The sequence below is a fragment of the Rutidosis leptorrhynchoides genome, chromosome 6, assembly GCF_046630445.1.
Source record: "Rutidosis leptorrhynchoides isolate AG116_Rl617_1_P2 chromosome 6, CSIRO_AGI_Rlap_v1, whole genome shotgun sequence".
NCBI lineage: Eukaryota > Viridiplantae > Streptophyta > Magnoliopsida > Asterales > Asteraceae > Rutidosis > Rutidosis leptorrhynchoides.
Window position 1 is genome coordinate 95,984,722 of NC_092338.1, and position 72,089 is coordinate 96,056,810.

Here is a 72,089-nt window from a genome sequence, read left to right on the forward strand (position 1 = left end):
CCTTGACCTTTCGAAAAATCATTATACTCATTAAAACCCTATCATGTACTCATCCACATCTTGTAACAATAATTGCCATACCAACTACCGGGAATTAGCAATCAGTATTTCGAATTTCGCAGCAATTCTGTGCCAACAGTTATATATATACATATAATGTCTATCTCCTAGACTTACTTACTTTGAATGTGAAGCTTCTGAAAAAAATACCTCAAACTGCGAAACTAGTTCTTCGAATTTTGGAAAAATGCTGACGAAGCAGCAAAAACTGTAAACGACTTTAACAGTCGAAAGTTTGATGATAAAGAGTAGTGTGTTAGAAAAGCACAGAAAAAGAGAAAGTTTGGTACTGAAAAACGGATTGAGCAAATTATGAAGGAGGTTGTGGACAAATCACAAAGACTAAACCTGCCTTCAAAGAATCCAAATGATTCAGTATCTGCTGAAGTCATTAACGAATACCTTGCTCCTGACTCTAAACTATCACGAACAAATCTTCTTCATCATCCTTCGATATTAGAAATTCTAAGATATCATCATATCTTTCATTATAAATATCCTCGATATTTCTAAAGATATTTTCGTAACTATTATTATCTGAAATTATTCATTTCTTCACGCTATCTGTGTTATATCATAAAAGAAACTGTTTCAGTTTCTAAATTCTGAAAATTTCAAAAAATGGATATTTTTGAAGTAGTGTTGGGAACTGAAGCATGAGTTAGTATAATATAATGATACTTGATCAACGTGATTATATTACAGTAAGTCATGCTGAGTTTCTAATGGAACGTGATAAAGGTTCACAGATCATACCCTCATCATGAACTATGTTACATAACTCTTTCTTTCTATTTAACCTTTAAACTATCAAGAAAATATTTTCTTGATGATTCGGTCTTTTCCGGATATTCTGGTAATTTGACAAATCAAATCGTGCTATTACCTTTCCTTTCTGCTTTGTATATTATGATCATTCGAAACTTCATACCTATGAATTCTGGACCATTATTCGCTTGACCTGAAGTCGGGAAGGAAAAACGAATGCATGGAGCTCCTAAATATAAGGAAAAAATATAAAGCCTGACAACAACACATATATTACAAATCGTGTATATTAATGCGTATAGCAATATAAAGACACGGGAGAATGAAAAATACTATAACCCCAAGGTAGTGGTAGAAGAAAATAACTTCCTCTGGTGGTAGATGAAAAAGAAGAATGACAGATATGAAAGTTAGGAGTATATCAAGAATCAGAACTGGATGAAGCATTTCACAATCTTTTGGAAGTATGAAATGAGGAAGAAGATGTAGGAGTAGTGAAAATAATGAAACGGAAGTGATTAATTTATAGCAAAATAATAGACAGAGCAATCGAGGCAGATGACCGCATTTAATTAAAGAAGATCTTAATCTCCTTAATTCCCGAAGAATCAAATCTTATTTAGATTATGAAGATTTTCTATTCCTTAAATTCCAAAAAATCAATCGTTACTACGTCAAAAGATAAGACGAATCCCTAGTTTCTCATTTAAATCTTTTACGATAACTTCCCTCATACGCTTCGAGTAATTGGATTGTTTTATCCATATTATTCAACGGTGATAAAACTCTAATTATCAACTCATATTCTTCATGAAAACATTTTTATTGTTAGCCATGATGACCTCACTCAAATTTCGGGACGAAATTTCTTTAACGGGTAGGTACTCTGACGACCCAGAAATTTCTGACCAAATTTAAACTTTATCTTTAAATGATTTAATGTTTTCGACACGATAAGCAAAATCTGTAATGTTGAGTCTCAAAGTTTTGGAACTATATTCATGTAATCAATTATTCTTTGACTATTCTCGAAGATTCACGAACAATATATATATATATATATATATATATATATATATATATATATATATATATATATATATATATATATATGATTTCAAGTTATTTAGTAAACGATAGTAACATTCGATTATTGATTCGATTGATATTTAGATAACTTAACTAAAACGTTTAAGATGAACCAGTAAAACACTAATTTGTTACAGTATTTTCGAATTGCTACAGTACCCGAAAAGCTATAGTTTTTTTGAAAATCACTATTTGCTACAGTAAAAGACTTTGCTACAGTAACTTTGCTACATTAAAACACTATTTCAAAATGAAAATGTATATATGTATATGTATATACTACGAGACGATGATTTATAGAAGTAAATGACCAAAACACTCGAAAGTTTAAGATATACTTTGAGTGGTATAGTTTAGGGATAATTTAAGGCTATATTTTGACAAAGGTACGTGACACGAAATGTAAAATGCAAGTTTTCTAAATGTACGAAAGGACATTCAAAAAACCGGAACCGGGACATAAGTCGAGTGACGACGTACGACTTATCGGAACAAAAATTTCAAGTCAACTATGCATGTGAATTTAATATAATATATAATTAATTATATAAATTAAATATATTATATTTATAATTAATTAATATGTCGACAAACTAGAAGTTAAACGTTCCTGAGCTGGATTAATAGGCCAAGCGATCGCATGGCCAATGCTCATCAAACCCATGCGATCGCATGGGGGAGCTGGTGATAAAATGTGCTATAAAAGCACTCGATCTGGTTCCAGTTTTGTCAATCTATATCTCTCGATATCTCTCTCTATGTATATATTTATATATTATTATTATTATTATTATTATTATTATTATTATTATTATTAATCTTATCATTATTAGTAGTATTAGTATTATTATTATTTATACATAAAATACTACGACGAGGTCATGAGCATGACACTTTCAAAACTGGTTTTCAAATGGGATAGAGCTAAGAAAACTATGGGTTATAGCTATGGAGGTTATGGGTAATATTCATGGGTATTGTTCGCAAGTCAAACCTAGTGTTTATCATCTCTGTTGCGTCTACGTACTTTCCTGCAATATTGAATCACAATATTGATACGTTGAGATCTACGGTTATTTGGTATTCCAAGTTTCGGTTACATTTCGGTGAACGACTTTATGTGCTGCTAAGGTGAGTTTCATTTGCTCCCTTTTTAATTGCTTTTGCAATCTATATTTTTGGGCTGAGAATACATGCACTTTATTTTAAACGCAATGGATACAAGTACATACTAAATTCTACACCGAATTTGAACCGAAAATCCTTTAGCTTTGGTAACTAGTAACTGCCGGTTATAAGAACTTGTGGGCGCGAGTAGTTATAAATGGATCCATAGGGCTTGACATCCCCGTCTGTTCCAGGTATAGAAACCCTAGCCTGAACTATAAAACAGACGTATGCTATTTGAGTTTAGTACACGTTGGATTGCGTGTATTGTACATGTTGGTTGCATGTATGTTAAAACAGGGGTACTTATTATATATACGTTAAAGTTTAGTTACCAGGGTGCTCAATTTCTTAGAATATTTTGATAAACGTTTGTGGATGAAACAACTGAAATCTTGTGATCCACCTTTATGTACAGATTATGCAAAACATTAAAACTATGAACTCACCAACCTTTGTGTTGACACTTGTTAGCATGTTTATTCTCAGGTTCCCTAGAAGTCTTCCGCTGTTTGCTTATATGTTAGACAAGCTATGTGCATGGAGTCTTACATGACATATTTTACAAGAAAACGTTGAATTCACCAAATCATCACCATGTATCTTATTTTGACTGCATTGTCAACGGAAGTACTATTGTAAACTATTATTTACGGTGATTGTCTATATGTAGAAATCATCAGATGTCGAAAACCATTGATTTAAATATTCATTTATGGTGTGCCTTTTCAAAAGAATGCAATGTTTACAAAACGTATCATATAGAGGTCAAATACCTCGCAATGAAATCGATGAATGACGTGTTCGTCCATATGGATTTGGAGCGATCGTCACAGGTGGTGGAGGTTCAAAACCGAAACCAACACTTTGTGGGTCTCGGTGATTCGTAGCATTTATGGTTCTAATGGAGGACTTGTGATTGGTAACGGGCCTGCCCTTAACCCAAGCGCTAGTCTTTGGTCTTTTATTTGTGATGCAGAAAAACACGTTGATGGGCTAGGGATCCCCTTCTCTAGTTCATTTACTCGCGCAATTGGAAATGGAGCGGACACAATGTTTTGGGATGACACTTGGATCGGGAACGTTTGCTTCAAAGAAAGATTCAACAGGCTATTTTGACTTTCACTTGACAAAAAAGCAACAGTGCAAGAGATGGTTCATAACTCAAATGGTGGGCTGTCGGTTGGCTGTTCTTGGGCCCTTGAGCCCACTAGGCGAACTGCAGCAGAACTTCAAGAGTTGCGTGGGCTAATTCAGCCCATTAAGCTGGTTAGCGAAAAACAAGATGGGTGGCAGTGGGCACTAGACGAAAACAAGGGGTACACGGTTATGGTAATGTCCAAACTCATTGATAGTATCACATTGGTTCGTGAAAATTCGGCGGTAGAGACCTTGCGTAACAGATTAGTTCCAAAAAAAGTGGAGATCTTCATTTGGCGAGCGAGAAGGGGGCGCATTCCGGTTAGACTTGAACTAGACAAAAGGGGTATTGACTTACATAGCGTGAGATGTCCGGTTTGTGATGGGGGTATAGAGTCGGTTGAACACATTCTTTTTTCTTGCCAATTCGCTCAAGAGGTGTGGTTAAAAGTTCTAAATTGGTGGGGATACAATACGTCAATTTTCGGCTTCGGCGACATCTTTAATGGGACTTTTGGTTCGCTAGCTACAGACAACAAATTTTTTTTTTGTGGCAAGCGGTTTGTTGGATTGTTTGTTATTTGCTTTGGAAGAATCGTAATGAAAAGGTTTTCAAGAACAAAATTGGGGCGGTTCCTTCACTAATCTTGGAGATTCAAACCCTATCTTTCGACTGGCTTTCGAGGAGACAAAATCGACATAAGCTCGAGTGACATAATTGGTTTTCTAACTCCATATCGTGCTAGTTGCAATCTTTGCAACCTAATTCGTGTGTAGTTTTCTGTATTTTCTTGTTGTTTTTTAAGTGGCCAAAATGACACCTTTGTACTTATATCGTTGATTAATATAATTCCTACTTGCTTTTCAAAAAAAAAATCAGGTTCGTGAGAGGGCCTTTCAAGGTGATTATATGTCAAAACGGTAGTAGAGTAGTTTGAGCTAGATTTGAAACTCTACTAGTTCGAGCTCGACACGACTTGTGCCGAGCCGATTTTGGGTTTCTCATGTAAACCAATGAACTTTCTCGTCTCATTTATACATTTAGGCTCAAGTATGTTTTTTCAGGTATATTTATCTCTAGAATTTTTCTAAGGTGCAGCTTTTGAGATTGTCGTTAAAGAGCATTAATGTACTGTAGAAAGTGATTAACTTTACACATGTTTTTTTTTTTCCTTCTTTTTTTGCACTTTAACGAGTTAGAAAAAAATCTGTCATTATTGATTATTGATATTAAATTAAAATTTTATTTTAAATAAAATAAAATTTAATATTTCATACTCCGTAGTTAAAACGAAAGTCGGAGTTTGACACTTTGACTAACGATGTTGGAATTAGATAGATTGTGTACCCAATCATCCATTTTTCATTGTATAATCGTATCCGTTCGCCCCACTATTATCAATTACCAATCCATCCTATTTCTTCTTCCCAACGCAACTTCCTTTGTTTTTTTTTTAAACCGTTTGCTTCCGCGGGTTCCGTAACGAACCCTAGCCACCCAAATTCTTAATCCTTAAAACTCTATACGTATATTTAATAATAATAGTTTTTTTAATATTTTAATCAAATAATGGCTGCGATGGCAAGTATATACAGAAGAGTTCTTCCATCTCCGCCTGCTATTGATTTCGCGTCTTCTCAAGGAAAGGTTGAGCCTTTTTCTCGTTTTCACTTTCAAATTAGGGTTTTTCACTTCATTAGTTGCGATTAAATTATTAATTTACTCCTTTATGGCTTCTAATTTTGTCTTTATTGTAGTATTTTCCGATGTATGAATTGATTCATGGATGGATTATGTTTGATTGGATTATAAAATTAGGGTTTCCACTTTGTGTCATGATCATGATCATGATCTGATGGATGTATCTGAGTAATAAAAGGATGAAATTAATTAACTTTGGAGATGAATTTTTTATGGTCATAATTTGCACATTGCCTATACTCATGTATGTATTTGTTCTGAATTTTCAGCAATTGTTCATGGAAGCCACTCAAGGTGGAACCATGGAAGGTTTCTTTAAGCTGATATCCTACTTTCAGACGCAGTCCGAACCTGCGTATTGCGGATTAGCTACCCTCGCCATGGTCTTGAATGCCCTTTCTATTGATCCTGGTAGAAAGTGGAAAGGTATTTATATCTATATCTGTTACAGTGAGATTTAATTGTAGCAGAATGTGATAATAATTTTCATCAATTGACATGCAAAAAGCTGTAAATTTCATGTTGATATAAGCTATTAATTGCTTTCAGGTCCATGGAGGTGGTTTGATGAATCTATGCTGGATTGTTGTGAGCCTTTAGATAAGGTTAAAGCCAAAGGCATTTCGTTTGGGAAGGTTGTGTGTTTGGCTCATTGTGCTGGAGCAAAGGTTGAAGCTTTTCGCACAAATCAAAGTAATGTCGATGAATTTCGCAAGCATGTTATTGCGTGTTCTACATCTGATGATTGCCATGTGATCTCATCATATAACAGAGCAACCTTTAAACAGGCATGTAAATGTAATTACCATGTCTGTTTACATAAATTGGAGATTAGTTATCCCGACCAATGCTGTTGTGATTAAAGGAGCTGATGTTAGTGCTTTATTTTTGTTAATTTTATTGCAGACAGGTAGTGGTCATTTTTCACCTATTGGTGGTTATCATGCCGGAACGGATATGGCGTTAATTTTAGATGTCGCACGTTTTAAATATCCTCCTCACTGGGTCCCACTGAATTTACTCTGGGAAGCCATGGATACCGTGGACGAGGCTAGTGGATCTCGCAGAGGGTAATTTTATTTATTTATTTATTTATTTGAATTCTCTCTCATTTTTTGTTGTCTTGTTAACATGATAAAAGCACGTTGTGTAGTATAAAGGAGTCATCTTGATACATGATATTGCACGTAGTTTCTTGAATATGATTAATAAACTGATTTTTGGTATTATTATATTTCAGTTTCATGCTTGTATCCAGGCTTCAACGACCACCAGCATTACTTTATACCTTGGTACGTTCAAGCATTACTCATATGTGTTATGATGTGGCTTGTTTTAGATTTGTTTTTCTTGATTGTAAGTTATTAATTTAATCTTGAACTTGTTCTGGTCTTGTATTTTAACAATTTTGCAGAGTTGTAAGCATGATAGTTGGACTAATATTGCCAAGTACTTAGTTGATGATGTTCCAGTATTATTGAGTTCTACAAGTGTGAACAATGTGAAGGACGTTCTCTCAATCGTTTTTAATTCTCTTCCATTGAAATTTCTTGAATTTATCAAGTGGGTTGCAGAAGTTAGAAGAACAGAGGAGGGCGATCAAACATTAAGTCCAGAAGAGCAAGAAAGGCTTTCCATAAAGGTATTTTATTGCTATAGATGCAAAATGGGCGGGTTTGATAACCGGTCAAAATGGGTTGGTCAAGTAGGGCGGACCCGCTAATGCTTTGTATGGTGTTTCCATGTAGGGGGAGATTTTGAAACAAGTACAGGACACTGATCTATACAAGCACGTCACCGATTTCCTCTTCAGTGAGAAATCAGGGTGCCAGGGCCCACTGTGTTTGGGTCAACAAACCAGTTTGACTGATATAGCAGCCAGTGTATGTTGTCAGGGAGCATGGTTTTTGAAAGGAAATAGTGAAAACCCTAACGGGTTTTGTTGCGGGGAAGCACATGTATGTTGTATAAAAGCTAACGGTGACGTGCCCGTTACGGTTGTTTCTGGGACGGTTACGAACGGAATTGGTCAACAACATGTGGATATGTTGGTCCCTTCGTCTTCACAAAGTACAAGTGTATCTAGTTCTGGATTAACAAATTGTATTGGGAAACACCCGGCTAGCAACGATGTTCTTACGACACTTTTATTGGCTCTACCACCACAAACTTGGTCTGGAATTAAAGACGGTAATCTGTTGCAGGAAATTAATACAATTGTTTGTACGGACAATCTTCCTACTTTGCTTCAAGAAGAGGTACAGAACCACACTAAATTCTCATTCGTAGCTCTGCTAATCATGACTCGCGAGCTTAAGCACTTATTAGTAGTTGAGACTTGGTCTTATATCATTCGTCTCTTAGATGTTGATCTAGTGCGTTATTGCTTTACTTTGGGTGCGTTTGATTGCCTTCTATATGAATGGTTTCACACTGAATGCTGATGAACCGTTCAATATTCAATGCGTTTGTTATTTGACATATGAATGATAAATAATGTTAAGCCGTTCAGCCATTTATGCCAACTATTCAGAGTATATCTTCATTAAATTATATTTAGAACACTCATCAAATAACTATTTTCTTTTGTTTATTCATTTTAAAGGTTGATACATCAATTTTACATCATCTATAGACTTCATTCACATTGATTATCAAACAGGTTATTGTCGTTAAGAACTAAGCTCAATCAGAACCTTTGAATCATTCCGATTTTGAACCAGTCAACGTTTAGTTATTATGTTTTATTAAACTCACCCTTTGTGTGACTTGTATTAGGATCTTTCAGATTTTTGCAGTAGATGTAGAACGAAGTGAATGTGTTGAAGTAGTAAAAATACCTCTAGCATTGATACTCAAATTACTTGGCCTCCAAACTTTTTCAAAGTATTGGTATCCATGGCCCTATTGCCTTCATATAATGTGTTTGAAATGGTAAAGCTCTAATAAATATATCTTTAAATTGCAGATTATACACTTGCGTGGTCAGCTCTACGTTCTTAAGCGATGTAAAGATGATGAGGTAGAGGAAGATTTTTCTGCACCCTTCTCCTACCATCCTTCATAATAAGTATCCCCTGTATATTAAATTTTTTCTTGTAATAATATTGAATTATTGATCATAAAGCCCACTAAAACGGGTAGAATGATGCATGTTATAAATTTTAAATTACTTGTAAAATGCTATATCCATTCATCTCTGTTATAGGTCAAATATGAAGGAACAAATGATGATTTCAGGAATTCAGAACCGGTTATTGACAAGTCAAAGTTCATCCAACAAAGGTCAAACCTGCATAATCAAGGTGAGTTGTCATCATCGAGACAACGAGCACTTGATTGTTGCAGCAGACTTTCTGAGAGGTACGAAAGATCAGATCGACTATTGGGTGGGATCAAGAGCATTCTCACATGGCCTAAACCAATTGCTTATACATCCAACATTGGTTCAAGGTCTATATTTTCTGTAAATTATTTATCTCGTTAACAAAATCCGAACTTCGGTTTGCTAAAATGTTATTGTTCTTAGGCTGTGATCTTAGGTATTTTGTCCCAATATTCCACAAGGTAGCTCCCATTACTATTTAACTTTATTTATCTGTAATTAAAAGGAAATCAAATTCATCCTCACAACATTTTCTTGTTATAGTAGAGGAACAAAGTTTCATTATTAGCATTTTTTCCTTGTGTTTTTGGGTTAAGGATCATTCAAGTGTTCTCCGATGTTATATTTTTCGGGCCGGGATCATGAAAATGTTTTTCAATGTTCTGGTAAAACTATAGGTTGCTGTATCCAAGCAACCCGACATACATAATGGGCATCGAACAACCCGCGTTTAATTTCTGTTTGATTTATTTTGCACCATCTACATTTTCTAATGTGACAAGCTTGAATGATTTATACTATGAGGTTTGGCTATCTTGTGCCCTAAGGGCAGATGATAAGGATAATTAAATACTCGATGTTTCCTATATAACTCAAAGTTCATTTATTGAACTCATTTCATTTCCATTTATACATTACTATTAATTAAGATTCACATTAACTTTGTAAAATTATATTTCATTTAATGTGTGTATCATGTGCCCTTAGGCATTCTTTAATCAAACAGAAATTAAATAAACTAAATGACTCAAAAAATATTTTCAGCATTTGCGAAAATACTCCAAGATTGATTCAACCATGTGATAGCCTAAAAATTAAAATGATTTAACACTGGAAAACTTTAGCACAAATCAGAACACCTCAGGTTAAGTAGTCGGGTCCGTCTTGCGTTGTCCATTTGGTGTGTTTCCTTTCATTGTATTGTAATCAATTTTGTTTAGTTAGTTGGACTTTATGGTTTTTGAGTTGTTAGGAAGACTCGTTTATAGATAGTTGCTTTTTAGGTGCGAGCTTCCCCATTACACTCATCTTTTTGTAATCCTTGTTGAGGCCGTTTTCCTTGGGAAAATGACCTCGTTTTCTATATGGGTTTTTGTTTTTTCGCCCCAAAAAAAAAAATAAAAAATAAAAACGCCTTAAACCAATGTTTTGCTTTATTTATTTTTTCAAAAAGTGGAAAAAAAAAACCCCTTTGCTTACATTCAAAGGATAACATGATCAAGGTACAATATCTCATCTCATTGCAAAAGAATCAAAACATGAGGGGCACTCTTCATGATTTAAGCGCTTTAACCGCTTTCTCAGCGGCATCATCCAGATCCTCTGCTGTAATCAGTGTCATCCCACTTTCCTGTATACCCAAACACATTGTAAAATTTAAGTTTTTGTTCCTAGGAAACATCAAATAAGTCCAAATCGTTTAAAATGACTGAAACCTTTAATATTTTTTTAAAGAAAAATCAATATACCTTCAGGATCCTCTTTCCTTGATCGACGTTTGTGCCTTCAAGACGAACTACAACTGGTACCTTCAATGAAACCTGGGAACGACTAAATAGTTAGATCTTTCTGGTAAATTTATACCAAAACTCAAAGGTGGCAATTTCTATGCATATTCCTATAAATGGGTTGTTGATTTGACTTATGTTTGATCTCAAAAAGGTCCATCTAGTAAAATAAATAAAAGAGTGCAAAAGGAAACCGATCCAAAGTACGTTTTCAAATTATAAAACCTCCTAGATCGTTATATACATATATAGATAGAAATTGTTGAAAAAAATGGCTTTTGTAATCCAATTTGACACCCTAACTAATTGTAACAAGTGAGTGAAGATATCAGGTAAATCAGACTTACATGTTTAGCAGCGTTAACAATTCCACTAGCTATCACATCGCACTTCATTATTCCTCCAAATATATTCACCAATATTGCTTTCACTTTCTCATCTGATGTCAATATCTTGAAAGCCTCAACAACCTGCTCCATTTATTTTCACAACTATAAAAAATATGCATACAAGTGTTCAAAAGTTTAATTATTTTGTTTTCTACTTATAAAAAAAAGTACTTGCCTGCCCTTCAGAAGCATTACCACCTACGTCCAGAAAATTAGCAGGTGTCCCTCCATGCAACTTAATGATGTCCATGGTGGCCATTGCCAACCCAGCACCATTCACCATGCATCCTATTTCCCCATCCAAACCAATATAATTTAAATCTGCTTTTGCAGCTGCAACCTGTTGAAATTGAGTACCAACAAAACTAGCATTAACCACAACTCATCATTTTTTGTCTAGAGGTGCTCCTTCATGTAACTTAAGGGTTGACATGGTTGTGTTTGATCTCAAACGGGTCAAATTCTGGTCAAATGAGTTGAAAGTCGCCTAAACCCTAAGTATACTTCTAAGGCATACAACCTACTTGTTTGTTATCATTGCTCATACCATAAAAATTACATCTTTCTTGAGTTTTGTTCACAGATGACCATGTCATAAAACTATAGAAAATGAAATTATGTATTCATAATTAATATTTATTCAAAGACAATGAATTAGTTATACCTCACGAGGATCCTCTTGCGTTGGATCACGAAGAGCAAAAATCTCTTTTTGACGGTAAGCAGCATTATCATCAAAGTTTAGCTTTGCATCAGCAGCTACCAACTTGTTATCAGAAGTCTCAGCAATGGGGTTGATCTGAAGGAGTAATTTCAAACTTAACACCAAAATACAAAATAGTTGTCACCAAACAAATGAAAATACAAATTCTGTATAGATGTAACGCTTACCTCTAACTGTGTGCAATCGGATTCACTGAAAAGGGTATACAACTTCTTCACCTGTTCGATTGAAGCGGCTCTGTCAGCTACCTTTGGAGCAAGGCCATCTACAACTTTGGCAGCATCTTCATCTGTAATGCCTTTGAAAACATCAATAGGTACCTGCGAAAAGTCAACTTGGTCAAACAAAAGTGGGTCCCCACATAAGGATGACAAGAAAACATGGTGTCAAAAAAAGACATACTTTAATGATCATGTCAGGGTATTTTTCTGCAAGGTCTTCAATGCTGGTTCCACCCTCTCGGCAGGCAATGATAAGCTTAAGAAGCAAGAATAGATATATAAATATATAATTCCTATTTTAAGACTAATAATATGAAAATGTAGGTGCAATTACTCAAGTAATAGCAAACATCGTTGACAGAATTAATATATAATTCCTATTTTAAGGAGAAGGTAAAAGAAGCTTACGGGGCCAGCAGTGGTACGATCAAGGGTGATTGCAAAGTACATTTCATTCACAAGTGAAACCTTTTCGCACAAGTAAACCTGCACCAAAATTAAGGGCACACATTAACTTCAAAATAAAGATGGGAGAATATTATTTCAAATAATATATTTAAATCTGTCAGCTGGTCAAGTATAGCTCAAGCACATCTGATGCATATTAATTACTATCAAGAGTCGATTCGGCTTGACATATAATTTAACTCGACACCAAGATGACTTGTTTGAATGTATCAGGCTATTTCAGAATTGACCATGGTCAAATGGTATGCTAACTTGCTCCTATAAGCTTGTTTTTATAAATACAATGGTGTTGGTGTCCTACTGTGCATCTATAAGCTCTTTTTTTTAATATACAGATGATAAGTAAGAAAATCTGTAGTCGATGCACAATAACAAGACCTCATGTGTTGTGCGTATTTTTTCTTAAGGCCGCGTGGTGCATATATTCAATTGAGATGCATTTATTCCAATGTCAAACAAGGCTTACAACGGATAATAGAAAACTAAAAGTATTGACACATAGATCCTCAGAGTTTGCTAACATTTTCCTCAGTGAACCAACCAGTTAATGAAAGAAATTAAACGAAAGAGTACCTACACCCCCATTCCTTATTGGTTGACATTAAGAGTCTAAAACTGAGTTTACAGAACGTGGAGATAACTCATAGCAACTACTTCGCAATTCTAAATGATTTGCATTCTCAAATAAATTGGTACGTTAATCTACAAAGGTCAACACACATGCCTTCTTATCAGAGAAAAAAGTGTCACCACTAGAAGTAAATACATATATATCAATCAACAAAGGACTAGGCCTTATATAGTTATGTGTAATCAATTGCTTTTGATACGCTGAAGTCTTGTGATAAGGACAAAAGGCAAAGGGTGTCAATTGCTATACGAAATTACTTGAACAATAAACAATGACTAATTACAACTATAGAAGGGATCTTGCAACAATACAAATATAAAGCACATCACATAATTCCTACGCATATATAAATAGTATCGAGAACACTTGAGAAGATAATACCCTATAACAAAATACTTCCAAAAACACAAAAAAAGTAAAGATGGATAGAATTATATAAAAATGCCAACCTTGCTGACAACTTTGCCTTGGGGGCCTGTTTGTTTGGTGACAAGAGTCTGCCCAAGCATCTTTCCTACATGAACAAAAGAATGAAAATGAATAGAAACAGTATTGTAATTTGTATCCATCATTTAGTGGTCAAATCAGGATTATAGCAGATAACGAAACTCAACACATTTTCCTTTAACTCATGGATAATGAAAATGATAATTCAACCACATCAACAAATTAGTAAAGGTCATACCAGCAATCTCTTCGACCTGATCAATGTTGACAATGTGAACTCCACCCTGAAGACCATTTGTGAACTTCCCAAGGCCCCGTCCACCAGCAAGGATCTGGCTCTTAACCACCAACTGAATCAAAAGAAAATTGCAACTTAAATAAACCAATAGCCATGTAGCTGACCAAGTAGAATTATAATAAACCACAAGTGGTTCAGAAAATTAAGTATAACAAGCCTCACAATTTTTTCCTCTCGAAACACTAGATCAAATTAACAAACGATCATGTAAAAGCAGCAAAACTTACTTCCTTTTCATTAGGAAATGTCGATTGTATAACTTTTCTAACTTCCTCAACAGAAGAAACAGCAACACCTTTCGGAACATTAATGCCAAACTTGCTCATCAATTCAGCTCCCTGGTTTCATAGATTTATTGAGTAAATGACATAACAAAAATCATAGCATGTAAATTATACATCTAGACTTACACATTATCAATGATTCTATGAAAAGCAGACAAGTATTACATAAGGACTTCTCTTAATACACCTTTAAATAGCATAACAGAACAAAAAATTTCATATAGACTGGTCCAACAAGACTATAAGCATATCATGAATGCAGCATAGAGTACCTAAGTGCATCAATGTTGTAAACTGCTTACGTACACAACACAATAATAATATATCAATAAATATGACCTAGTAAATGCCAAAATCATAAATCTAATTTACCTATAACCTAAATAATTGATATACAAAGACATATATAAAAAAAAAAAAAAAAAAAAAAAAAAAAAAAAAAAAAAAAAAAACTAGTTAAATTTTAGGTGAAAGGAAGATGAATAAAACCTGATACTCATGAATGTTGAGACGACGGAGCTGCTGTTGCTGCCATTTTCCGGCAATAGTTATCGATTTAGTAGCGAGCTTGTTCAACAATCCTCTCACCATTTTGATTTTATAAATCTAAAAAAAAAACAATCCGCAACGCTTTATTTTAACTTTTTAAATAGATCGAATCAATAGTCACAACAACAACAACAACAATCAAGAAATATGAGATGAATAATTAGCAGCCGGAAACGGAGACTGACCTACTCACCGGAATTGGTAAAGCCTTCACTCAGTTTATTTTTTACAAATTGTAATTATATATTTCTGCTATGCTATGGCCTATGTGTAACAAAAACTTGTAGGTCACACAGATCTTTGGTTAAATTAACTAAACTACGGTAATTTAGTTTTATCTTTTCTAAATATATAAAAAGTCCTTAAAATAAAAATAAAAAGATAAAATAATTTAATTTAAAAAGTCTACAAATAAAAATAAAAAATAGAATAACAAAAAAATGAGTTAATTATCCATTGATCCACGTGGTTTATCCAAAATTATATGGGTAGTGCTTTTCTTTTTAAAATTATACATGTAGTTTTTATAGTGTTTGACAATACATTTTTCAAGTTGATAACGTGTTTCCATTCACGCGGATTAGATGTTACAATATCAATTGCTATAAACCTTGCTCCTTCCATAGCGGATCGAATCTCGACGGCATGATCAACTGTTGGGGGTTGGTTTTTTTTTCTAAATACGTGGATTTATAAGCGTCTATATTTTCAATAAACTTTTTCATTTTGGATTAATTTGTTCCATGAGGTGAAGTCCTCACATTGGAAGAAGCGAAACTTATAGCCATTTCCCTTGATCTATCTCTTCCCATATGTAGTGCAATCGGATCATCACCATATAACTCGTTAATCTAAGAAGGAATATACTCCCCCAAGGCCCAAATAAAGTTTGATTAACAATTGTATTTTATTCTCAAATAATTATAAGTCTACCTCATTGATGAAGTCTCAAATGTATTATTATGTCTAAATAATTGTAAATTAATTGGTCCAATTTTTCAAGACTCATATAATTTACAAGCGGCTCAACTTGGGCGAAATAGGGTTCTACCGGGAAACCATGGATTTTTTTAGTTTTCGCCATTGGTTACTGGTTATTATCACTTCAAAAATTAATTTGTTTTACATTATTATTAATTAAAAATTATAAATGTAATATCTGTTTATCGAGTAAGTCACTCTCATCTTCAAATTCTAAGTTTAAAAATTGAAAGAATTTATGTGTAGATTGGTGTGTGAATATTTGAAGTTTTGAGTTGACATATATAGGTAATTAAAGTAATTATTATTTTTTATTTTAACGGTAACAATACTGTGAAAGGACTGGTAAACAAATAAGCCATGAGCTCCCAAATTATACCACTAAAAGGACCGGTTATAGCTCAACAAGCATCAAACATATAAGTAATGAGCTTCAAAAATTACTCTAAAACCAATTGGTAGTAGAAAGAGACACTCATGAGCTTATATGTTGGCATTGACATTTATTCCCAATCAATGTGGGATTGGGTTTGCACCCAACATTCTGGTTTCGTTTTTTTGAATTCGAACGGTAGTAGGTACACCTTTACATCACCAAAAATCTCAACATGCTCATGAACCATATGGTGGTGGGTCCAAGCACGGCACAAAATATTTCGGCGAGCACAGTGTGTTATTGGTGGCGTGTTGATGGCAAAAATGGGGCGAGCACGCGTATTATATCAAGCTTTAGGTCCAAATCTTATTAAAAGTATTTTGGGTGGCGAAAAGAGAATATTCATTCATATATATTGTATTGTAGAGATTGTATTGAGTTAAAAAAGTACTCTTATTTTATTCTCGGATAGAAGATACGATGTTACTGGTAAAATGTGAATAAAATATGTCAAACGTCGTCAAATCTTAATTCTTTCTTTTGGTTTTAGTACTTGAACTTACTACTCGTATTACTTATGTAACGTTGAGGTAATTATATATGAGTAACTTTTGCCTTCTTACTTTTTGTACACATCGACTTATTCAAGGCAGGAGTCACGCATGTCCCATGTTTTAAGCCTTACCAAACAATCACATAATTATTTCCTAAACTGGTGTACTTATTGTTTGGTTTCCAGTTCTTGTACTAAAGTAAAGTAAAAAAATCCATGAAATAAGTATATTCTTAAACATGATAATATATTCATTCAATTTAATGTTGATTAACGACATTTGAGTGCAGTTTTGATCGATACACGTTAATTACGATTTGTTATTATTTTCCTTCAGTTTCACTAATCAGGTAATTTAATATAATTTCTTTTTAATTTTTCGATGATCAAATGTTAGAATTCATACGTACATTAGATTAGATGAAATGTAATTCATCGTCAACGTTACGAATTATACATAGTTGTCCTAATTATCAATTTTTTCTGTTTTCAGGTTTGCAATTTTGAATCATACATAGATGAAAGATGAATTTACAGTTAGTAATTTTTTATTTCAACAATTTCTTTTCTCCGACAAATTTTTTTTTTATTTCAACACTTTTTGATACTTCAGCTTCTTCGATACTAAATTGGTAACTAAATAATTTTTATATGATTTTTATTAGTTTCAGAATTGGGTGTTGTTTGAGTTATCTGATTGTTAAGTATGGTCCACAGCATAAGGAGAATTATTAATCAGTTTTAAAGAGAATAGTAGTGGCTGAATGATTCAGACCAATTGTTGTGAAAGGCAATGCAGTATCCGTACTCAGGTGAACAAAATGCTAATAAGGGGCCATGCACATTGGACTCGAAAGCAACAGTGTATTTTTCGGCAACTAATTATTCTTCTCGGCCCGTCAGCGAGATTAATCAAAAGCCAGAGTCTAGTAATATTGACATCGAAGAAGCAGAACCATCTACTATCGAAGAAGCTGAATCATCTATTCGCGGAAGTGATTCTTTGAATAATGAGGTTGATTCACTTAATATACTTATCTTTTCATATTGTACTAATCTTGAAGTTATTTTCCTTCTAATCAACATTAGATAAACGGGTACCCGGTAAGGTGAGTATTTTTACTGCAGTCTAACCGGATTAATGTTGGTGATTTTAGTGTGATCCAACGAATGATTTTGGTGTAATTGGATTTGCTGAGTAGAGAATGTTAGTAATCTTTTGATACTCTAAAACGGATTCGCTGAAGTGTAGAGTACACGTTCGTAAAGACTGAAATAGATTGCGATAGTCGAAACGTGAACGTGGTAATCATTAAAATGGCTTAAACTGTGCTACCTGACCAGAAAGAAGGTGGCACGCCGTGCGAAATCAGGACTGGTGGAAACAGAAGATAAGTGGCATGCCGTGTCACTTGGTGGCACGTCGTGCCAGGGTTGTTTTTAACAGTTTTCTGTTTATGTATGCATTTCCACCACAGTTTTCACATACGTTTTTCATACATTTCTCTGCAAAAACTCATAGAAAACACTCTCTACACTCATCAAGATTAATTCTCTTTTAGCCTAGAAGATTAATCGCTCATTGTCTTATCCCTATCGAGATTTCGCATAACCTGAGGCTAATAGGGTCGAATACTTGATTCAGAATGTTTCATCACGATTCAAGGATCAATCCGGTTATCATATTATGTAAACCCTAGTCACTAGTTTTATAACAATTAAGCGGATTACCGTGACCGTTTCCGACCCAAAGATATGCTGCTAGTGAAGTTTAATTAAGGACCTATGATTTTATATAATTTGATTATGATATTGAAGTGTGAATGTTGTCATGATACAGGAAGCAAGAGCAGTGTTAGGAAAATATGAATATCAGAAAGGGAACATAGAATCGGCTCTGCATGTATTTGAAGTGATAGACATGGCTGCAATTAGTCCAAAGATAAAATTTAGCCTTGACGAATTTAAGAAACCACAAAGACATTCTCATAATTACGCTGCACCACCTTACTCTGTTAAGACAGCCGGTTTACTCCTCGAAGCTGCTTATTTTAAGTCCAAATCGTTGCAGCATTTCGGAAGGTATAAAGGTATTTTCTTCGAGACAATGTATCTTCTTGAAATATCATCTTACTTTATCGATATCATCTGTTAACGTTTTTGCTTTTTTCTTGTTTTTTTTTTTACTGCAGAAGCTGCTGAATCATGCAAAACTATTTTGGAAATTATCGAATCGATTTTCCCCGAAGGGGTACCTGAAAACCTTGGAGCAGACAATAAATTGCAAGAGACTTTAAGTGACGCAATCGAGTTGCTTCCACATTTATGGCAACTCAGTAATATGCACAAAGAAGCAATTTTATCGTTCCGGCGGGCCCTACTCAATAACTATAATCTGAAAAAAGAAATAGTAACAAAGATACAAAAAGAGTTTGCAATATATCTTCTTTACAATGGAGGAGGAGAAGAAGCTAATACTTATAGTATGGAGTTTCAAACGGACGATTCATACACACCCAAAAATAATGTAGAAGAAGCGATTTTACTTTTAATGCTTCTGCTAAGAAACGTTTCGTTAAAGATAAACGAAGGGGACCCGTCTATTTTAGATCATCTTTGTTACGCGTTATCTATATATGGCGGACTTGGGTGTTTAGGTAAGCAATTAGAAGAGTTACTTCCGGGGATTATCGATGATAACGAAAGACACCTACTTTTAGCATTATGTTACTATGGACAAGGTGATAATATAACCGCTATGAGTTTGCTAAAAATTATATACGAAAATGACAATCCAAATTGTGGGTTGGCTTTATTAATCGCTTCAAAAATTTGTGGTGAAACCGAAAACTTCAATTCTGTAGGACTAAGTATTGCAAAAAAAGCTATTCAAGTTTGCAAGGATAAATGTTGTGATGAAGTGGTTGGCGTTGCGTATTCTTTATTAGGCGTTGCGCTTTCAGCGCATTCGAGAACATTAGTGAGTGATGGTGAAAGAGTTAAGAGCCAATGTGAAGCACTCGAGTGTTTAGAAACGGCGGGGAGGTTGACTAAATTGGCTGACTCGCGAATTCTTTATGATCTAAGTTTAGAAAATGCTGAGCAGAGGAAGTTGGATGCTGCTCTTGGTTGCGTGAACCGTTTGATTGATTTAGAAGGTGGGTCCCACCTTAAAGGGTGGATGTTATTGGCTAGAATATTGTCTGCACAGAAAAGGTTTGAAGATAGTGAGGCTATCGTTAATGCGGCTTTAGAGCAGACGGTGAAATGGGATCAGGGTGAACCGTTGAGAACCAAAGCCAGACTCCAACTTGCGCAGGGTCAAGTCAAACGTGCCATACAGACGTACACGCAGCTTCTTGCAAATCTTCAAGTACAGTATAGAAGTTTTGGATTGTTAAAGAAACATCAAGAGGTACTTTAAACAATTTAATTTTTTTAAAAAATTGCAATGTAACCACGGGTAATATTGCATACTACGAAACTGATGTTTAACAGGCATAGTAATTCATAGGCTAAAATAATAATTTTGGCACCTTTACAAATACTAATATGCCATTTTTGACCTCTAAACTACCCCTAATGGGAGAAAGTTTTCAAGAAGTTTTGCTCGTTGCGCTGTTCTGTAGTGATCGTGCGAATTTTGGCCCAATCTGCATCCGGATTTTTTTTTGACAAATTCGGGATAAAATGCTACACAATTTTGTGGCATGATTGATGCGTTCAAATACGTATTTTACGGCCAAAATTTATTATCAAAATGAATCTACGCACACATAAATTTGCATTAATTATGAAATTTTAAAATAAAAACAAAAATGTGGTTATGAATTGAAAGAAATAAAAAAGCGCCACAAAATAGTGGAACCATTATACGAGATGCCTTTGATATTAGTATGGCAAGTGAATAAAGTGTTATGTTTTCGTACGTTTTGGTATGCTAGGTTGGTGAGAATCGTTATCTAAGGTTAGAATTAGAAACATGGAATGATCTTGCTAAGGTTTATATAAGCTTATCTCAGTTTGATGATGCTGAGGCCTGTTTGTCGAAATCGAAGGCTATCACTAACTATTCAGCTTCTACTCGGCACACGTTTGGTAAATTCTTCTATCACCGTTGCGTGTTTAACTTTGTTGCTACATTCGATCTTTTATTGTTCTACTTATATTCTTAATTCTAAAAGCTCAAATAGGAATTCCAATATAAATGCTAATAAAGTAACTGTCTGCACTATGTATCAATAACTTGTGCACTTCAATAGTTCAGTCTTGATTAATTGCATCAGCAGTAGCATGTGAAGTGGTCTGTTTTTTTTTTTTTTTTTTTTTTTTGAATTTTGATAAAAAAAAGTTTTTCTTTCTCTTAGTTTGTAAACTTCAATTAGGAACTACATTATCTTTTTTATTTTATTTTTTGTGTCAAAATTTACCATAAGCCTAATCCATATTGTAACAGGTTTACTTTATGAAGCAAAGGGTGATCATAAACAAGCTCTAAAAGCTTATAAACATGCATTAGACGCTGATCCTGTTCATGTTGAGAGTCTTATTTCCATAGCAGTTGTGTTCAGGAAGCTGGGCGCACAATCTGCAGCTGTGGCACGAAGCTTCTTAAATGAAGCATTACGGGTCGATAGGATGAATTCTTCTGCTTGGTATAATCTTGGCCTGATTTATAAAGACGAAGGCCCAATGTACCTAAGCGACGCTGTTGATTGCTTTCAGGCAGCTGGTGTGCTTAAGGAAACTGAACCTATTGAGCCGTTCAGATAATCATTGATTCAGTTATTATTGTTATTATTATTATTTTTTATTTATAACTCCTAGTCTTATTTTATTTATGTAATGTAATGCAGGAAGTAAAAAGTAACATGAATTTCTTTAAAACAGTTTTTAAGGTACCTAAACAGAAATACAAGTTTATTGCAGTACTTATATGTTTATGAAAATGGATAGTGGACAAAGTATTGCCTTTAAATCTTTAGACATTTAAATAGGATCAATACTTATTTATTACGCAGTATGAAAAAGTAAGTTTGGACATAAGGTATTTTGTGGACAAACTGTTGCCTGTTATAATAATAATAATAATATAGATATGGATAGTCAATTTTGGTGTATACATATAGTCAATTTTGGTACACAAAGTATGTATTTTTATATTGAGATTTTAGGCTATAAATACTCATGAATGCAAGCATTAAACTTGCACCATTTCTCACACTTACAAAGTGTTTCTTTCTTTCTCTCCATTATCATCTTTGTTCTTACACTTCATTATTAGTATTCTAAATCAAGAATCAAATCACTAAAGGTAGTTATAAGCCTACTGAATTATAACATCAAGAATCAAACCACTAAAGGTAGTTATAAGCCTACTGAATTATAACATCAAGAATCAAACCACTAAAGGTAGTTATAAGCCTACTGAATTATAACACGTTATCAGCACGATAATCTTAATACTAAATATGGTTGGCTCTGCCACCAAAATGATATATGGTCGGTTATACCACCAAAATGATATATGGTCGGTTATACCACCAGAATGATATAGGTCGGTTATACCACCTGGAAAAATATATGGTCGACACTGTCGCCAAATTTTCATTTATGTTTACTAATATTTATATTTTTGTTATATAACATTTATTTATGATTGCTTACACATGGTCGACACTGTCACCTACTTATCATTTATGTTATATTAAATTTATGTTTAATGTTTATATACTTATGAATATAAATTGACTCTAATTTATCATGATGTTTGTTTTAATTTTTGATAATAGAAAATGTCGAATCTGGAAAAGCTTAAATTTACTCCTTTAGAATCAACTGGAAACAACTACATGCCATGGGTTATAAAAGTAAAAATGCATCTTAAATCAATGGGCATTCTTGAAACCATAAATGAAAACAACACTTGTTCTGAAAAAGAACAAGCTACGGCATGTTGCTTTATTCATCAACATATTGATGAATGCTTACAAAATAATTATGTGACTGTAGAAGATCCCCATGTTTTATGGGAAGGTCTCAAAAGCAGATTCAATAATCAAAGAGAAATTTTACTTCCAGCTGCAATGGAACAATGGAGAACATTAAGGTTCCAAGACTTTAAGAAAGTAAATGAATACAGCTCAGCTCTGTATAATACATGTTCACAACTTAAATTCTGTGGACATGAAATTAGTGATGCAGACATGATGGAGAAAACTTTCTCCACAATGAATGCTGCAAACATCACAGTGCAAAGAAATTTGAGAATGCTAAAGTTCAAAACATATCCTGAACTTAATTCATATCTCTTAGTTGCAGAGCAAAATGATGAGCTATTAATGAAAAATCAGCAATCCCGTCCTACTGGTACACTTGCAATCCCTGAAGCAAATACTGCAAATAATTATAAACAGGGACAAGGACGCGGGCAAGGTCGTGGTTATAATAACCATCACCATCATCATGCCAAAAGCCATAACTATGGTAGAAACCATCCTTATGGTAATGGTAATGGGCGTGGACGTGGTCGTGGTCGTGGCCGTGGTGGTCAAAGAAATAGTAATCCACGAAAATATAAATATCAACCACAAAACAAGCCCATTAAACAAGATGTTGAAGAAAATTCTTCTAAAAATTCTGAAGAATCTTGCTACAGATGTGGTAGAATGGGCCACTGGGCTAATACTTGCCGAACATCTAAACATCTTGTTAAGATGTATCAGGATTCGCTGAAAGGTAAAGAAAAGGAAGTAAATTTTGTGGATAATATTGATCCAACAGTCACTGAGAAACCATCTGATTTATATGAAGATTTCTTGAATGTTTAAGTTGTGTGTCTTTTGAAAAATAAACGATTTAATATCGTCTGTCTTTGTCATTATGTTTGCTAAATGTTTCAGTACTATCTATTTGCGTTTAAAATATTGTGTAATATTAATGTACTCACTATTTATTTCTTATATATGAAGTTCAATATGAATTTTGCTGGAATACAACATCAATCAAGTGGTGGAGATCTCTGTATAGCAGACAGTGGAACTACACACACTATACTTAAATCCGAGAAATATTTTATTGATCTAAAACCAACGGAAGGAACTATACATACAATATCAGGACCTGCTAACTTGATACAAGGGATAGGAAAGGCAAATTTCATACTACCAAATGGTACAAAATTTTTAATAAATGATGCCTTATTTTCTCCCAAGTCAAGCAGAAATTTATTGAGTTTCTCCGACATATACCTTAACGGGTATGATTATCAGTCAGTGACAACAGAAAATGAGAAATATTTAAGTATCACTGACAAGAGTCATGTGGTTGAAAAACTGCCAAGACTTAGTTCTGGATTACATTATACACATATAAATGTACCAGAAATACATATGGTAGTTAACGAAAAATATATTGATCCTGGTGTATTCAGTTTATGGCATAACAGATTAGGCCATCCAGGATCAACAATGATGAAAAGGATTATTGAATGTACTCATGGACATCCACTAAAGGATAGAAAAATCCATCATGATACAATGGTTCCATGTACATCTTGCTCTCTTGGAAAATTGATAACTAGACCCTCACCACTTAAGGTTGAGAAAGAATCACCAATGTTTCTTGAAAGAATTCAAGGTGATATATGTGGACCAATTCATCCACCATGTGGACCATTTAGATATTTCATGGTTCTAATAGACGCATCAAGCAGATGGTCTCATGTTTGTCTGTTATCAAGCCGTAATGTGGCATTTGCAAAATTTCTTGCCCAAATTATTAAATTGAGAGCTCATTTTCCTGATTACACCATTAAAAGGGTGAGACTTGATAATGCTGGTGAATTTACATCTCAAGCATTTAATGACTATTGCATGTCTATAGGAATTGTTGTTGAACATTCTGTTGCTCATGTGCATACACAAAATGGTTTAGCCGAGTCATTGATTAAACGTTTACAGTTAATCGCTAGACCATTGATAATGAGAACAAAACTCCCTGTATCTATATGGGGTCATGCAATTTTACATGCTGCTGCATTGATTCGCATCAGACCAAGTGCAAGTCATAAATATTCCCCCCTACAACTTGCTTTTGGTCAAGAGCCAAATATTTCCCATCTTAGAACATTTGGTTGTGCAGTGTATGTTCCAATTGCGACACCACAACGTACAAAAATGGGTCCTCAAAGGAGGTTGGGAATATATGTTGGATATGAAACATCTTCAATATTAAGGTATATTGAACCTATGACAGGTGACGTTTTTACAGCACGTTTTGCTGATTGTCATTTTAATGAAACATTGTTCCCTAGATTAGGGGGAGAAATGAAAAATAAAGAAAATGATGTTTCATGGTGTGAACCTCAATTAAAGTATCTTGATCCTCGCACAAAAGAATGCGAGACAGAAGTTCAAAAGATAATGCATATACAAGAACTTGCAAATCAATTGCCTGATGCATTTACAGATACAAAAACGGTGACAAAATCATATATACCAGCAGTAAATACTCCAGCTCGAATTGAAATTCCAAAAGCTGGCAATAACGTCACTCATGAATCTTTGCCACGTCAGAAACGTGGAAGACCAATCGGTTCAAAGGATAAAAATCCTCGAAAAAGAAAATCAGCTGATAATGAAGTAAAAGAAAGTGTTCAAGAAGAACCACAAATCAGTACTCCTACTGCAGAGGAGATTGATGATGTCAATACAGAAATTGCAATCAATTATGCATATTCAAAAATATTATGGAACCGAAATGAAATGAAAAATCTTGATGAGAAATTTTCATTTAATGTTGCATATGACATCATGAATAATGATGATGATCCAGAACCAACATCTATGGTTGAATGTCAAAATAGACATGATTGGGCTCAATGGAAAGAAGCAATACGAGCTGAATTAGAATCACTCAATAAAAGAAAAGTTTTCGGATCCATCATTCTCACTCCTAAAGATGTGAAACCTGTAGGATACAGATGGATTTTTGTCCGAAAAAGAAATGAGAAAAATGAAGTTACAAGGTATAAAGCTAGACTTGTAGCTCAAGGTTTTTCTCAAAGACCGGGAATTGATTATGAAGAAACTTATTCTCCTGTTATGGATGCAATTACTTTTAGGTACTTAATCAGTCTGGCAGTTTCTAAAAATTTAGAAATGCATCTCATGGATGTTGTGACTGCTTATCTATATGGATCACTTGATAGTGATATATATATGAAGATACCTGAAGGATTTAAGGTACCAGAAGCATCAAATGCAAAACCCAAAGAAATGTATTCGATTAAATTACAAAGATCTTTATATGGGTTAAAACAATCGGGACGTATGTGGTATAACCGATTAAGTGATTACTTGATAAGCAAAGGGTATACAAATAATCTTACTTGCCCTTGTGTTTTCATTAAGAAAACAACATCCGGATATGTGATCATAGCTGTTTATGTTGATGATCTTAACATCATAGGTACAAATAAAGAGATCCATGAAGCCATTCAACTTCTAAAGAAAGAATTTGAAATGAAAGATCTCGGAAAAACCAAGTATTGCCTTGGTTTACAAATTGAGCATATGCCTAATGGTTTACTTGTACATCAAACAACATATACTGAAAAGATTTTGAAACGTTTCAATATGGACAAGGCAAAACCATTAAGTACTCCTATGGTTGTTAGATCACTCAATGTTGAAGCTGATCCATTTCGTCCATGTGAAGATCAAGAAGACATTCTTGGACCAGAAGTACCATATCTTAGTGCAATTGGAGCTCTTATGTATCTTACAAATTGTACAAGACCTGACATTTCTTTTGCAGTTAATTTGTTGGCAAGGTTCAGCTCTGCTCCTACCAAAAGACACTGGAATGGGATCAAACACATATTTCGATACCTTCGAGGAACTACTGATTTAGGATTATTTTATTCTAACGAATCAAAACAAGATTTGGTTGGTTATGCAGATGCAGGTTATTTATCTGATCCACATAAAGCTAAATCTCAAACTGGATATGTATTCCTAAATGGAGGTACTGCAATATCATGGCGTTCTCAAAAACAAACACTTGTTGCTACATCGTCAAATCATGCCGAAGTGATTGCATTACATGAAGCTACTCGAGAATGTTTTTGGTTGAGATCAATGACACAACTCATTACTGATTCTTGTGGACTAGAACGCGATAAAAGTCCAACAACTATCTATGAAGATAATGCAGCTTGCATAGCACAGATGAAAGAAGGGTATATCAAAAGTGACCGAACAAAACACATACCACCTAGATTCTTCTCATACACTCAAAATCTCATTAAGGACAACCAGATTGAAATGAGATATGTGCAATCTAGCAAAAACTCTGCTGATCTTTTCACAAAAGCACTTCCAACTGCTATTTTCAGAACACACGTTCATAACATTGGCATGAGACATGTTCAAAAGATGTAACAGCTGAAGCGATGTCTACTTGAGGGGGAGTCAACTCCATGCTGCACTCTTTTTCCCTTAGCTAAAGTTTTTTCCCACTGGGTTTTCTTTAGCAAGGTTTTTAACGAGGCAGTAATTTATAGTTGATCTTCAACAAAATAAAATTGCTATCCAAGGGGGAGTGTTATAATAATAATAATAATATAGATATGGATAGTCAATTTTGGTGTATACATATAGTCAATTTTGGTACACAAAGTATGTATTTTTATATTGAGATTTTAGGCTATAAATACTCATGAATGCAAGCATTAAACTTGCACCATTTCTCACACTTACAAAGTGTTTCTTTCTTTCTCTCCATTATCATCTTTGTTCTTACACTTCATTATTAGTATTCTAAATCAAGAATCAAATCACTAAAGGTAGTTATAAGCCTACTGAATTATAACATCAAGAATCAAACCACTAAAGGTAGTTATAAGCCTACTGAATTATAACATCAAGAATCAAACCACTAAAGGTAGTTATAAGCCTACTGAATTATAACATTGCCTTTTATTTTAAGATGATATGATATATGAAATCTTAGAAGAGGAGTTTGCCTCACATAACAGTTTATAGAGGATCGATATACTCGCAACACCTCAAGGTAAGTTATCTTCTCCATTTTTGTAGGTTTCGTTATCATTTCATTGTGGGTTGTCGAAAGTGTTGTAAAAGTCGACCGTCTACTTGGATTTGGGGACTACCGTGACCCGACAATGCCAAACGTTCAAATTTAACTGTCAAAATGGCTAAAAGTCATATTTAGTCGGTTAAACTTGGGTTTGTTCAGTCAAAGTCGGATTTATTGTTTCAAAGTTGGTAAAATCGGTCAAAATTTGTCAAAGTCAAAGTTGGTCAATAACCGACTAGTCACCATCTAGACCAACTAGTCCATGGAAGGTCCGTACCTACTAGTCCCCGAATAACGAATTTTACAACCAAGAGCTAGACTGCTTTGCAATTTCTACCATATTCAACGTTGTACGTTATGCATTTAACTATTTCATAATTCTAATCATGGATTCATGGTGACGTTTTTTGGCTTTGTAATTACTGAAAACTATCTCTTCTCTATGTAAATTAGCAATAGTAAAATAAAGAAAAATTTGGCTAATAACAATCTTAAAGTTATCATTAGTATGCATTAATGAGTTGTATATGCCGGTTTATTTTGACTCTTGTATTTTTTATTTTTTTATATGTTAACAACGTGATCCAATAAAAAAATATATTACAATGTGTGAATGTGGACTTTCAAGCCGATGATTGCGGAAACCCAGAATCTCCGTTTCATTCACATAGACAATATTATATTAAAAATTATTTTTATAATGATAAATAAATAAATAAATGTTTGAATTGAAATAGGAATTGGAATAGTAGGACAATTTATATCGAGAGGGATGTTTGCACATAAATGATGTGAATGTTTTGACAAATGTGTCTTCGGAGACATGCTCATGTAGTTTTTAAAATTGATTATTGGACCAACATTACTGACACTCTTATCCTATAAACATAGGCACCCACAAATTGTATTAAAGGTGTGTTTGAGTAAAACTTATCTGGAACTGAAGTTTATGAACTAGAGTTAGAGTTGGAGCTTATTTTTAAAGTTGTAATTGGAGCTTTTTATTTTTTATAAATGTTTGATAAACTAGTTATAGCTTATTTTTCAGTTCATATAAACTCTAATTTTTTTCATAAGCTACTACAAGTAGCTTATATTTTAAGAGCTTATGATTTTCACAAGCTCTACTTTTTATATCTATCAAACAAACCTTATGACTTGGAGCTTATTAAAATCATAAGTTTAAGCTCCAATAAACTCTCATAAGCTCTAATAAGCTGATGTGCCAAACACACCTTAACATAACTTTTCATTTCCTTTATATAATACTCCGTATATAACATTACACAAAATTGATAAAACAAAAATGAAGACGTGAATTATTAATCTGAATTAAATCTATTTTTTTTTTTTAAACTAAAAGGAGGGAATAACATATGAGACCAAAGAGACAGCACTTATTTTGATGAAAAATGAAGAAAGTGATTTGACTACAAATACGTTGCTATCGAGTACCGTACACATACAGTGTTCTAATCAGAAACCCCAAAAAGGAAATAAAAGGTTTATTTTATTTCTTTAAAATCAAAAAATAGAGATGTTTTCTTGTTCATAATTTTGTTGTTACTTCCATAGACAAAGACAATTTATACATTTATCTTTCTACAGAAAAAAAGAAAAAAAAAAAAAAGGAAAGTGATGGAAGGAGTAAAGGGAGCAGAAGCAGGAACATCATCTGAACCGTCTTCTTCACTTGTTAAAGCTGATATGAAGAACAAACAAACAGATGAATATACAGAAAACCCTTCAAATACAATTAGGGTTTATGAACATGAGCATGATGATGATGAGCATGAACATGAACATGATCAACATCAAGAGGCTTTCTCTAAATTTGTTCCTGGCCCTCTTCTTCCTCTCAAGGACCAGCTTGAAAAAGACAAGGTTTTTACCAAATTTTTACATATTTATTGTATTGATTTATTTAACTGGTATGTGTTAAATCCATTATGTCTCATTTGTAGTTTTAGGGTGTATATTGTATCTAAACTTACCCTTTATGTTTGATACTTGGATTTTGATCTGTTCCAGTTTAGGGTTATCAAAAAGTAAGATAATAAGCCCTTATACAATTTTGGATTCCTTTCCTTTTATCCTTTACCTCTTTTAGTCATTAATGTTTAGAAAAAAAAATAGATATATTTAAGAGGCATCACATTTGTACTTTAATGAAAATTGGATAACTAGATTACTAAGTTTTTTTTTTGCTTAATTACCATGTTAAGATAAAATATTGGTCAGTTAATTGGAGTGTTTTTGTGATTCTTGTATTTTCAGCTTGATTTTCAACAATTTTTGAAACAAATAGGTGTACAATTTGCATAATCCTAGTGGCACATAACAAATCACCTACAGTTGCAGAATTTCATATTCAGGGTTTCGAAATAAGAGTCGTCTTAAATAAATGTTAATACTCAGTTTATCAAGTATTTTGAATTAATTGTCTTATCCTTTTTTTTTTTCTTCCCGTTTAACTATGTTGAGACCAAGTTTGGAAGTAAAATGATGTTTTTTTGCGTCATTAATTCATTATGTACTCGAGCATGATAAAATTGTTTTCTGTACATTAGATACACTAGGGCACTGGCTATTACTATTACTATGTGTATTCAATAGTGACGATTTCTGATTTTGGTTTTACAGGACGATGAGAGTTTAAGGCGGTGGAAAGAGAAGTTGCTTGGCTGTGTTGAAAGTGATTTAAATGGTTACTTTTATTATTTTATGATCGTTTCCACGTTATTACGTTATGTCATATTGTTTTATGATACTACAGAGTAGGAATACTTATATTGAGGAAACAATATGCATAACCAATGTACATTGTCAATGGCAATACAATCAATCAAAATTGTTGTAAATCACATACAAGCGGTCTAAATGCACAAAGTATTTCAAATCTTGAATGCCATGTTTCCTAATGATAGGGATTTTCACATTCATAGTCCTTTTTTTTTTGCTAGGGCAAAAAGATCCCGAAGTTAAATTCCACTCGATAGCAATCATATCAAAAGACGCCGGGGAGATCACAATATCATTACCGGTCAAAGAAAGTCAAAGTGGTCGCCCCCTCTTTACACTTAGAGAAGGAGTTCAATATCGGATTAAGCCAACATTCACGGTTCTTCACAACATTGTTTCGGGTCTCACTTATATCAGTACGGCATGGAAAGGAGGAGTCCAAGGTAACGTTGTTAATATCAATATCAAGATTTTACAAATTGTAGTTATAAAATTCAAATTTCACATCAAAGTTTAAAGCGGGAATTATCCTGCTTGACATCAAAGGTTACACCATGTGATGAAAGTACTAATCTTTTAAGTTTTTTTGTACTTTGCTGTTTTTATTGGTTTCTTTTTCTTGATCAGTGGATCGAGTTAAAGGAATGTTGGGCACATTTGCACCCCAAAAGGATGCATACGTTGAACTCTTAGATGAGGAGACTGCGCCATCTGGCATTTTTGCTAGAGGACTATATACAGCAAAGCTGAGGGTAAGTTTATGTTCTCCGATTATATTGGTCTCATCGTTATTTTACTTCAGGTTCTCCAACTCATGAATTCGATCTAATTTCGTTTGATGATGCAGTTTGAAGATGATGATAAGAGGTGTCATTTGGAGCTTGATTTTTCTTTTGAGATCAAGAAGAAAAGTTAGTTTATTTGACGTATTCATATGGCAAAGTTTCATTCTTTAAGTCTAAAGGCGTTGATTGTAAGCTTTACTTTCTTTTTTCACTAGTTAACTTAAAGGCGTTGGTGAGTTGTTAACTTTTGTTATGGTTAAGTTTCTTGTTCAATCCAGAGCTAGACTACTACAGCAATTTGTATCTTATTCAGTGTACAACGTACGTTATGATTTGATTTCATGTTATTAAAAAGAGCAGCCTTTTACCAGTACTTCTATTATAAACAGTATATGTTGTTCTCTATATGTTTAACATGATCAATAATGGATCTACATACTTGAGAGTTACTAATGGTTGTGGAATGCTTCAAAGCAGAAACCCTCGTCTGTGGATGATGATGATGATGATCAAACTTATGTATAAACGGTGTGTAGTTCATTGTGGTACGTTAATGGGATTCTAGTGCAACTGAATATTATTCCAGAATCATATCTTACCCTAATTGGGAAAAAATCGTACCATCTTCACACTTCTTGTGTACGTTAACCCTGCATTGAAATTTTCTATATGTCAGCGTATGACAAAAGTATAGGAATGAGACATTAGGTAGAGGATCAAAATGGGTAAAATACAGGATGAATTGGTTCAGGTTGGTCTGACCCATTAACACTTGAGTATTGATCTTTATACTTAATTAGTACTCCGTAACAGATAAGATCTGCATTGTTTCAAGACGATACAGTTTGTTATTAATTTTAATACGATGTTTTTGAGATTTAAGCGTTTGAATACATTCGCACAACTTTAAAGCTTATCGACCTGTTTAAACCACTTGACTGGTTTCATTATAAGGTAAATCTCTAAGCTTGAACCAGCATGGTACTTTGGTAAGTTAGGGATAGAACATACACTGATAGGCTAAAATTGACCCATTATGGGTTGAGATTACTACCTCTAGCATCAGTACGTTAAAGGCAGAAAAACTACCTCAATTGTTATACATAATTCAGAAGGAGATCAGCTGAGGAACTTTTAACTCTGCAACTTTGACCCAAGTGAACATCTCCAAATACATATCTGCACCATTTTACATACGTAAACTACCAAAACTCGAAGAGTTTGCCTTTCAGAAAGAAAAAAAAAATACCCTACCAAAACTTGAAGCTTTTACCTGTATTCACAATACTTAGGCCAGGCACAACGAGCTTTCCCATAATCCCAATAACAGTCTTCATCTCTCAAAGGTCCACGCTTAGCTATTAAAATTTACAAGTCTTAGGAAATTCATTTTTCTAACATTTATAATTAATGGGCATCTAGAAAACGGAAAACGGACCTTTGGTAACAAATTTTGATTTCTTCTCAGGATGAATATCATGCCACATTTCAAGCCATATCTCCCTCATGACAACCGGGGATCTCACAATATTCCTATGATTTGCTGTCACATATTGTACATCCAATCAAACGGTTGTCATTAACTATTTATAAACAACTAATTACATACAAGAAAGAAACAAAAAGTACCTTTATCAAGCTCCCAAACTGCAGTTCTTTGTCCCGGAAGACTTTCAGAATCTTCATAATACGTTATATACTTAACCCGAGGTGACCTTGTCATATTCGGAATTATGTCAGCCCCATGATGGTGTTCGACATCCAGATGCATTTGCATGTCATCCCCTTCATGCTCTGTCTGAAACATGGTTTCGTATGAATGTAAGTTTTAACATATATTGTACTTGAAAGCTTTAATTCTTGGTTAGTTTGGCAGATTTACCATTATGTTATATATTAATAACCTATAGGGCTAGAAACATTACGAAAATCAAACAAGAAAGAATGTGTAAGGCATATGACATATTAACAGTAAGGGGGCTAATCAAGGGGAAGCACTTTTTTGGGGAAGGGGGAAGTAAATTTTTATTTTTCGTTTTTTTTTTTTTTTTTTTTGAATTTTTTTTTACAAGCATCAAGATCACGTGAAAATATGAACATTTTAAAAAGACACTTTGTGATGAATGTTATTATTTTGACGGGAAAACGCTCGAAGAAATAAATGATAACATGCATCATGAGTAATGCTTTGATTAGAGTTTTTTTTTTCATCATTTTTTTTTCATCTTATGTGAAGTTTTTTTTTTTTTTTTCAAAATTTAACCCGATTTAAATTTTAGGGTTTAGTGTTTTGGGTTTAGTCCCTAAACCCTAAACTCTAAACTGCGTGTGTTAAAAATTCAATATAAACCCTAATTTCTAAACCCTAAACCTTAATTTATAAACCCTAAACCCTAATTTCTAAACCCTTAAAAAAACTCTAATTAAAACATATTACTCATGATGCATGTTATCATTTATTTCTTCGAGTATTTTCCTGCCAAAATAATAACATTCATCATAAAGTGTCTTTTTTAAATGTTCATATTTTCACCGTTTCACGTGATCTTGATGTTTGCAAAAAAAAAAAAAAATTCAAAAAAAAAAAGGAAAAAAATTTACTTGCCCCCAAAAGTGCTTCTCTCTTGATTAAAACACTTAACAGTAAATCAATTTGGGTTACCTGAGGAGTTCTTGTTATATTTACTTTTGGTCCCAACCAATTCTTGCAATACGAAAGAGAATAATATGGTACCTGAAAGCAGTTTTACTCCAGTTACTGTCAACGTAATATACACGGATATTTTTCAGTAATGAGTACTTGTGTGTGTGTGTGGGTGTGGCTTACCGTCTCATCACCACTAGCAGTACCAGGATTTCCTTCAATCAAATTCCCAGACCTATATGAATAAAAAGAAGGATTTTAATACTATTCATCCTTTTGTAATACCGGTTAATACAGTTCATGTAACAGCCTTATAAAAAATCATCTTCACCGTGATATATAAGTTTACCATTTAGTTTCCGTTCATCAAAACAGAAAATTTCACCATTTTAAAACATATACATGAACATTATCATAAAATGAGTTACCTGGTATACAAAGATCCTTCAAATTCATATACAACATCAGTAATAATCCAGTTGTCAGGGTAAGGTTTGCCACTCGGTGCAAAATAGTAACCAACCTGATTGGAAGAAAAAAAAAGTATAAGTGATCCGAGTGTTATGTATCGTATTCTTTAATGATGTGATTCCGAAATGCAGCATCTTTTTCCGTACCTCTGTTCTCGAATCTACTCCATATATACAAAAGATGTTCTTTAAAGGTGGTCTCTCCCAAGGCGTCAAAGGATTTAAAACCGGATCACCATGATATAACCTGCATAGCAGAGCGTGCAATTCCTTATTGAAGGTTGCCAATAAATAATGTCTTGAGAGTATGAACTTGCAGGAACACAAATACAGCCAAATGAAAAGAAACTGACAATTAGAGGTGTGCATATCGTCTGAAAAACGAAGAACTGAAAACTAGGAGCCGAACTGATCCCGAACCGATCCGAGCTATTTCGATCCGGTCCTCCGTCCACATTTTGTTAGATTTTCGGTCTTTAGACCAGACCGAACTCGAAAATAAAACCAAAAATAACCGAACCGAACCGAAAATATATGGTCCAGTCCTCGGTCCGACTTTCTGCTACGATTGGGACTCGAGACAGAACCAAACTGAACTAATTTGTTCAAGTTCAGTACCAGGCACACCCCTATAAACAATTGACTCATTACCTTATATCTATTCTTTTAAAAATTTATCCCGTTTGAGGTAAAACACAATCCAAATCAACTCATTCATAGGTAAAAAAGGTAGAAAGGTTTTCCCTGTTCGGGCTACCCGGAAGGGCGAGTAATCCGACCCCATACTCAGATGTACGCAGCCAGCAGGATTACCCCCTGGTTGTTTCCAGCCCATCCCTGGTCACCACTAAATATTCGTCCTAAATATTTTGTGATGGTTTCATTCATAAGTAAATGGTCAAATTGAAATTCCTAAAATCGATATAGCAATAAATGAGAAGCAGGACTTAGGTGTTATACAACTACTCACTTTTCTAATTGGTAAAGGAGCCGTTTGCTATCAGGATCAAAATCCTCTATCGCTTTGAAAAATGTCCCATCTGCTATTTCTCGAGCAGAGAAAGATAATTGAGTAGGTACTACACGTTCAAAGTTAGACAAATTGGCCTGCATTTCATCTCCGAATGATGGATAAGCTTCTGCAACAATAATAAAAGCCACTAATATAGTCATCAATAATAAAACATTTTATCAGACTCACGTCATACCTAAAACGGAGGGGATCTCGATATTGATTATGTTAGTAGGAAATCCAGAATAATTTAACCGATATTCAAGTTCATCACAGTGATAAACATGGTGTTTCTTTCGGGTCCCGCCAGAAAAATGCTTTGAGTACTCATTTTCACTCCGACAATGTTCAGAAAAAGGTGACATCCATAGTGAAGAGCCAAATGAATTGAACATTAATCGAGCTGTACCCTGATAACTAGCCAAAACATATGGCACACATTAAAATATGGCAGTAACTAGAAACATATAAATTGAAGCAAGACTTGTAACAAAGATGATTTAAAAAAAAAAAAAAAAAAAAAAAAAAAAAAAGTGAAAATTAACAGACCTCGGGTACAGGAAGACCAAATGTGAATCCAGAGAGTGTTGCTTCAACTGTCTGAACCGAACCAAGAAGAGGAGACCCTGAAATTAAGAACAAGAAAATATAAATTGTTAGATTATCAACTGAAGTCAGTGATGCTAGACACTAGAGGTATTTAGGATCAGGTGGCTATTTGGTTTCAGTCAAAATGGATCGGGTCAGGTTTGATTGACGCACAAACACTTCTTTGTCCGTTATTTACATATCAAGTAGTCGGTTACTGATGATTAGAGGTACACTATATTACAACATGATTCTGAATCTTTGAATAAAAGGATGTAATAGGTTGTAATAAATAAACATAACTATAGGCGACATTCAACCCTTTGACATGTTCCCCCTTTTAGTTTAGTTTTAATTTGATCCAATACGTAAAAACGCAAACCAAACGACCCATTGCTAAGTGGGATTGAAAATGCCACCTCTACCAGGACGTGTATATGTACTTTGAGTTAGACCAAAAGCAGTTAATCATACCAACAGCAAAGTAGGCATAGATGTGATCATCTAGCCATTGGATATAATTTTTGGGGGCGATTTCTAGCTTCAACCATTCTAGAAAGTACCGGAAAACATTGTTACCCAGTGAATGGGCAAATACTATGGATGGACCACCACGAAGTTTAAGAGCTGTTTCAAACGTAAGCCTACACAGATACAGTAAGCATGATATATTCTTTTAAAAGAAAGGTGCAAAGATACTTTATTATACATATGAAAGCTATATACATACTTTAGCTTGTGGAAATACAAATCCCGCTCCTCAAGCTTTGATGGTGCGAGTCTCCAATCATACGGAACAGCAATAATAGCATTTGCCTCGATTCCAAATTCGATGCACCATTTAACCCATTCTTTCCAAACCGATGAAAGAGGGCCTGAGAGTCACAAACTCATTTTCAGTGATCAAGGATTATGATAACTCAGTAACCGGTAACAAAATTTCCACAAGAACCCAAAATAAGGCCCAATGTTAGTTTAAAGAGTAGATTGTTCTACACAAGATGATTCATAGCTAAACAAGGACTATATAAACTTACATGCATACATAGACATATAAATATATGTATAGGTAAACAGGTATGTCAACATGTACATACATATATACATGTATAATTTGGATACATACCTGTTATTACACCTGGGTCAAGCTCGGTGATGGCAGAAAGACCACTGTCTGGGCGGGACTTGCACTCGGGGTGATCTGTTTGATTATAAGGATCCAACATCATGCATTTAAGCCAGCAATTCATTGCAGAAAGTAACTGCATGGTAGATATATAGTAGCCTTCTTCTATCATCCACAGACAGTATTGGATAAAAAATGAGGAAATGTAGCATTACTTCTGCTAGACACTAAATAAAATCAAGAGTATAATATGAATTGCGATTGATCGGAGCATAACATCCAACATACCTCATCAAATTGTTGCATATTCAGAATGCATTTAATTAGAAATTTCTTGTTTAACAATACTGCAATTTAGATATATACACATGATGAAGTGTATATTCCCAGGTGTACCTATCTATCTATAATTAGTACTGAAACTGCCATTAATGAACATCATGAATACATACATGTGACTTTCTCCCACAAAAGGTAGAGTGCTTTCAGTTTTAGGTAAACTTAATCTTAAAAAAACTTATAATCTATCATATCATTTTCTAAGCATAATAACTCCTAAAAGGCTTCAGTAGTTAAATTTTGTCTCGTCCAAAAATAATTGTCTCGTTTTGACTTTTCAAAGTCTTTCTCTAAAATTTTTTTACTACAAATATTTTTATTTGTGCTATACAATATTTGATTAAAATTATATGAATGGATTCGGTTTTAAATTGTATTTTTATCGGCATAACTTTCATCGGATATTTTATAACCCAAACAAAAATATTTAAAGTCAAAGTTGTATAAGAATGACTCAAAAAGTCAAAGTGGGACAATAATTTTTGGACGAAGGGAGTACATTTTAGTTCAAAATCATCTAACTAAGTAGCAATGACTTAAATTAGTTCAACATACCTAATTTTCAAATACGTTATCCATCATAACCTATTGAATTCAATTCAAATACATATAAAATTACACTGTCATATTTGCTTAATCAACCAGTCATTAAACAAACACAAGCATAAAACAATAGCAATAAACTATATCTGCAGCAATAAATAAGAAAGCAGCATGTAAAAGAATTATATAGATATGTCATATATGTATATACTTTGGTGCTATCGAGCCAGACTAAATCGAGAGGATTGAAATCAAGAGGTGAGTAAGGACAATCCAAAATAGACCAAGCTCTTAGCTGAGTTGACGCAAATCCTGGTATTATTATTCCTGATAGCTTTGTGTTATCTTCATTGAATTGGCCGCCGTTTACGACGGTTGTTACTTTTGAAATTCCAACGATGACGAACACGACGGCGAGAAGCTTAATAACACTGTTCATTTGACGCCGTATATAGGCGTTAATTTGTCGAATGAGGGTTTGGTATTGGTAGTTTGAATTGAATAGAAGGAGGCTGAAAGTTAGTTGGATTTTATAGTTCCGTTAGACTATTCGCCGCCGGCGGGGAAATAGAGACATGGATTGACTGTATGCGTGCGTATATTGTACGGAGTATACGGTTATGGTGACACGTGCATTTTATAAAAGTCAATATTAAATGCTAATTTTATTATTATTATAGATTATAGATATTGTATAGTAGATTTTTTTGAGTATATATGTGTGTTATGAGTTCATAATGTACTCACTTCAAAAATATATAAAACACATACTTCTCTCATATTCCCTCTATATACTTATTAGTCACCAGACCACTAAAGGTAGTTATAAGCCTACTGAATTATAACATGTTATCAGCACGAAGTGCTCCATATAATCAAGGTTTATCTAAGCAAGCACACGTCACTAATCAAGGTAAGAAATTGTTTAACTTTTATTAACTTCACTAACATTTATATTTATGTTATTTAAGTTATATATGGTCGGTTATACCGCCTGATTTATATTTATGTTATTTAAGTTATATATGGTCGGTTATACCGCCTGAATTATATTTCTGTAATCTAACTCTTATTAACTTCACTAACATTTATATTTATGTTATTTAAGTTATATATGGTCGGTTATACCGCCTGAATTATATTTCTGTAATCTAACTTTTATTAACTTCACTAACATTTATATTTATGTTATTTAAGTTATATATGGTCGGTTATACCGCCTGAATTATATTTCTGTAATCTAACTCTTATTAACTTCACTGACATTTATATTTATGTTATCTAACATTTATGATTACTTATGCAATTAATCATTATTTATTTCATACATACTAATGTTTATTCTTAAGATTTATTATTTATGCATAATATGTTTATTCTCTTAATCTTCATATTTATACTAAACGTATTTATACTAAATATATTTATAGTAATCGTATTTGTACTAATAAAATTCTTTTATTAAAAATTATTATTAATACAACGAGTACATAACAGTCGTTAACGTCAACTAACGACGTTACAACGGTCATATATACATAACGGTTGTTAACGTCAACTGACGACGTTACAACGACTATATTTTCCAAATATAAAATAAACACCTCTGTTTTCACATTTTCACAAATCAATCTTCATTTTCTCAGATTATCACCATCAATTTTTTTTGTAAAGATGATTCACACAAGGATGATTTTTCCTATTGTATTGGTCATACTAACTATCATCATTGTTACTAATATACCACCGGGTGAACCTATATTCTATCCTGCTCTTGTGGTTTTATCATTTGTAATCATGCCATTATTCTGTTGTTTGCTACTTATGAATTTAAAATAATTCTAATTTCATTTTAGTATTTGTCTATGATTAGAAATTGATTATGATTATAATTTATGTTGTTCATCTTTCTGAAAATAGAAAATGTCAAACTTATCAAAGCTTGAGTTTGATGCCCTAGACGTATCGGGAACAAACTACACATCATGGGTCATGGATGTAGAAATAAATCTTGGATCATTGGGTATTCTAGAAACTTTAAAAGAAAACAATACTTGTTCTGATCAAGATAAATTAAAATCAATTGCTTTTATTCGCAAACATATTGATATCACCTTAAAACATATGTATCTCACTATCAAAGATCCACATGTTTTATGGGAAAGTATCAAGAGTAGATTCGATAATCAAAAGGAAATATTACTCCCAGCTGCGAGGGAAGAATGGAGAAATCTAAGGTTCCAAGACTTTAAAAAGGTAAGTGAATACAGCTTGGCCATGTTCTAGATCCGTTCAAAGCTTCAATTCTGTGGTCAAGAAATAAGTGATGCTGATATGATGGAAAAAACTTTCTCCACAATGCATTCTGCAAACATTACTATACAAAAAAATTTAAGATTGCAGAATTACAAAACTTTTTCCAAACTTCAAACTTATCTCTTAGTTGCATAAGTGAAAAAAGAATTACTGATGAAGAATCAAGAGTCTCGTCCTACGGGTGCGCTAGCATTCCCTGAAGCTAATGCTATTAACAATAATAAGAAAAAAAGAAATGCTCCTGGACGAGGATGTGGGCGAGGTCGTGGTCATATTGGCCAAAACCATCATCATGAAAATTACCATAACAATAATAAAAATCATAACTATGTTCGAAATCACCCTTATGGTAATTGTCGTGGTGGTGGTCGTGGCCGTAATGGTTACGGTGGTCGTGGACAAAGAAATAATAATCCACAAAATTATAAATATCAACCACCATACAATCCCACAAATCATAATGTTGAAGGAAGCTCTTCAAAGAATATTGAAGATTCTTGTTATCGATGTGGTAAAATTGGACATTGGTCTAAAAACTGTCGAACAAATCAATATTCTGTTAATCAATATCAGGAATCCCTAAAAGGAAAAGGAAAAGAAGCAAACCTTGTGGATGACCTTGATACAAAAATCACTGAGCCAACAAGTGACTACTTTAATGAATAAATTTCCTATTATATGTCCATATCAAATAAATGGATGTAGATTTACGATCTATACCTTATCTACTTTACTATATGTTTCCTTATTATTTCCTTTCGTTTATAACATATTTTTGAATGTAATATATTGATGAATTATGTACTCATTATTTGTTTCTCATATTTTGAAGTTCATGATGTACACTACTGGAGTGCAAAATCAGTCAAATGGTGGGGATCTTTGTATTGCAGACAGTGGTACCACACACACTATACTCAAATCTAAAAAATATTTCACTGATTTTAAAGCAACAGAAGGAACGGTACATACTATATCAGGTCCTGCGGATTTAATAAAAGGAATAGGAAAGGCAAAATTCATGTTACCAAATGGTACAAATTTTCTGATAAAAAAATTCCTTATTTTCTCCCATGTCAAAGAGAAATTTGTTAAGCTTGTCTGACATATACCAAAATTGATATGATTATCAGTCAGTGACTACAGAAAATGATAAATATTTAAGTATCACTGACAAGAAGTATGTGATTGAAAAACTACCAAGTCTTAGTTCTGATTTACATTATACATATATAAATGTACCAGAAACACACATGGTAGTTAATGAAAAGGCATGTGATCATGTAATGATAAATCTGTGGCATGAAAGATTAGGCCACCCAGGATCAACAATGATGAAAAGAATAATTCAAAATACACATGGACATCCATTGATGGATCAAAAGATCCCTCATGATGCAATTATCCCATGTACATCATGCTCACTTGGAAAATTGATAATAAGACCATCACCTCTTAAGGTTGAAAAAGAATCACCCATGTTTCTTGAAAGAATTCAAGGTGATATATGTGGACCAATTCATCCACCATGTGGAACATTTAGATATTTCATGGTCCTAATAGACGCATCTAGTAGATGGTCTCATGTTTGTCTATTATCAAGTCGAAACATAACATTTGCAAAATTTCTTGCTCAAATTATTAAATTGGGAGCACATTTCCCTGATTATACTATTAAAAGGGTGAGATTAGATAATGCTGGTGAGTTTACATCTCAAGCATTTAATGATTTTTGCATGTCTATTGGAATTGTTGTTGAACATCCTGTTGCTCATGTACATACACAAAATGGTTTAGCCGAATCACTAATTAAACGATTGCAGTTAATAGCTAGACCATTGATAATGAGAACAAAACTCCCAGTATCTGTATGAGGTCATGCAATTTTACATGCTGCATCATTAATTCGTATTAGACCAAGTGCAAGTCATACATATTCTCCCTTGCAACTTGCTTTTGGCCATCAGCCAAATATTTCTCACCTTAGAACATGATAATGCTAAAAACGAACATATATTTCATAGCATTATTCCTCAAGAAAGACAAGCTTTTAGTTGCAATTGTTCTATTTACAAGTAATATTCGTTTAAATAATAAAAGGTGAAGACAAAAGACAGATTCGAGGAATTGAAGACGCAAACGACCAAAAAGCTCAAAAGTACAAAATACAATCAACGAGGTTCCAATTATTGATAAGAAACGTCTCAAAATTACAAGAGTACAAGATTCAAAACAAAAAGTACAAGATATTAAATTGTACGCAAGGACGTTCGAAAATCCGGAACCGGGATCAGAGTCAACTCTCAACGCTCGACGCAACGGACTAAAAATTACAAGTCAACTATGCATATGAATATAATATAATATATAATTAATTCTTAAAATTAATATATATATTATATTATATTTATAAAACGTCGGCACAAGGAAACAAGCAACATGTGAGCTCTCCCAGCTGGCCATGCGATCGCATGGCCAGGAAGAAGAAAGTCCATGCGATCGCATGGCATGAAAAGTCAGGCCACATCTCATATAAATTCGCAGTTTGGTGAACGCAAAAGAATATATATCCATCTCTCTATCTATATACGTAAAATATATATATATAATTTATATTTTAATTATAATTTTAATTTTAATCCTAATAATAAGGGTATGTTAGCGAATGTTGTAAGGGTGTAAGTCGAAATTCTGTCCGTGTAACGCTACGCTATTTTTAATCATTGTAAGTTATGTTCAACCTTTTTACATTAATGTCTCGTAGCTAAGTTATTATTATGCTTATTTAATCCGAAGTAATCATGATGTTGGGCTAATTACTAAAATTGGGTAATTGGACTTTGTACCATAATTGGAGTTTGGACAAAAGAACGACACTTGTGGAAATTAGACTATGGGCTATTAATGGGCTTTATATTTGTTTAACTAAATGATAGTTTGTTAATGTTAATATAAAGATTTACAATTGGGCGTCCCTATAAATTACCATATACACTCGATCGGACACGATGGGCGGGGTATTTATATGTACAAATAATCGTTCATTTAACCGGACACGGGAATGGATTAATAGCCACTAGAATAATTAAAACAGGGGTGAAATTATGTACAGGGACACTTGGTATAATTGATAACAAAATATTAAAACCTTGGGTTACACTCAGTCGACATCCTGGTGTAATTATTAAACAAAGTATTAAAATCTTGTTACAGTTTAAGTTCCCAATTAGTTGGAATATTTAACTTCGGGTATAAGAATAATTTGACGAGGACACTCGCACTTTATATTTATGACTGATGGACTGTTATGGACAAAAACCAGACGGACATATTAAATAATCCAGGACAAAGGACAATTAACCCATGGGCATAAAACTAAAATCAACACGTCAAACATCATGATTACGGAAGTTTAAATAAGCATAATTCTTTTATTTCATATTTAATTTCCTTTATTTTATATTTAATTGCACTTCTAATTATCGCATTTTTATTGTTATTATATTTAATTGCACTTTTAATTATCGTACTTTTTAATTATCGCAAGTTTATTTTATCGCACTTTTATTATTCGCAATTTCATTATTGTTATTTAAATTACGCTTTAATTTAAGTCTTGTATTTATTTTTATTATTTTATATTTGGTTTTAACTGCGACTAAAGTTTTAAAATCGACAAACCGGTCATTAAACGGTAAAAACCCCCCCTTTTATAATAATAATATTACTTATATATATATTTGTATTTTTATAAAATTAAACTAATATAGCGTTAAGCTTTGTTTAAAAAGATTCCCTGTGGAACGAACCGGACTTACTAAAAACTACACTACTGTACGATTAGGTACACTGCCTATAAGTGTTGTAGCAAGGTTTAAGTATATCCATTCTATAAATAAATAAATATCTTGTGTAAAATTGTATCGCATTTAATATTATTTTCTTGTAAAATTTAATAGTATTTTATACACCTCTGCTCTCACATCAAGTATTTTTGGCGCCGCTGCCGGGGATCCAATCTAGCTTAAAAGCCGGAATCGTAACGCTAATATACTAAAAAAAAAGATTTTTATTTTTAGTACGCTTTTGTAAAAATACGTTTTAAATATTCAAAAATATTAAAAGAAAAACAAAAATATAAATATTTTTTTAAGAGTTTGGTAAATATTTAAATTTTATAAAGTTTCTTTATTTCTATTTTTTTTTAGTTTATAAAAATATAAGTTTTATTTAATTTATAAATATATTTTATATTTTACAGCAAAAACAGAAAAAAAAAATTTTAAAACTCGAGCCCGGTACTATAGCAGCCCACTCTGTGGCCCGAAACCCTAGCCCATGCGATCGCATGGCCGTATAGTTTAGGACTCATGCGATCGCATGAGCCCATCTGACACGCCAGACTGCAGCCTGCATTAATTACGTATAATAATAATAATTATTATATTTAAACCCTAATTAGGGTTATATATTATATATATTAATTTAGTTTTTATTATTAATTTGTATTATTTAGTTTAATTAAATTGTAAAATTAATAGTTTTATAAAATAAATAATATAAAAATAATATTTTTATAAAAATTGTAATTTTTACAACTTTTTGTATATTTTTATATTTTGTCCATTTTTAATCATTTTAGCGTAATATTTGTATTTTTCGCTCGTATTTATTTTTAATTCATAGTTTTTGCTATAGTTATTTTTCTTTCTAGATTTTTAGGCCTTGCCGTAAAATCCCTTAAGTGCTTTTTCTTTAGACTAAGATTTAGGTACTTTAGAATTTTGCGACGCCTTTTTAAGTTTTAGTTTCTTTTTAAGTTATTTCCATTTGGGATATAGTTTTACTTGTAAGCTTTAATATTTTTAGACACCTTTTACCTATGTATCAATTATCATTCCAATTAGTAATTTCAATTTGCGATTATAATTTTAAGTTAGTTGTAGTTATAAGGTTAGGTTAGTCAAGTGATTTTAAGTGTTATAAGTTTCTTTTATTTTTCCGTCACCTTTTATTTTTCAACCATTTTTCTTTTTCGATTTTTTATCCGACGCGCTCTTCTTCTTTCTTATTTCTCGCTATTCTAGTTTAGGACATAGATTTTTATTCTACTTCTTATCTAAATTTCTTAAAATTATGAAAATTTATTTTAAGTGGTTAAATTAATAGACATCAAAATTTTCTGGTTCGTAGTAATAGTTGGATTTGTACGTGGACCGGGTTATTGGAGCCAAACAGTCCTCAATTATATTGAGACCAAACGAATCCTGCCCCTCTGCTGCATCTTTTGGCTATTCGAAACGTGGGCAAAATCAGAAAAGTCTATTGATTGGATAACTTATTATAATTTTTCTTTCCTTTTAAAAACTAATAGGATATTCAGTGAATGCACCGAGCAAGACGTTCACCACCTTTTGTACGTTCACCACCTGTAACTAGATCAAGACATCTAGCAAATATTACCGCCATTGATTTTTCTTTAGAATCGTCATCCAGTCGACCAAGTACTTCAGTTCAAATTTCCGATAATCCATTTTTTGAACCCGACCTCACAATTGAGAATCCGGAGAATATTCAGGAACGATTCGTAGATCCTGAACCACTAAACTTTCCTCCAGAACCACCAATCATTCAAACGGAGATTGTTGAGGAACGAACCATTAAATCAGAATCCTCTAGTGATTCCGATTCAACAAATTCAATTATGGAGAATCTGGAACCTTTAAGTATGGAAGACCGAATGAGAGCTAAACGCACTGGCCAAGGTCACGCAATTACTCATCCAGACATTAATGCGCCAGATTATGAAATCAAAGGACAAATTCTACACATGGTGACTAATCAATGCCAATTTAGTGGTGCGCCGAAGGAAGATCCAAATGAACATCTACGTACCTTTAATAGGATCTGCACACTATTTAAAATCCGAGAAGTGGAGGATGAACAGATATATCTCATGTTATTTCCCTGGACTTTAAAGGGAGAAGCCAAAGATTGGTTGGAATCGTTACCTGAAGGGGCGATTGAGACATGAGATGTTTTAGTTGAAAAATTTCTTAAACAATTCTTTCCGGCATCTAAAGCCGTAAGACTTCAAGCAGAAATTGTTACGTTCACACAGAAGCCGAATGAAACTCTATATGAGGCGTGGACAAGATTTGGAAAGTTATTAAGAGGATGTCCGCAACATGGTTTAGACACCTGTCAAATAGTACAAATATTCTACCAAGGATGCGACATCACTACAAGGAAAGACATAGATATAGCAGCTGGTGGTTCTATTATGAAGAAAACCGAAACTGATGCTTACAAAATTATTGATAACACTGCTTCCCACTCACATGAGTGGCACCAAGAAAAAGATATCGTTAGATCATCTAAAGCAGCTAGAGCCGATTCTAGCCATGACTTAGATTCCATTTCCGCAAAGATAGATGCTGTCGAGAGACGAATGGAAAAGATGACTAAGGATATTCACTCAATACGAATTAGTTGTGAGCATTGTGGAGGACCACATTTGACAAAAGATTGTCTCAGTATTGAATTAACAATGGAACAAAGAGAGAATATTTCATACATAAACCAAAGGCCTGGAAATAATTATCAGAATAATTATCAACTGCCAAGACCGATTTACAATCAAAACCATAATTATAATAGAAATATTCCATACAACAACCAACAAGGTCCTAGCAATCAACAAGTATCTAATAATAATTACAATCAGCAAAGACCAAATTTTCAAAACAAACCACCACAACAAACCGATGATAAAAAGCCGAATTTAGAAGATATGATGACAAAGCTAGTTGAAACTCAAACGTAATTTTTCACATCTCAGAAACAAACCAATGAACAAAATGCTCAAGCATTTAGAAATCAACAAGCTTCTATTCAAGATGCATGGGTAAGCCCATGTTCAATGCGTGCCTAAGAAGGGTGGCATGACTGTCATTACAAATGAGAAAAATGAGCTTATTCCTACTAGGACTGTAATAGGATGGCGTGTATGTATTGATTATAGAAAATTAAATGACGCCACCAGAAAAGATCACTTTCCCTTACCTTTCATAGATTAAATGTTGGAAAGATTAGCCGGGAATAGTTACTATTGTTTTCTAGATGGATTTTCCGGATATTTTCAAATTCCAATAGCACCCGAAGATCAAGAGAAAACCACATTCACGTGCCCTTATGGTACTTTTGCTTACAAACGCATGCCATTTGGACTTTGCAACGCCCCTGCAACCTTTCAAAGGTGTATGATGGCGATTTTTCACGACATGATAGAAGAATGCATGGAAGTTTTCATGGATGACTTTTCAGTCTTCGGTGATACATTTGAAACATGTCTAGTTAATCTGGAACGAATGCTTATTAGATGCGAACAATCAAATCTAGTTCTTAATTGGGAGAAATGCCATTTCATGGTTAAAGAAGGCATCGTTCTTGGACATAAAATTTCAAAAGAAGGAATTGAAGTGGATAGAGCTAAAGTAGATGTAATTGCTAAACTTTCACATCCCACCAATGTTAGAGGAGTTAGGAGTTTTCTAGGGCATGACGGTTTTCACCGACGTTTCATAAAAGATTTTTCTAAAATTGCCACTCCTATGAATAAACTCCTAGAAAAGGATGCGCCATTCATCTTTTCAGATGAGTGTATCAAATCTTTTAATATTCTTAAAGAAAACTCACTAATGCGCCGATCATGATAACACCAAATTAGAATCTACCATTTGAACTAATGTGCGATGCAAGTGATTTTGCAATGAGAGCCGTTTTAGGACAAAGGATTGAAAAACGATTTCAACCTATATACTATGCTAGTAAGACGTTACAAGGAGCACAAACGAACTATACAACTACTGAAAAAGAACTCCTTGCTATTGTCTTTGCTTTTGACAAATTTCGATCATATCTCGTTCTAGCAAAAACGGTGGTCTATACCGACCATTCTGCTCTTAGATACCTATTTTCAAAACAAGATGCTAAACCAAGATTAATCCGTTGGATCTTACTCTTACAAGAGTTTGATATTAAAATCCGAGATAAAAGAGGAGCAGAAAATCTCGCCGCTGATCATCTTTCTCATCTTGAAAATCCCGAATTAGAAGTTCTAAATGAATCGGCCATACAAGACAACTTTCCTGATGAATATCTATTGAAGATAGATTATAAAGAAATTCCATGGTTTGCAGACTATGCAAACTATTTTGTATGTGGATTCCTTGAAAAAGGATTATCGTACCAAAGACGAAAGAAATTCTTCAGTGATATAAAACACTATTTTTGGGAAGATCCACATCTGTTTAAAAGTTGTCCCGATAGAATAATACGCCGATGTGTATTTGGAGATGAAGCTAGTAAAATATTAAACCATTGTCACACAGGACCAACATGAGGGCATTATGGGCCTCAACTAACAGCAAGAAAAGTTTATGATGCTGGATTCTATTGGCCTACAATTTACAAAGACGCACACCTTCTTTGCAAATCCTGTGATGCTTGTCAAAGGGCCAGAAAAATAAGTCAACGTGATGAAATGCCACAAAATGTCATCCAAGTATGTGAAGTATTTGACATTTGGGGTATTGACTTTATGGGTCCATTTCCAAAATCTCATAATAATCTATATATACTCGTAGCCATTGATTATGTATCTAAATGGGCGGAAGCACAAGCTCTCCCAACTAACGATGCACGAGTTGTAGTCAACTTTTTAAAACGTCTTTTTGCAAGGTTTGGAACACCGAAAGCTTTAATAAGTGATCGGGGTACTCATTTCTGTAATAATCAACTTAAGAAAGTTCTTAAAAGATATGGAGTAACTCATAAAATCTCCACCGCATATCATCCACAAACAAGTGGACAAGTTGAAAATACCAACCGAGCTTTAAAACGTATTCTAGAGAAAACCGTAGGATCAAATCCGAAGGAATGGTCCATTAAATTGGAGGATGCACTCTGGGCTTTTAGAACAGCCTACAAAACTCCAATTGGAACCACACCTTTTAGACTTGTTTATGGAAAAGCATGTCATCTTCCAGTAGAAATTGAACACAAAGTATTTTGGGCTTTGAAGACATGTAATCTTGATTTACATGAAGCTGGACGTCTACGATTAAGTCAACTAAACGAATTAGAAGAATTAAGACATGAAGCATACGAAAATTCGTTAATCTATAAAGAAAGAACGAAGAAATGGCATGATAAAAGAATCAGAAGTTCAAAAGAATTTAAAGAAGGAGACAGAGTTCTTCTTTTCAATTCACGATTCAAGCTATTTCCTGGAAAATTGAAATCAAGATGGTCTGGACCATTCATAGTCAAAAGAGTTTTCCCATACGGAACGATAGAATTAATAAATTCAAATGGGATTGAATTTAAAGTTAATGGTCACAGAGTTAAACATTACATACATGGTCCGATGGAAGTCGACAACGAAGTTAATCACAATTTCGACACCACAGCTAACCAAGTGTGGGGAGAATCAAGTCTTTAAAGGATAATATGTATTTCTGTTAGAGTTAGATTGTCTGTTTTCGTGTAGTTCTCGAAAATGGAACCCGAATGGTCTTTCCCTAGCAGACCCTAAAGAACTAGTCTTCTCCCCCCATTCTGAATTTTTATTTTTTTTAGGAAATGAAGACTGCCTGTGAACTAAACCATGGTCTAATGCTATACGCTTTGATCACTAAACGTAATAATGACACACTTCCGAGTGAAATAGTATCAGTAATCAGAGAAAGAATGGACGGAGTTAGAAAAGAATCCAGATGCGAAGATAATAAGTTACAATTTGGTAAAGGAAAATCAAAATTCGCTTCGAAAAGAAGAGCACGAAACCTAGAACGATGTCACAAATGCATAAAATGGTCACATGGAGGTAAATGTTCAAATAATCAAACCTATTCAAATACCGAATTTGTTACTTTATGCAGAGACGGACCGTTCATATGTTTAGAAGAAAAGACACTGAATGCTCGAGGTTACGCCTATGTAGCTATGGAAAACCAATTAAACCGACTATCTTATGAATGGGATAGATCATATAACTAAGAATACTATCTCACAGGTAAGTCTGTACAGTTTTTATTTTTTATTTATTTTTATTTTTAAACCTTTTGATAATAAACGCTAATTTGTTCGCTATAAAGTATTAAATTGGTATTAAATAAAATTAGGTTTGGCGACCGAAATTATTGATATCATTCAAAAATTTATTACATCACTGCGAAATTTAACGTTTATTCTTAAGGTATAAATATCTTTAATCAATCAACCCAAAATATTTTAAAAATTCGTCATGAGTTAAATTAGGTCTTGGAACCGAAATTACTTTACCGAAAAGAGGGGTGTATATTTTTGATAATATTTGATTGATTAAAGTGGGATAAAAAGCCAAAAAGATTTTTAATTTTATTTTTACCATGTTTTTTTAAAATTAATATATAAATCTTAAATTAATATTTTAAACTTTGTAAAATCAATATATTTAAAATTGTAAATATTTGAAAAAATTAATATAAGTTTGGTGTGAATTTATAATATGAATTTTTAAATTAAGTTTGGTGTGAATTTTTAATTTTTAAAATATGAATTTTTAATTTTATGCATTTCAAATTTTAAGTTTGGTGTGAATTTTTAATATTAATTTTGAATTTTATATTTAAGTTGTGTGAATTTAAAAACAAAAATTTACTTTATCTCATTAAGTTAAAAATATGAATTTTAAAATTCATCGTAAGTTGATGACTAGGTCTTTGAACCGAAATTGCTTTACCCGAGGAAGGGACGAGAACTTTTATTATCATTATTTTTAATCTTATTGAATTAAAGTATGCCAAAAACATTAAAAAAATCCAAAAATCTTTACTTTTAATAACCACGCTTTGATTTGACAAATTTTAAAATTTTGTCGAGGGACAGACTAGGACAACGATCCGAAACGCCCTCGCTCCTAAAGGAAAACAAAATTTTTAAAATTTAATTAATTATAAGTTTTATAAAGTATAAGGTTTTATAAAAAAAAATAAAAAAAAAGCTGAAAACTCTGTACCCGGACCCCCATGCGATCGCATGGTATTTTCACTATACCTCCATGCGATCGCATGGAGGCAAAAATCAGACCTGATACATACAGCAGCCTGTTCTGTCTTCCTCACCACAACACACACACATTCACGAAACTCACCCAAAAATTCACCAATTTTCGCCATTTTTCCACCGTAATTCGTCATTTTTCTTGCTCTAATCATGCCTAGATTCTCATTCTTCAGCAAATTGGTAAAAATTACACCCCTAAACTCTATAAATTCCTAGTTTTTGTGATAATTACCAATTTTTTTACCTAATGCAATTTTGTTAATTTCTAGTGTAATTAGTGTTAAATTGTTAGTATTTTATGCATGTATAACCTAGATTGATGCTATTTAACATGATTTGAAGCCAAAAACTTCAAAATTTTTAGAAATCTAGGGTTTGTGTTCTTGAGCAATTTGGGGCTTTTTGATATAAACAGGTTATGGCCGATTTTTGTCATGAATTATTGCTAAATTGAGTAGTGTAACATGTTTTGATAGTTAAATGATCCAAACAATGATCCTAAACATGATTTTTGGAGATTAAAGTGGACTTTTTAAGTCCAAAATTCATGAACTTGATTAATTTGATATATTTGCCATTTGAGACTTGTTTAATTATTAGTAATGAATATTTTGACATGTTATTTGAGTTAAATGCTTATGAATTTTGTATACATTTTCATATGTGCTTATTTGAAAAGTGTAGAATTGTGAAAAATTGTGAAAATGTGTATAAGTTTAATTTTGTTTTAACATGTTATAGTGTTTGTTTTAAGTTGTTATTTTGCTAACACTAATGCATATTTGGATGCCCAAATTTTGTGTTTAATGTGTTTTACAGAGAGCCGATACTGGAGGTTCAGGAGCATCATCATCTAGACGACCAGCACCAGCACCAGAACCAGAACCAGAAATGCAACACGAACAAGAACCACAACAGGAACAACAACAACAGCCTGATCAGCACATACCTTATTATGATCCGGTACAGTTTGTTGATGAATTCATAGTATTCCCAATGAGGCCGCCAGTAGAATTCCCAACAATTCCTGAGCACACTCTACATCCTAATCTGAGATTTGATAGAAGATGGAGAGATTACGAGACATATCGAAGGAACAAATTCAAATTGGTAACAAAAAATGTAGAGGTGCCAAGGGTAATCGATTGGGCCCCTTTGGAAACGGTCCATCTAGCTGACCGTGTTAGACAGCTTTTAGATCAAAGGTATGGCAGTTCTTCTTTTACAGATTGGGAACGTCTTTTCACCATTCGTAGACCTGTATATAAGGAATGGTGTGTTGAGTTGATAGGTACTGTATCACTTGATACAAATATAGTTAGAATAGATGATAGAAGATTTCTTAGGTTTATCCTTGGCGGTAGGATGTACAGAATGTCCATGTTAGACATGGCCAGGGCTTTACAGATATATACTCCTGGTGAGTTGTTATTACCCGATTGTACAAACTTGATTCATTATGGTGAACGGGTAGATAGTAACTTTGACGCTGACGCCATTTGGAGGCGTATGTCACATTTTGATGTTTTTACACGAGCAGGAGGACACTCCTATACACATATTGACAGAGCCGAGCTTCGTATTATTCATAGATTTTTGGCTAACTCGATTACACAAAGAGGTCATAATAAAGAAAAAATTACCTTATATGATTTATTCTACCTAAAGTGTATTCGGGATCCTAGAAGCTTTGTCAATATCCCTTACTGTGTTGCTTTTTATTTATCTAAAATGGTAGAGGGAATGCAGGACGGGAGTATAATAGGAGGAGGTATTTTTGTTACTCTCATTGGAGAGTATTTAGGTGTTGATAGGAACCAAGGGGGTCCATTACAGATTTGTAGAGAACAGGTTGAGCCCTTAGGATTGAAAGTTTATGTGGGTGCTAAGGTATTGAAAAGTAGACGTAACCAGGCAGTACCCTATGAGGGATCTCATCCTCAGGTAGAGAGAGGCTCAGACGAGGAAATGGAGGAGGCGGAAGACATTAGGGATGTCTTTCGAGATGCTATTCTTGACGTCCACGTACGTATAGATGAGGAAGCAATGACGAACGCGGCAAGACATAGTATGTATGAGCAGTGGAACTCCGAGTGAGTATACGAGGATTATAGGTGACACCAACACGATAGCTGGTTAGTTCATCAGCACCAAATCATGAGCCAGCTATCATATCAGGTACCAAATAACTATGTACCTACTCGGCCTGCTCATTTTCCGCCACATAGCCCCGATATCCGACCACCCTTTAACCGGTATGACTATAACCAAGCCTATCAGAACACCTATAACCAACAATGGAACCCACCCGATGAGATGAACTGGAACCCCTATCCAGACTGATTTAGTTCCATTTGGTTATTTTTATGATTTTTATGTTTTTATCTTTTGACTTTTTCATGTTTAAACTTATGTTATTGGATATATTTGTGTAATTTTTATTATTTTATTATTATTGTGTACTAATATTTCATATTTAGAATTTGAAAGTGGGATATTAAGTCCCATTTCAAATTGCCATGCATGATTATATTTGTATGTATGTATATTGTCGATTGTACAAAACAGGGTAAAACAGCGCATTTTCAAAGACTGGCATTAAGTTCAGCAAAAGCTACTAATTTTGACGACAAGATGACAAATAAATGTGATGTAACAAAAGACGCAATGAACAAATGATATGCACCATTTATCATTCAGCAAATAAATGCCAATATGTTTGGAAACTTTGGTAAAATTTAATCATTTCTACGCTAATCACCCTCAATAATTTAAATTGTACTGATTTCTTGCAAATGAGGGCATTGCAAGATCTTAAGTGTGGGAAGGGGTTAAATTCTTTTGGATTTTTAAAATTTTTATCTTTATACACTTGGTTACCATTAAAAATACTAGTAACGTAGTAGTTGTATTAGAATCTAGTGCTCTCTGATAATAAAGAACAGCCCTAGTCTTATATACTGACTACCCAATTCTAGTAAAAATTTTCAAAATTTTCAATTAAATGAACTCAAAATCATGTTTATACATATTTATGAACGATAAAACTAGGTTTTAACACCGAAATTATTGTAACCTCGGAAAGGACATAAATTGAGAAACAAACCAAAATGTTAAAATTCATTTAAAATGGAATAGAGGACAATAAAAAGGAAAATAAAAGCCAAGTGTGGGAAAATTCTCCAAGTTATTCAAAACATATATCACATATTTTTGTACAAATAACTGAAAATACTTTTGCTTTGGACTAAACTAAAAAGTTTTACCTGATTTACTGTAAGAAAGATGGATCTACACGATGAATCAATTCCATCATTAAAAGGAAGTAAAGTCTTCCGAAAAAAGAAACGCGCTTCTTGAGTTAGGCCATGAAGTTGTCGTCCAGACCAGCTGTAGGTTGACGAAAAATCTAGAAAAGTCATCACTAAAATCAGCAGGAAATCCACGGACCTCAGCATTAAACAGGGTCGCCAAGTGGTCAGATTTATCCTAACCATGAGAAGGATTTATCTCGTACAATGGGGGGGCACCATGCAAATTAGCTTGATAAGACTAATGAATCAGATCCCCAGAAAGGATAATCTCCTTAAAGATTAAAAATCAGCTTTTAAGCCTGATATTACTCAATCCTAGAGATTGACCTTAAAGATTGAGAATTCAAACTCATGGAATTCAATGATATCTAAACTCGAGCTTGAACGAGAAAATATTTTGATCAAAATTACAAACCGATTTGTTTTCTGAAAACCCTATTTTCAATGCGTTCATTACCATTGAACGTAAAATCCTAGGAATTCACCTGGAATTCATTAGGTCACCTGAACCAAATCGGGTGTCAACCGTAAGAACGGTGGTTGCATAGCATGGTCGAAGACAGGACCTTGTACCAGCCCAAAAAATCATAAGGGTGAGCTTTACTATTGCTCTTACCAAGGATAGTAATTGTGTCCGACACGTTATAGACCATAATTAAAAGCATGTCAGGGGACATTGCCTTAACAGTTGCTTGTTCAACGCTTTCCTTTACAACCGGACGGTAGTTTACCGAAAGGTAATATACGGGACAAGTAAACTGGACGTGTTGCTTTCCTAATACAAGGTTAGCAAGTGGGTGACACAAAACCGCAAGTTTTGAGCTAAAATTTTCAAATCTGAAACCCACCAAACCCACAAAAATATTTTGCAAACACCGGTGAAGGGTTATTCCGGAAAACTTATCTAGGGTAAAAACTAGATTTAATTTTCAAAAGATCAAATGTTTTCATAAAGATCCAATTTCCTTAAATGGATCTAAATTTTTTTTATAGTCATGTGGGACTGTAAACCATATCATTACTACCATTGTTTATACCGCCGTATAGAAATCACTGATGTACAAAGTGTGAAGAATAAAGAAGTGATTCTAGTATTTCAAGACGATATTGCTTGAGGACAAGCAACGCTCAAGTGTGGGAATATTTGATAATGCTAAAAACGAACATATATTTCATAGCATTATTCCTTAAGAAAGACAAGCTTTTAGTTGCAATTGTTCTATTTACAAGTAATATTCGTTTAAATAATAAAAGGTGAAGACAAAAGACAGATTCGACGAATTGAAGACGCAAACGACCAAAAAGCTCAAAAGTACAAAATACAATCAACGAGGTTCCAATTATTGATAAGAAACGTCTCAAAATTACAAGAGTACAAGATTCAAAACAAAAAGTACAAGATATTAAATTGTACGCAAGGACGTTCGAAAATCCGGAACCGGGACCAGAGTCAACTCTCAACGCTCGACGCAACGGACTAAAAATTACAAGTCAACTATGCATATGAATATAATATAATATATAATTAATTCTTAAAATTAATATATATATTATATTATATTTATAAAACTTCGGCACAAGGAAACAAGCAACATGTGAGCTCTCCCAGCTGGCCATGCGATCGCATGGCCAGGAAGAAGAAAGTCCATGCGATCGCATGGCATGAAAAGTCAGGCCACATCTCCTATAAATTCGCAGTTTGGTGAACGCAAAAGAATATATATCCATCTCTCTATCTATATACGTAAAATATATATATATATAATTTATATTTTAATTTTAATTTTAATTTTAATCCTAATAATAAGGGTATGTTAGCGAATGTTGTAAGGGTGTAAGTCGAAATTCTGTCCGTGTAACGCTACGCTATTTTTAATCATTGTAAGTTATGTTCAACCTTTTTACATTAATGTCTCGTAGCTAAGTTATTATTATGCTTATTTAATCCGAAGTAATCATGATGTTGGGCTAATTACTAAAATTGGGTAATTGGGCTTTGTACCATAATTGGGGTTTGAACAAAAGAACGACACTTGTGGAAATTAGACTATGGGCTATTAATGGGCTTTATATTTGTTTAACTAAATGATAGTTTGTTAATGTTAATATAAAGATTTACAATTGGGCATCCCTATAAATTACCATATACACTCGATCGGACACGATGGGCGGGGTATTTATATGTACAAATAATCGTTCATTTAACCGGACACGGGAATGGATTAATAGCCACTAGAATAATTAAAACAGGGGTGAAATTATGTACAAGGACACTTGGTATAATTGATAACAAAATATTAAAACCTTGGGTTACACTCAGTCGACATCCTGGTGTAATTATTAAACAAAGTATTAAAATCTTGTTACAGTTTAAGTTCCCAATTAGTTGGAATATTTAACTTCGGGTATAAGAATAATTTGACGAGGACACTCGCACTTTATATTTATGACTGATGGACTGTTATGGACAAAAACCAGACGGACATATTAAATAATCCAGGACAAAGGACAATTAACCCATGGGCATAAAACTAAAATCAACACGTCAAACATCATGATTACGGAAGTTTAAATAAGCATAATTCTTTTATTTCATATTTAATTTCCTTTATTTTATATTTAATTGCACTTCTAATTATCGCATTTTTATTGTTATTGTATTTAATTGCACTTTTAATTATCGTACTTTTTAATTATCGCAAGTTTATTTTATCACACTTTTATTATTCGCAATTTCATTATTGTTATTTAAATTACGCTTTAATTTAAGTCTTGTATTTATTTTTAATATTTTACATTTGGTTTTAACTGCGACTAAAGTTTTAAAATCGACAAACCGGTCATTAAACGGTAAAAACCCCCCTTTTATAATAATAATATTACTTATATATATATTTGTATTTTTATAAAATTAAACTAATATAGCGTTAAGCTTTGTTTAAAAAGATTTCCTGTGGAACGAACCGGACTTACTAAAAACTACACTACTGTACGATTAGGTACACTGCCTATAAGTGTTGTAGCAAGGTTTAAGTATATCCATTCTATAAATAAATAAATATCTTGTGTAAAATTGTATCGTATTTAATATTATTTTCTTGTAAAATTTAATAGTATTTTATACACCTCTGCTCTCACATCAGAACATTTGGTTGTGCGATTTATGTTCCTATCGCACTACCACAGCGCACTAAAATGGGTCCTCAAAGAAGGATGAGAATATATGTTGGATATGAAACATCTTCAATCATAAGATATATTGAACCCATTGTGACGACCCGAAAATTTCCGACCAAATTTAAACTTAATCTTTATATGTTTCTGACATGATAAGCAAAGTCTATTAAATTGAATTTCAAAATTTTTGAACTATTTTATGAAATCAATTGACCTTCGACTGCTCTCGACGATTCACGAACAATTAATTGTAAATAGATATGTGTGTGTGTGTATATATAAATAATAATTCGAAATATAATTTGAAGAATTATATATTGTAGTTATTAAAAATTAATTATGTAAAGTAAAATAAAAATAGGATATTATAATAATAATTATTTAATATATATATCTATATATATAAATAAAGTATATTAAAAACAAATATTAAATGATTGTAATACTCATTTAATGTTCCGATTGATATTAAGCAAGTTAAATTCGAACTTATATAATTTTTAAAATAAACGGTGATATGAAAATGATTTATATAAGTTATAGGCTTATTAAAAGTATATTTAGGATATAATTATTTAATTTTAACACTTTTTATTTTACCCATAAAGGAGACGGACAATTGATGTAATTTTTATTTAATAATTACTAATCGAATTTTATACCATAATGACCAAAATAAATAAAGACATTTAATTTAAAAATATGGGATTTTTTTCGAAGACTTTTATACGCCACTGATTACCAATGGAGCACGAAATAATACCCTAAATACTAAATAATAACCGATGGATTTCCTGTAGTGTTTTGAGTGCACGTTTTTCTTTTCTTAATTATATTTAAATCAATTACTTGTTGCTTTTTCTCTAATAATACTACCACTTGTTTCAATAAAATGATTTGCAAATTTAATTAGTTTTTGATGCTGTTTTGATTATCAATATGACTCATTCTCAATCTATAATATATATACATATGCACCTAAAATACAAACGATATATCTATATCCCTATTTCCTGTTTGTGAAATCAATCAACACACAATCATCACAATTTCTCTAATAATCTTTCTCTTTCATCTTGTACGTACGACCACAAGATTTCATATTTCCATTTCTCTTAAACATACGTCCCATGCATAGAGACAAAAATATCATTCATATGGATTGAACATCTGGTAACCGACATTCACAATATGCATATAAGAATATCCCCATCATTCCGGGATCCTCCTTCGGACATGATATAAATTTCGAAGTACTAAAGCATCCGGTACTTTGGATGGGGCTTGTTGGGCCCGATAGATCTATCTTTAGGATTCGCGTCAATTAGGGTGTCTGTTCTCTAATTCTTAGATTACCAGACTTAATAAAAAAGGGCATATTCGATTTCGATAATTCAACCATAGAATGTAGCTTCACGTACTTGTGTCTATTTTGTAAATCATTTATAAAAGCAGCACACGTATTCTCAGTCCCAAAAATATATATTGCAAAAGCATTTAAAAAGGGAGTAATGAAACTCACCTAATGTATTTTGTAGTAAAAATACATATGACTATATTGAACAACTGAACAATGCAGGGTTGGCCTCGGATTCACGAACCTATATCATTTGTTTATTTATTAATACACATAATCAAAATCGAATAATATATATATTTATATATTTAAATTTATTAATTATATTATTTTTATATCAAAAATATATATATATGTTTCATGTATTTATTTTGTATGTGAAAATATTAATTTTGTTATGTTTAATGTATAAAATATATATATCGTTTGTTTGTTAAAACTAATAATTGTACTAATACTAAAATGATATTTATAATGGTAAAATGATAATATTGATGATACTTATTATTACTAATAGAAATAAAAATGTTAAAAATCCTTTTAGTGATAAATGTAATGATATTAATAATAATAACTGTAAAAATACTGATTTTACTATTAAAGATGTTTGTGATAAAAATTTTAATAATTATCTAATAACGATACTCATGATAATATTAATAACAATACTTTTAATGATTTATTAACATTATTAAAAATGATAATAATAATAATACTACGTAATAATAATACTAATAATTATAGAATGTTACTAATACGAATGTTTATGAAAATAATACTAATTATAACAATTACAATTATAATCATAATAATAACAATAGCAATAATAATAATAATAGTAATAATAATAATAATAATAATAATAATAATAATAATAATAATAATAATAATAATAATAATAATAATAATAATAATAATAAACGTAATAATAACCTAACAATAATAATTATATTTATAATCATAATAACTTTAAAGGTAATCATAATAATTACTAATAATAATAATAAGTGTTAATAATATGATAATAACAATAATAAATAAATAAATAAATAGATAACTACCTCAAAGTAAAAAAGGAATGTCCTAGTCAGGGTTCGAACCCGCGACCTCTCGCTCCCCGACAAACACCCATGACCATTCGGCTATTGCCAGTTTTCTGATTTAATACCGTAGCCATTAATATTTAACCCCTATTTTAACTATTTCCCTTTAATCTCCTTCTTCTCAAATCTGTAATCGACCAGAGGTCCAATACTGGCTAGCAATGAATTCTTAATAAATTTTAGGACTCGAAATTAATACTGAAAACAATTATTGTTTGGTTAAATTAATTAAAACCGAATGAAAATATAAAAAAAATTGATTCTGTATCAGCCTTTATGAAGAACATAACTGAAATTCAAATTCGACTTTTCAAAAGGTTTTAGACCACGATTACTGAACGAAAAATATGCTAAATCCTTATTAGAAACTTTTCAAATCATTAATTTAATTAGTTATATCACAGAGGATTCGAATTTGATTTATGAATAATTGTTGACTTTTTTAATCAAGAACTTTGACTCAAAAATTGGAAATCGATAGGAAGAATTAGCATGTGATATTTTGCAGATAGTTCGTTCAACATATTCCTAACACTACTACATTAATAGATTTTGAAAAACATTAAGAAATTGAGTTTTTATGAAAATAACCCAAGAACAGGGCAATACCTGCTGTTCTTTGATTTTTCGATTTGAATTCGATTAAATGATTGCTGTAATGACTTTTAACTGATAGTGACGATGTATAACTGAAAGACTTCTTCCATATAAGTGTGTGATTAGTTCGAGTATATAGCCAAATTATTTTGACAGTCCATTCGATCAGGGAATAAAAAAAATTAAAATTGGTTATGAAATTCCACTAATTTGTACGATGGATTTGGACATGTAACAACTAAAGAGGTTCAAACAAAATCAGATACAGTAATTGACTAATATGTGAAATTGAATTTGATTCCTTTATGTATATATACATATAATTTCATTATTAATTATTAATTTAATAATAATACTAATTTTATTTTTATATCAGTATATCTATATGTATATATATATTTGTATATACCTATACATCAGTAGTTATATATATCATAGGTATGTATCTGTATTTATATATAATAATTAATTAATAATTATAACTATAATGTTATTAGTAATACAAAATTTCATAATTAATAATGATAATAATACTATTATTAATGATATTGATAATAATAGCTATAATACTTATAACAATAATATTATTTATAATGATACCTTTAATTATAACCATACTAATATTTTTAATGATAATATAATATTATAACGCTGTATATATCAAATTTGTATTTATACATCATATATTTAATTTAACATTAATAGTACTAGTATTGATATTATCGTCAAAAGTAATGACAATATTAGTATAACAACTATTGTTAATATACTAGTATTACATGTTATAGGGTATATAATATAACTATATATTATATATTAAATAATGAGTATTAAATTTTATATATTTTAATAATAATAATAATTAATAATACATGTACATATCAAATTTCATATATATATATATATATATATATATATATATATATATATATATATATATATATATATAAATATTCATTTAGAAATATAAATTTATATATATTATAAATATTGAATAATATAATATTTAGTTTTTTTTTTCAAATACTAATTATATTTCAAAGTATAATTTAAGATCGTTTATATAATCGAAATTATTATATCATATAACGTTTAATGTTTCATTAATATTTCTTAACTTAATAATCACACATATGCATATATTCATACATATCTATTCACACACAATTGTTCGTGAATCGTCGGGAATAGTCAAGGTCAAATACATTCATGAATAATAGTCCCAACATTTTGAGACTCGGTTTAATTGACTTTGCTTATCTTGTCGAAATCATATAAAGATTAAAGTTTAAATTTGGTCGGAAATTCCCGGGTCATCACAGTACCTACCCGTTAAAGAAATTTCGTCCCGAAATTTGAGTGAAGTCGTCATAACTAACAAAGAGAATGTTTTCATGATGAATATGAGTTGATAAATAGAGTTTTATCATCATTGAATAATAATGATAAAATAATTCAATTATTCTAAGGATACGAATGAAGCTATCATAAAAGAGTGAATTGAAGAAAATAAGATTTTCCTTAGCTTTTGACGTAAACAGGGTTGAATTTAGAAAATAAGGTGCGTCTTAAGTTTTGACGTTGTCTTGGTTGAATTCCGGAATTCAATGGATTTAAAAGAAAATATTGGAAATCTATAAGATCTGATTCTTCGGCGAATAAGGAAATTAAGATCTCTCTAATTAAATACGTTGATCTGCTTCGATTACACTGTATGATATTTCCATTATAAATTAAACTCTTCCGTTCCATTATTCTCACCATTCCTATACTTTCCTACTTGTTTCATACATCCAAAAGATTCTGAAAATGCTTAATCCAGTTCTGATCCTTGTCCTTATCCTTACTATCGCAACAATCATTCTCCTTTTCCAACTTCCACCAGAGGAATATGCTTTCTTCTACTTCGCCCTTGGGATTATAATGTTTTTAATTCTCCCGTGTCTTTATGTTGCGATAAACATTGATATACACTGTTTGTAATTTATGTGTTGTTATTGGGCTTTATATTCTCCCTTATATTTCGGAGTCCCTGCTTCCATCTTTTATGATCATTGTCATTCACAATTAATGTTCTTTCTTATTTGCTGCGATTTATACCCCTCTTTCTATTTCGGAGCTTCATTCTTTATTTTCCCTTCTATTCATTAAGCACATCAAGTAATGGTCCAGAATTCGTAAATATGGAGTTTCGAATGAACTTAATGTTCTAAGCAAGAAAGAACGTAGTCGCACGATTTGATTTGTCAAATTATCAGAATTACTGAGAATAAAACTATCAAGAATATATTTTCTTGATATGTTCATAATTTAATCAGAATGAAAGAGTCATGTAACATGACACATGATGACGTTATAATCTGTGAATCATCATGTTCCATTTAGAAACTCAGCATGACTTACTGTAATATAATCACGTTGATCAAGTGTCATTATATTATACTAACTCATGCATCAATTTCCAACACTACTTCAAAATCATTCATAATTCAAACTCAAATTTTAAAGAAATTTAGAAACTAAAGTAGTTTCCTTTATGATGTAATATAGATAGCAGGAAGAGATAAATAATTTCGGACAAGAATATTTATGAAAATATTCTCAGAAATATCGAAGATATTTATGATGATATTTTGGAATTTCTAAGTTCGATGGTTGATGGAGAAAGATTTTCCGCAAGATTTTAACATGAGTACGGAGCAAGATATTCGTTGAAGGTTTCATTGGATCCAGAATTACTTGGATTCTTTGAACATATGGTATGTTAATTGTATTTGGCCTTGGTCTCCTTCATGGTTTGCTCAATCTATTTTTCAGTACCAAATTTTCTATCGAGCGTTCCTAACACTCCCTTCTTTATCATCAAACTTTTGGCCGTTTAGACCATCTACAATTTTTTTTCCTCTGCATTTAATGCTACGATATCTGAATCATCGGTTATCAATCCGAGGTGGTTTCAGGAGAATTGTGTTTTTAGATGATTAAACGCTAATGGTAATATGGTGGAATATAAAAGGTTCCCCGATAACAATAAAAGTGCACGCATATATATCCAGGTTATAATAAGGTTGTTTCGAATGAAAAGTCGAAGTTGACTTGCTGGAGCTGTGACAAAATTGACTAATTTGGAAAGAGATTGCAAAGTTATTTTCGGTAATAACAACGCCAAAGGAGCTAGCACAGATACGTGTTAAATGTTTACTCGGGTTCCGAGAGTTTTTCAGGTGCATAACTATATGTATCAATCTTTTCTTCCGTAGATGAAGTTCGGTTGGTTCATCCTATCGATTGAGGTGTTTTCAAGAATCACGAAAGGTTTGAACGCGGATTGTAATCTTCAAGATACAAATGAGGTTTAAGATGAAATCAAGTGGCAAACTTGAAGAAATGTTTAGTTTCATATGTTATAATCAATATTTTAATTCATTTTAATTGTCCAATGTTATTAGTCCACAGTCGATAGTCCACAGTTAACAATCCAATGATTCATATATAGTTTAATATATAATATTCGAATTAATTAATACGTTTCGTGACCCGTATACTTCTCAGACTCGATCACAACTCAAACTATATATATTATTGTAGAATCAACCTCAACCCTATATAGCTAACTCTTGCATTACTGCATATAGAGTGTCTATGGTGATTCCAAATAATATATATAGATGTGTCGATGTGATATGTCAAAACCTTGTATACGTGTCCCGATATTTAAAGTGCGTAAAATAAATAACAGAAATTAAATGACGATAAATAAAGTGCGTAAAGTAAATAACAGAAATTAAATGACAATAAATAAAATTGCGAGAATTTAAATTGCGATAAATAAATTGCGATAATTAAATTGCGATAAATAAAATGTAATGCAAAATTAACAGTTAGCTAGGAACAGTTAGCTAGGATTTTGTTAGCGTGGATTCTTAACAGAATTTCATATAGTTAATTCATTTGTTTCTAACAAATTTTATTCTGTCAAATGTTTTCTTCATTATGCCACTTGTTGGATTCTGATAGGTCAAAACCAAATATGAAATTGAATGAAAATGGTTATTCTGCGGTGAATGGATACGTATATCTGTAGATGTAAGTAGGATAGTAAATGACTGTTGAATCAGATTGGAAGAATGTACTGTGTAACTTATTAATGTGAAATTTAAATATTTCTCGGGTATTACCTACCCGTTAAAATGTTTTCACCATTAACAGTTTGTACAAAAGAATTTTTAATTACAATCTTTATGAAAACATATATATACATATATATTTTCTTCAGATGTAATCAAGGATTTAATGAGTTAATATAACATTAAACTCATTTGATTTATCATTAGAACCAGAATACATAATCTCTAAAACATTAGAGATTATATAATCGTCATGTAGAACGAAGATAACTGATGTGGAACGATACGTAGAACGATGATTATACTCGAGGTACAGAATGAGATGTTGAGACATGGATTGTTGATGGTACTGGTGCTGTTACTTATGACAACCTGGAAATTTCCGAGTTAATTTAAACGAAAACTTTTCATGAATTCATTTAACTTCTATATGATTCCGACGATTCACGAACAATCCTTCATAAATAATTATGCATTAGTATCAATTCATTATATTAATATTATTATTATCATTTTTTTTATATATCACTCATCATTACCAAGTATTATTATTACAACTATTACTAATATTATTATTAGTAGTATTATTATTATCGTTACTAATATTATTATTATTAAGTTATCATTATTAATAATGATAATTTAACATTTGTATTAAAATTATTATTGTTATTAATATTAACATATTATTATTAATATCATTATTAAACTTGATATTAATTATTAGTATTATCATTATAATTATTATGATTAATATTTATTATTAACTCTATGATATTATTATTAATATTTTTATTAGTCTTAATAATATTAAAAGTATTATTATTATTATTATTATTATTATTATTATTATTAATATTAATTATTAATATGATTTAAATATAAAAATACAGATAACAGATTATGTATTGCTTTTAATTATTTTAAACAGATCATGATCAAGTTTAACCTGCTTTTTAATTTTTAATTCAACATGCTCCAGCTTTATATTCTTCTGATTATTTTTTTTCTCTCCTAATTATTTTTAATCATCTACTGGTTCTCAGTTTGTTTCGATCGACCTCTTTCAATAAACAAACATATATACAGCTTCAATCATTCATCATTATTGTGTATATATGATACCTACTGTAGTTCATAAATTAAAACAGAAATATAAATATTTTTTTATCAATACCCCCTGTTCTTGACTTATTTTACCAAAAATTCAAAATCGAATCAATTTGAAAATCTATAAATACAGATATGTTAGGAATCGATTACTCAAACTATCTTCAAAGTTTCACCTCTCAATTCTTTCTATCGAGTCTTAATTTTTGAGTCAAAGTTGAATTTGAAAAAGTCAACCGATTGTTCTTTGATCAAATTCAAGTTCGTGTTTGGGTTTCTGGTTCAATTAAGGACTTAGAAAGTTTCTAGGATGGATTATCAACTTATTTCGTGAAGGAAGCATGATCTAAAACAGCCTAAATTTCAAAATCAAGATTTGAGTTTATTCTTGTTCTTCGAAGGTCCTGCTACTGCTATATATTTTTTCGTTTTCTGATCTGATAAATTCTAACACCCACTATGAGCCGTTTCTGTTTCAAATGCGATTTTTAAACAAACAATTAATTAAAGGATTTGTATGTTCTCCGGTCGATTGAGCTGTCGAAGAAGAAGAAAGTAGAAACAGAAATAAATACGGGATATATAAAAATGAAATCGAAATATAACAGAAAAACTGGAATGGAGGGGTGGTTTGGATGCATGTCGGGTTAGCGTGAGGCCTCGGGTTCGAGTCCCGTCGTGGGTATTTTTTTTTGAAAAGCTTGAGGTAGTTTTCTTTATTATCTATTATTATTATTATTATTATTATTATTATTATTATTATTATTATTATTATTATTATTATTATTATTAATATTATTATTATTATTGTTATTATTATTAGTAATGTAAAATATAATTATTATTACTAAATAAGAATTAATGAGCATATATTATTATTGCTATTATGGTTATTATTAATATTGTAATTATTAGTATTATAAATATTATTATATTTATCATATTTTTAAGTATTATAATCATTATTATCATTCTTATTACTAATATAGTTATTATTATTATTATTATTATTATTATTATTATTATTATTATTATTATCAAAATAAGTATTATTAAGTATTAAGCATTATTATCAAAACCATTATTTTCATTATCATTATTATTAAACTTATCATTTTTATTAAAAATTACTATTATTAATATTGTAATTATCATTATTAACAGTATCATTATTACTAGAAATTATCATTTAAAGTTTTATTAAAAATCTATAGATCTTAAAACCATCATTTTATTAAAATTAAAATTTTTATTATTATTAATATTACTATTATCATTTTTACTAACAAAGTGACTAATGATAATTATTTTCAACTTCATTATTAATCTAATTAATAGTATTATTATTTTTATTACAAAATAATACAACTCTTTATTCCTTATTATTATTAAAATCATTTTATCAAACTAATACTTATACATAGAATAGATACATATAAGTATGTATATATATAGAAATATATAACAAGTGAAATAATATATAAACTATTCGATTACAAGTATATGTGTTAATATATATACTTGATATTGGTTCGTGAATCCGAGAACAACTCTGCACTTGATCAGTGCCATCATACACATATTTACTACGAAATACGAAATACAGTATTGTGAGTTTTCATAGCTCCCTTTTTATATATATATTTTTGGGCTGAGAATACATGCGCAACTTTTATAACTGTTTTACGTTTAGACACAAGTACTTAAACTTTTATGCTATATACATGCTTTGTCATGCTAAATCCCTGCTGTAATATCGTTAATTGCTGAGGTATAAGATGCAAACTTAGTTATTGTGAGTAGTGTAGAGACCCGCCCTAATCTATCCGGATGAAGTCCGTATCGATTATAAATGATTCACAATAGTTGATTATATCGCGAGGTACTTGACCTCTATATGATACATTTTATAAACATTGCATTCGTTTTTGAAAAGACAATATTTCATTACATCGAAAGTTGACGACATGCATACCATTTCATAATATATCTAACTATAATTGACTTAATATTAATCTTGATGAACTCAACGACTCGAATGCAACGTCTTTTGAAATATATCATGAATGACTCCAAGTAATATCCCTAAAATGAGCAGATGCACAGCGGAAGATTTCTTTTGTACCTGAGAATAAACATGCTTTAAAGTGTCAACCAAAAGGTTGGTGAGTTCATTAGTTTATCATAAACAACCATTTCATAATTTTAATAGACCACAAGATTTTCATTCTTCATAAATATACGTCCCATGCATAGAGACAAAAATATCATTCATATGAATTGAACACCTGGTAACCGACATTCACAATATACATATAAGAATATCCCCATCATTCCGGGATCCTCCTTCGGACATGATATAAATTTCGAAGTACTAAAGCATCCGGTACTTTGGATGGGGCTTGTTGGGCCCGATAGATCTATCTTTAGGATTCGCGTCAATTAGGGCGTTTGTTCCCTAATTCTTAGATTACCAGACTAAAAAGGGCATATTCGATTTCGAAAATTCAACCATAGAATGTAGTTTTGATTACTTGTGTCTATTTCGTAAAACAGTTATAAAAGCAGCGCATGTATTCTCAGTCCTAAAAATATATATTGCAAAAGCATTTAAAAAGGGAGCAAATGAAACTCACCTAATGTATTTTGTAGTAAAAATACATATAACGACATTGAATAATTGTAGGGTTGACCTCGGATTCATGAACCTATATCATTCATATATATATTAAAACATATATTTGAAGTCGAATAAATTTATGTATTATTAATATATTTGTTATATTAGTAATTCATGTGTTTCATTATTATCTCAAATATATTTATTTCATATACTTTAAATAAAGAATTTAATAAATTTAGTTTTATTAAGTATATTTTTATATAACTACATTAGTAATAATAATAATAATATTTATAGTAATATAGATAATAATAATAATAATAATAATAATAATAATAATAATAATAATATAGTTTTAATCGTAACGATAATCTTATTATAAATGATAATTTTAATACAAATGTTAATTTTAATACTAATAATAATAAGAATAATAATAATAGTAGTAATAATAATAATAACTATGATATCTATACATATAAAAAAAATACTTTTACTAATAATGATATGAATAATGATATTAATAATAATAATAATAATAATAATGGTACTTGATTTATATACATATATTTATATTTTTCTTCGTCACTTATAACTTAATTATAATTCTTAGTCATGTTTAATATAATATTCGTTTTCATAAAACTATCATTTATTATACTTATTTTTATTTCATACAATAGGTTTTGTCACACTTTTGTTATATTTACATTCATATAGTCAAAAGATAAATTCCTAATACTTCAATATTTAATTCATAAACATAATCATAATCAAAATAATAATGTTAAGGATAATACTAGTAATGATAATAATATTAGTGATAATATTAATTGAATTTCTAATCTTAGTATATCATATCAAGCATAATTTATAATACCAATAACAATATCAATATCAACAACAACAACAACAACAACAACAACAACAACAACAACAACAACAACAACAACAACAATAATAATAATAATAATAATAATAATAATAATAATAATAATAATAATAATAATAATAATAATACTAATAATAATGATAATAATTGATAAGTAACTACCTCAAAATAGGCTAAAAAAATAAACTGCCCGTGACGGGACTCGAACCCACAACCTTTCGGTTACACCCAACACTCCTTAACCATTGAACCGTCCCTTCATTTCTGAATTAGAGGCCTCGCTAATTATTTTAACATGTTGATATTTGAAGCCCAAATACAATTTCACAAACCCTTTTCATAAACCCAACAAGAAACCAGAGTTCGGCCCAACAAAATCGGCCCAACAGTGCCTTAAACTTTGGCCCAACCTCTTAAATATATGGAACCCAAACTAGTTGAGAGCAGAATCTAACGAGCAGCATATTAACAAAACAAAAAAAATTCGGTTCAACCTCATCGTTCATCACTCATCATCCTTTATCATCATCATCATATCGTCATCGTCATCATCATATCATCATCATTGTTTCAGTTTCATCCTCGTAACATCATCATCTTCATTACAGCATCATCTTCGTAACATCATCATCATCATTATAGCATCATCTTCGTAACATAATCATCATCATTGCAGCATCATTCGATTTCTTCCTTCTTCACAAATTACACATAAACTATTCATCTTCATCGTAATGGAATTAGAAACAGTAGCGTATATTTGCAGAAATAATTTCATCTTGTTATCATCATTATCAAATCATAATCATAATTCATAATCATAATTATAACATAATCATAATTATAACATAATTATAATCATAACATAATTATAATCATAACCTTGATCATCATCGTTATCGTTGAACATCATCTTCTTCGAATTCGCCTTTCATCAATTAATACCGTATCATTATCTAATACCGTATCACCATGCATCATGTTATATCATCATCATCGTAATCGTGGGTCATCATAACCCTCATCATCTTCACTTCATCATATGTCACCATCATCATCTCATTCATGATCATCATTCGTTCGTCATAATCCCAACATCACCATCTCGTCTTCAACTGTTCCTCTTCACCATCATCATCGTTGTTTATTATGTCATTTCGATAAAAACCGAAACAGAAACAAACATAGCAACAGTAGTAGGGCGATGGTTTCACTATGGTTGTGTTGTAGGGTGGCAGTGGTTGTTAAACGGTTGTAAATGGTTGTTCATGGTGGTTTAATGTGGAGGCTGTGAAGTGGTGGTGGTTGTTGGATGGTCACGGTGGTGATGACAAGTTCACGAAGAGAAATAGAGAGAGAGAGAGGAGAGAGATGGAGAAAGGTGGTGGTTGTGATGGTTGCTTGATGGCGGTTTGGGATAGCCAGAGGTGGTGGCGAGGTAAAGCATCGACGGTGGTGGTTGACATGGTTGATCATTCATCCCAAATGTATATATATGTATATGCTTAAGAATATATATATATATATATATATATATATATATATATATATATATATATATATATATATATATATATATATATATATATATATATATATGTGTGTGTGTGTGTACATAATATATATAAAGGAAAATATATTAGTAAAAGAAAAGTAAGACATGACTAATGATTAAAAAAATATCATGGATGTATTAGTGTTATACTCTGCCGACAGTTATCTACGGAGTGCGATATCGTGTCCATTGCTAAACAGTTAATACATAAAAGTGTTCCTAAAAATCCCAAACTTTTAGATTAAATATAATTAATTATTTCACTCATTAACGGGTTGAAACCTGATCAAAAAGGTTCGATAATTATTTATTTTCTGTTCCAATTTATATGTACGGAGTACTAATATTTAAACTAGAAAGGATAAAAATATTTTTAACAAATCTAGAATCTTCGTAATCAATTTACACTCCAATTTTTATTTCAATTCTTCATGAACATGTACAATATCTATATTAAAACTAACAAAACATCAACCGAGTGTTACCGACGTTTACCAATTAAGCTCAAAATCGTTTATCTTTAATATATGTTCTTTCTATATATAACTAATCTTAAATAAAAAAATTTAAGTAAATAATTATATTAATTATATCTTTTTAAATAAATAAATATAATATTATATATTTACAAGTATTATTATATATGAATAAGTATATATATATATATATATTTAATAACATAATAGTTTTTATTACATCGCATATTATTTTACATTT

At 31.9% G+C, this 72,089-nt stretch overlaps 5 protein-coding genes across 8 annotated transcripts; 3 read left to right on the plus strand and 2 right to left on the minus strand.

The window, feature by feature from the left end:
* The first annotated feature begins 5,620 nt into the window (after nucleotides 1-5,620).
* LOC139851605 (glutathione gamma-glutamylcysteinyltransferase 1-like) lies at nucleotides 5,621-9,809 on the plus strand. 2 transcript variants are annotated; one of them, XM_071840687.1, is made up of 9 exons: nucleotides 5,621-5,872; nucleotides 6,196-6,352; nucleotides 6,476-6,718; nucleotides 6,837-6,996; nucleotides 7,167-7,218; nucleotides 7,341-7,568; nucleotides 7,675-8,184; nucleotides 8,895-8,948; nucleotides 9,167-9,328. In XM_071840687.1, the coding sequence occupies exons 1-9, from the start codon at nucleotides 5,795-5,797 to the stop codon at nucleotides 9,185-9,187; spliced, it is 1,503 nt and encodes a 500-aa protein (XP_071696788.1). In that variant the 5' UTR covers nucleotides 5,621-5,794; the 3' UTR covers nucleotides 9,188-9,328. The 2 variants fall into 2 exon arrangements, with proteins under 2 accessions (XP_071696788.1, XP_071696787.1); XM_071840686.1 differs by having other exon boundaries at nucleotides 5,622-5,872; nucleotides 9,135-9,809.
* A 638-nt stretch (nucleotides 9,810-10,447) lies between these two features.
* Nucleotides 10,448-15,117, minus strand: LOC139852457 (succinate--CoA ligase [ADP-forming] subunit beta, mitochondrial). Its single transcript, XM_071841755.1, has 13 exons — nucleotides 15,016-15,117; nucleotides 14,771-14,887; nucleotides 14,225-14,335; nucleotides 13,938-14,049; nucleotides 13,702-13,766; nucleotides 12,562-12,639; nucleotides 12,335-12,409; nucleotides 12,100-12,252; nucleotides 11,873-12,007; nucleotides 11,384-11,548; nucleotides 11,167-11,289; nucleotides 10,781-10,852; nucleotides 10,448-10,662 (listed from the first exon to the last, which is right to left on the minus strand). The coding sequence occupies exons 2-13, from the start codon at nucleotides 14,870-14,872 to the stop codon at nucleotides 10,585-10,587; spliced, it is 1,269 nt and encodes a 422-aa protein (XP_071697856.1). The 5' UTR covers nucleotides 14,873-14,887; nucleotides 15,016-15,117; the 3' UTR covers nucleotides 10,448-10,584.
* Nucleotides 15,118-17,533: 2,416 nt separating this feature from the next.
* LOC139853893 (protein NPGR2-like) lies at nucleotides 17,534-21,513 on the plus strand. The gene is made up of 5 exons (XM_071843234.1): nucleotides 17,534-17,755; nucleotides 18,581-18,830; nucleotides 18,933-20,155; nucleotides 20,685-20,838; nucleotides 21,197-21,513. Exons 1-5 carry the CDS (start codon nucleotides 17,534-17,536, stop codon nucleotides 21,511-21,513), a joined length of 2,166 nt encoding a protein of 721 aa, XP_071699335.1.
* A 7,741-nt stretch (nucleotides 21,514-29,254) lies between these two features.
* On the plus strand, nucleotides 29,255-31,816 carry LOC139851483 (rho GDP-dissociation inhibitor 1-like). Of its 2 annotated transcripts, XM_071840547.1 has the most exons (6): nucleotides 29,255-29,346; nucleotides 29,452-29,727; nucleotides 30,487-30,550; nucleotides 30,807-31,028; nucleotides 31,213-31,337; nucleotides 31,433-31,816. In XM_071840547.1, exons 2-6 carry the CDS (start codon nucleotides 29,482-29,484, stop codon nucleotides 31,499-31,501), a joined length of 726 nt encoding a protein of 241 aa, XP_071696648.1. In that variant the 5' UTR covers nucleotides 29,255-29,346; nucleotides 29,452-29,481; the 3' UTR covers nucleotides 31,502-31,816. The 2 variants fall into 2 exon arrangements, with proteins under 2 accessions (XP_071696648.1, XP_071696647.1); XM_071840546.1 differs by lacking the exon at nucleotides 29,255-29,346 and having other exon boundaries at nucleotides 29,404-29,727.
* Nucleotides 31,649-38,673, minus strand: LOC139851481 (phospholipid--sterol O-acyltransferase-like). 2 transcript variants are annotated; one of them, XM_071840545.1, is made up of 16 exons: nucleotides 38,304-38,673; nucleotides 37,211-37,346; nucleotides 36,815-36,959; nucleotides 36,559-36,728; nucleotides 36,046-36,122; nucleotides 35,693-35,906; nucleotides 35,455-35,623; nucleotides 34,632-34,731; nucleotides 34,443-34,537; nucleotides 34,198-34,249; nucleotides 34,033-34,104; nucleotides 33,000-33,168; nucleotides 32,809-32,913; nucleotides 32,644-32,728; nucleotides 32,460-32,549; nucleotides 31,649-32,020 (listed from the first exon to the last, which is right to left on the minus strand). In XM_071840545.1, the coding sequence occupies exons 1-15, from the start codon at nucleotides 38,529-38,531 to the stop codon at nucleotides 32,468-32,470; spliced, it is 1,899 nt and encodes a 632-aa protein (XP_071696646.1). In that variant the 5' UTR covers nucleotides 38,532-38,673; the 3' UTR covers nucleotides 31,649-32,020; nucleotides 32,460-32,467. The 2 variants fall into 2 exon arrangements, 1 of the variants encoding a protein (XP_071696646.1); XR_011760633.1 differs by lacking the exons at nucleotides 31,649-32,020; nucleotides 32,460-32,549; nucleotides 32,644-32,728 and having other exon boundaries at nucleotides 33,000-33,164.
* Between the last annotated feature and the right edge of the window lie 33,416 nt (nucleotides 38,674-72,089).

Coding starts and splice junctions, on each gene's coding strand:
- LOC139851605 (XM_071840686.1), top strand. CDS start 5,795: ATGGCTGCGATGGCAAGTATATACAGAAGAGTTCTTCCATCTCCGCCT. Junction 6,353..6,475: donor TCCTGGTAGAAAGTGGAAAG/GTATTTATATCT, acceptor AATTGCTTTCAG/GTCCATGGAGGTGGTTTGAT. Junction 6,997..7,166: donor GCTAGTGGATCTCGCAGAGG/GTAATTTTATTT, acceptor ATTATATTTCAG/TTTCATGCTTGTATCCAGGC.
- LOC139852457 (XM_071841755.1), bottom strand. CDS start 14,872: ATGGTGAGAGGATTGTTGAACAAGCTCGCTACTAAATCGATAACTATT. Junction 12,640..13,701: donor AAGGCAAAGTTGTCAGCAAG/GTTGGCATTTTT, acceptor ATTTTGGTGCAG/GTTTACTTGTGCGAAAAGGT. Junction 10,853..11,166: donor TTGTTAACGCTGCTAAACAT/GTAAGTCTGATT, acceptor AGTCGTTCCCAG/GTTTCATTGAAGGTACCAGT.
- LOC139853893 (XM_071843234.1), top strand. CDS start 17,534: ATGCAGTATCCGTACTCAGGTGAACAAAATGCTAATAAGGGGCCATGC. Junction 17,756..18,580: donor GTGATTCTTTGAATAATGAG/GTTGATTCACTT, acceptor GTCATGATACAG/GAAGCAAGAGCAGTGTTAGG. Junction 20,156..20,684: donor TGTTAAAGAAACATCAAGAG/GTACTTTAAACA, acceptor TTGGTATGCTAG/GTTGGTGAGAATCGTTATCT.
- LOC139851483 (XM_071840547.1), top strand. CDS start 29,482: ATGGAAGGAGTAAAGGGAGCAGAAGCAGGAACATCATCTGAACCGTCT. Junction 29,728..30,486: donor ACCAGCTTGAAAAAGACAAG/GTTTTTACCAAA, acceptor TTGGTTTTACAG/GACGATGAGAGTTTAAGGCG. Junction 31,029..31,212: donor ATGGAAAGGAGGAGTCCAAG/GTAACGTTGTTA, acceptor TTTCTTGATCAG/TGGATCGAGTTAAAGGAATG.
- LOC139851481 (XM_071840545.1), bottom strand. CDS start 38,531: ATGAACAGTGTTATTAAGCTTCTCGCCGTCGTGTTCGTCATCGTTGGA. Junction 35,624..35,692: donor CGAGATCCCCTCCGTTTTAG/GTATGACGTGAG, acceptor TTATTGTTGCAG/AAGCTTATCCATCATTCGGA. Junction 32,914..32,999: donor AGTTTGGGAGCTTGATAAAG/GTACTTTTTGTT, acceptor AATATGTGACAG/CAAATCATAGGAATATTGTG.